Raw genomic sequence first — 69,632 nt, 5'->3', positions numbered from 1 at the left:
CTTTCTGATCCCAGGGGGGAAGTTCCTAACATCTTCCCCATGTTGTCAGTTTTCTGCAGCATCTTGGTCCCAGCAATTCTCAGAGCATGCACACACTTTTCTGGCTTCCCAGGCCTCCCATCAGATTCACCACTTTCTAATTTACCTTATTTCTGAATACAGCGCTGTAGACTATTGATGGCCTTAAAGTTTGTCTATATCATAGACCAGATTTGACCTGATCCATCACTTTAATAGATAAACAGCAAATAACACCCTCAGTCTTAGACTACATCTAAGTATGAATGGCATTCATCCATAGCTGAGTTAATAAAGGGAAGTTGTTGTCCTGCATCCACCACATGAGCTTACATCTTGTTGCATTGTATGAGTGAGGTCCAGAGAACATAAACCTCGACTGTCCATGCAAAGCAATCCCCAGCCTGGCAGTACTGGAACAGTAGGGTGTCACCTGCTGACAATGGTTGAGAGAAAATGAAAATCACCTAAACCTCAGATTTATGGGATAATGAGGATCAGCCAGGCCTGAACTACTACTTTCTTGCTGCAGGGCACCACTAAAGGCAGTGCAAGGATATTTGGAGAAAAAGCAGAAAGGGGCTATCTTAGGAAGAGGATGAGGACATCAACCCATCACAAAGGGAGAGCTAAATTAAGTCCCCTGGTAAAACTATTATTGGATTTTTAAACATGTGTTTGGTTATGTTTCTATTAAGCTCCTGCTTCACCTCACTGACTTTTAAGCTGACTTTTAAAGGATGTTTTATGCATCAGATGAAGTGTTGGCTGCAGGGTCAGGTTTGCTCTTAGGCTTTGGGATTACCCCCAAAGGTTGAAATGAGGTTCCTTGCAAGAGGCAACAGGGATCCTGAGCTCTCCCACAACCATAGATGGTGCTCAGGTTATTAGGGTAGGCACAACATCCTGCAAGTCCATGCATCTTTCTCTTCTTTCTGTCTATCTCTAGTCCAGGCTTACTTCTTTGAGAAGGATTCCCACAGGAGGTCTCAAGTGGTTCAAGTTTCCTTTCAATGCATCTTGAGAAATAACCTTGCATTTTTGATTATGCCACCAAGTTATGGGAAATCAAGGGATTATTGATCTTTTCCCTTCCCTAGACCCTTGGGCAACTCCCTTTATTCCATAGGTCTGGTCTGAAGAGGGAAACCCATCAGCTTAGCCCAGAGTTTAATAATCTCTAAAAGATGAGATGAGCACAGACCCAAATCCTGTGCTCAGCACTGTTCTCCATGCCCACTGAATCAGCACTAAATTAGGATAAACCAGAAAATCTCAGTCATCTCTCCAGCCTCTCCCAAATCTTTTCTTCAGCTCAGCATTTCGTGCTACAGCCAGCTTGAGCTACCACGCTCTTGCAAAGAGTTCTCATGAGAAGATATGGCCAATTTAGCAACATAATGAATGTACATACATAAAAGTTCTGATTCAAACTCTTCCATTAGATTTAGTCACTGGCTCCCAATACGAAATGATGGTGACACCAATTCCTCCTCAGCCCGAGTGACTAATTGTGATACAGAGGCAATTAGGTTTGGTTAAATGATCCATGTCCCTTCAAAATAATGGTCTGTCAAATTGCATTCGCCCAAAATAATCTAGGATTGACTTGACAATCAAAATATCTGTTCCTTCAAAATTAATAGAAAACCCAGAGCTCCTTGTTTTTCTGTAGTGCAGCTGGGTAATGAAAAGGCTGCCTCTCTGCTCATAAGGAAGGATGGGCATCTCCCAAGGGAGATGAGAACAGGAATTAAAAGGCTGTATGAGGCCGGAGGCAACAGCCAGCACAGACTGCTTGCTGCAGGCTCAATACAGCCAGAAGTGGCTGGACAGACTGCTATGGGCTTCTGTAAACCTCCCTCAAGTCATAAAATCTGGTAGTTCAAAACACTCAGCTGGAGTCAAGGAACACAGGTCAGGCAGGATGTACATATTTTCCCCAGACCCTTGAGCAGGCCACCTCACCAGGGGCACTGAGCCATGTCCATGATCTGTGCTGGTTGCACCCAGAGCCTAGTGCTCTGGCACTTCTCCAAAGGTGCCCAGCAAACAGGTATTTGTGGCCCATGAGCTGATCCCACAAAACCCACAGCCTGATCCCGGGAGGCGGGTTGGCCTCCTTGTGCAAACACCCTGCAGCGAGCGCGGCTGCCCCAGGGATGGAGGCAGCAGTCCCGGCTGAGGGAGGCTGGCTGCCTGGGGAACCCGGGACAACATCTCAGGAGATGAGAGCCAAGTTTCTCCAGGGCTCAGAGAGCAAAGCCTTGAACCCAGAGTGCTGTGTGCTTCCCTATCCAATATTCTCATCCAGAGTTAATGAGGACTAACCCTTGAGGTCCTTACCTAGTTATCTGCCTCTGCAGGGAGCTTCTGCTAATTAAGCACAGTGGGTTAATTGGAAGAATCCACAAAGACTTCCCTTAGGAGCAAGCACAAGGAATGCATTCCCCCCACCTCTGTTCATGCCAACACCCCTCATGCTTTGGGCTCACTGCTAATCTGCTGGGATCTGGCTGCTCCTGCAGCACACCAAATGCAGCAGAGGGGAGCCAGATCTGCAGCCCCAGGGAAACACAGCCTTGCAGCTTAGGCAATTTCTACATCACCCCCAAATTGGGCCAATACAATTTCCATCCACTGCACAGCTCACTGCACTCAGCTCTGAAAAGAAAATTGCAAAAGCAATTACCAGCTTTAATGAAAACAGATACTCCAGCCTGCCTCACTTCTGCCTCTCCAGTCCCTGCGAGGGGCTAGTGGTAGGAAGGGGCCATGGTGCTGCTCAGGCACAACTGGATCTGCTGGCACCCACCTCCTGCTTGTTCCCACTTGTTCTTCCCCAGGCAGCAGAAGAGACAAAGGCAGCTTTTCAGGCACTTTGAGTGGATTTTCAGGTGTCTACTTCTGGTATGTTCTCCCCACTGGAGATCTTTTTCCTTCCCTTTCATTGAGCTTAAGAGGAACTCAATATCTCCAGGACTCTGCCCTATGACATCTTTGGCTGAAATGGGTCAATAGGCTCAAAGGTATCCAGGGCTGGAGTGAGATATGGGGAGAGTGTCTGTGTGGCTCCAATTCACAGGAAAAAGCTGCCAAATGAGAGATTTCAACCCCAGAGGAGGGTTTCTTCTCTCCTTTCTGTTCCTCTTCTCCCCAAAGCAGCAGGGTCCAGCATATCAGACTCCTTCCTCCGCACCAGGTCCCTTCCTACACCTGTCACCCGTGTAAATCTGCCATCAACACCTGCAATCAGAAAATGATCTGGCCTGTCCAAAGGTAATGAGAAATGACTCAGAAGAGGAGGCAAACTGAAGCATCTGAAGCCCAGACTTATGATGTATCCCTTAGACAGTACTGGTGATGTTTAGGACATCCAAAGAGAAAGCACAGAGAGTTATCATCTTTCAGGGCCTCCCTTTCCCCACCTTCACTTTTCCAGTGGCCTCTTAGGACCACTCAAAGTAACAGAAGCTATGGAGCACCCTCTGCTTGGAAGTCGATCACCACCTGCCTAGGAGAAACTTGCACAGCTTCCAAAACACTGGTCCATTCCACACAATTTCCTCCTCCTGTGACTGCTTAAAGCAGCATGGACTGAGGCAGAAGGTCCAGAGAGACTGAGCCTTGCATTTATAGACCAGTAGCTTTAGTTCTCAGGCTAAATGGAATAACATACCTTAAAGTAGCATGGTCATTTTTGATTTACGTTTACCTTTAAGCCTCCTCACTTGTGTTTCATTTCTGAAAAAGAGATTCTGTACTCCAGACCTTTTTTAATTTTCTTCACCTAGTCCACTAATAGTGGATACTTGTCCTCACCAACCCTGCCTTGCTGATGTGACCAGCAGGCAACACTGACACAGGATCAAAGTGACAGCTGCTGAGCACCTACCTGAGCAGTGATGCTCTGAAAAGACCTCCAAACAACATGGACGAGCCATGCACACAGGGACCCAGCCAGCCCCTGCAGCCCCCTAGGTCCTCAGCTTCTGTCACCCTGGGACTCCCACCACATCCAGGGCATCTTGCAGCTCCCAAAAATCCAGCAGTGAGCAGAATCACACAAGCACATGCAGCTGGAGGAGAACAGGAATGTGTTAAATCTCTGTAGCTGTGATAACTCTCCTTCTCCTGCAGTGGGGATTTCATCCTTTATTTATGAGCTGGCCTCTCAATAAGAGAGATTTAAATTTTTCAGCAAGGTCCATGTCCCATCACCCACGGCAGTTTAAATTTTCACTTGTTTCATCACACACAGACATCAGCAGGAAGACAGTAATTAAAGCAGAAAAAAAAAAGATGAAGGTGGGGGAAGAACCATCAGGTCTGCAATGATTATGTTCCATGTAAAACAGGATAATGTGTATTTTACAAGATGAAAGCGATCAGCTTATTGCTCCCCTCAGCCCTAACCTAATGTGACACTTAGAACGGCAACATTAAGAGAGCTATTCATTAAAAACCTCTCCCCTGCCCCTGCCAGAGAACACTGCTGCTGAAGAAGACTACCAAATGTGAGAAAGTCCCATGCAGCACAAAGCTGTTTTGAGCAGGATACACCCAGTGTTGACCGATTGCTCCTCAATGGGAAGTTCAAGAACAGAAATTTTCTTGGGACTGGAGTCTTGAACATAATCATAATATGGGATGCTTCCATGTAGGGTCCTAACTTACTCAATTTAAGGGCTCTGATTTTCAAAGACTTCCAAACAGTCGAGCTCTGAGACGACAGGACAGGGTCCACACAGAACTCCTAGATTTGTTGCTTCCTCCAGCCACCCTCACTGCATGCAGAAAGCAGCACAGCCAAAAAAAGCCATGGCCAGCAAGCAGGCCCAAAGACTGGGGTACAATCCTTGGAGATGCTCCGACAGGACAAGCTTGTTGGTCAGATGGTTTAAGCTTCCAGCAGAAGCTGCTGAGCAATTTTCACAGAGAATGAACCCAATATAGGACTCATTCAAAGTAAATTTCAGAGAGAGAATTCTGCTTAAGGGAGGAGGCCTGGTCATCATCTTGCCATCCAAAGCATCGCTCCCTGCTCACTATGTCAGTTCTCATTTAGATGGCTAATTACTGTTGCAGGAGAACAGATACTCAATGAGCCATAAAGCAAGCAGAGGAGGAATGCATTCACCCAAAAGGCAGGGCAGGCACTAGAAGCCATCTGATTCCTGTTCACAGCGGGAGAAAGAGAGACAGTGACTTCTTCACAGTCACACACAGAGGCTGCTGCAAATATGGAAATGGAAACTCCATTTTTCTCTTCCACACCAGCCCATCCAAGCCACTCACATCCAATTGCTGAATTGGCCACCTTTCCACCCCTCCCAGGTCATTGCCCCATATGCAACCAGGACATGGCCAGCCCTCATGGGTTCCAAGGCCTGCAAGTGGCCACAGAGCTTTATGGACTCAACTTTCCCTATCATTGTGGTAGAGGGGAGACAGAGAAATCCTCACTTCCAGGCCATCGCCACAGGACAAAGGAGTGTAGACAGGAACCCTGCTTGTCACTTTTAGAATGGGAGGTGAGAAGTTTGGTTTTCTTCCATATGCTGGAGGCTCTCTAATTCCACTAGACTGCTTACCAGCGGAGGGTGTAATTAAATGTGAATGGCTGCAAGTCCTTTATGATCATGAATATTAATTAAAGATAAACACTACATCAATATTTTTTTAAGCAAAAAGAGAATATGAAAGGGTGAAAGGCTGGGCTTGATCCTGGCTGGCACTTCAGCATTTTGTAAGCTAGGGAAATAAAATTTTTAAAAAAAGACAATAATAACCTCAGAACAAAGCATTTGTGATCAGTAACTATCCCACAGTGCCCACAGTGTCCTTTGCTGATGCCCTGTCCCCACAACCAGCTCTTTCAGAGGAAAGTACAGGGTACTCCATAGATGACAGTTGCAACACAAAATAGTCCTTTTCCATCTTTGTTTTCTCCTTTTGGTTCTCTTTTTCCAGTCCTCTCCAGCAGTTATGAGACACAAAGCATAGCAGCTGCTATGAGCAGCAGGACTGGATGATCCTTCGGTCCCTCAGTAGGGCTGCCAAAGCCCCATCAGTGACCTGTTTGTGTGGGTTTAGTACCTTTACTGCTGTTTGTATCACAGGAGCACACAGCATCCTCACCACCTACACAGTTTATAAATACAGCTCTACCACCAGCTGGGATTCATGGAGTAGAGCATTGATGTTTCACAGCCAGGCAGTACCAGGCCCCTGGGGCACCTGCTGCACATGACACCCACCAGCCTTCAGTCATTGTAGACTGGTTTTCCCCAGGGAACTCAAACTAGGAGGCAAGCAAAGCTTTCTGTGTCTCAGCTCAGCCCCCACAAACATTATAAAGATACTATGGAGGAAGAAATGGATATAGATGCCTTGCAATAAGATCCTCTGCAGAGACACAGGTCTATATCCTTCATCTGCTAGAGGATCCACCTGTCTCCTACCCACATCACCACAGCAGGTAGATTTTTGTCCTAAGGACCAGGCATGCCACAGCTCACCCAGACACCATCCCAAGGCTTTTTAGGCAGATAGTCACATGCGCCGCGTGAACTTGGTACAAAGATCAGGAGTAAAGAAAGTCTTTTTAAGACTTGATGCAACCACATGACAAAACAACTTCCTCTGTAGCTTCTTACAGAGGTTCCTGGGTTCCCCCTAATTGGTCTCCAGGTAAACCCAGTGCACCTGAATCAGGTCTGCAAGGATAATTAACCCATGTTGCCACCAGCTCTCCCTACCCTGCTCTACGATGAAAGTCCTGAGCTTTATCCTGAGGCTGTAGGACCAAGTGTTGTGATGCTGAGATCATCACCCCAGTCAAAGCTGTGCTCTGCAATAAGCAGGATAATCTTGACCATAGTGATGAAGTCCCAGCTTTGCTAAATGCATAAAATTGTTGTTTGAATTCCTATCCATAGACAAGGGCAAATCTGTGTTTAGGTGTGTGCCTAATGGTATCTCAGAGTCTGTCTTCAAATTTCTCCCTTCGTCAGCCTGCTGCTGCTTCACCTCTGCTCTTACACCAGGTTCTTGGTAACTGCACGCTACCCCAGAAGTGGCCACATCCTAACAGTGGGTGAAATCATCTGTGTGCAAATCATTTTGCTAGAAATTGTATTTGCAAGAAATACTTGGTATCGACTTCTGTGCCCATATGCAGCTCCAAGGATTCACTGATGAATGAATAATGTGGGTGTTACTCTCCACAAATACAGCCCAGGGTACCATCACTTTCTATCTGCCACAGCACTCAGGCCTAACAGTCTTCTTCTCCCAGATGTGCTTATCGTCTTTAGCTGAGTTTTTGTGTCTCGAGGAGCTCTTCTGGGGCATGAGCAAGAAACAGAACTTGACTTGAATGGCATTATAAACGTGGTTCTGTGTAAAAGTACAAGCCACAGCAGGTTTTGCCAATAAATAACGGTCTCACAAACGCAGGTGGGTTGTTAAAATCCACTCAGCACTCCTGTCTTCTGCTATATAATCTATAACCTATGTTCCCCTCCCATCCTACAGAACATGTTGTGGTCTCCGCTCACCTTCTAAGCACACACGACAAGTGATTAACAGGTTGTTAATGAGAACAGAGCTGGTGTTTGTCGATAGTATTCCCCACAGCTAACATGAAGAATGACCGTTTGCTAGCTGTCTTGGCATAACGCACAGTCCCTCCTCAGAGCAAACAGCTCACAGTCCTCTTGCCACATCCCTCCTTCACTGAGTCCTTCTCTAGCCACCTTGCCAGGAGCTCCAATCCTTGTGTTGCTGCTGCAGGCAATTGTCAGTAAAAGGGCTAAATAGGCCAAACCTTCTCCAGATGCTCCTGCTCTGAGGACTAGAAGAGCTAACAACCTGAGATGGATTATTTCTAACTGCTCCCTTCAGCAGGCCACATTCAGGAGGGTCAGTTTTGGGAAATGTATTTATGTGCTATCTGAGTAAAGGCTTCAAATTTTTGTATTGCTGTTTTTAAAGACTCACTCCTCCTAAAACCAGAGCTCACATCCTCATCCTCATTATGAGAGAGAAAAGGACACTTGTGCAATCTGAAGTACGGGAACCTGGGGACCCTGACATGCTGGGCCACACTGTGTTGGAGATTCATCAGTGTCCTGATCAGAATTTGTTCGACACATTCTTCTTGCCATAAAGCTGCATCACCTTCCAGCCTTCTCAGGACCAAAAGACTCTGCACTCAAGTGGGTTTCTAAATGGGCTGCCACAGGGGACATTCTAAATCCTGGCTGCGTGCAGATGACTCACTTGGCACTGGCACTTCTACAGGAAGAACTGCCTGGTTGCTGAACCAGCCCAACGCCAAGGTTTTGCCTCACAGGTCCAGAAGCCCTGGATGTCGTAGTGGCATTTCTCCATATAATAGGACTTCTCTGTGTACTTTTCTAACCAGACCACTTTGTCTTGAGGTAACTGGCATCATGAGGGCCTTTGAAAATGTTTCTTACCAAGGACATGGGCAGAGGACTGTAGTATAAATTTGCATTTCCCACAGCATCCTTAGGCAGTGCCCACACCCCAACTGACAGCAGCCTTTACCACCCATTCCAGCATCTCCAGGAACCAAAGTGCATCACTGGAAGCCACTTCTCATGGTGATTGCTCCCTGGAACCATCCTGCTACACCAGACATTTAAAGGCCAGCATCTGCAGAGGCAGGTTCCTTCACTTCTGCAGCTGACCATGGCACCCCCATCCATCTCAGCCTCTCCACAATCATAGAATCATAGAATCGTAGAAACATAGAATGCTTAAGGTTGGAAGGCACCTCTAGGGATCATCTAGTCCAACCCCTCTGCCCAACACAGGGTCACCTAGAGCACGTGGCACAGGACTGCGTCCAAGCAGGCCTTGAAGATCTCCAGAGACAGAGACTCCATAACCTCTCTGAGCAGCTTGTTCCAGTGCTTCATCATCCTCACTGCTAATAAATTTTTCCTTAAGTTCCTGCGGAACTTTTGGTGTTTCAGTTTGTGGCTGCTTCCTCTAGTTCTGTCAGTAGCCACCACTGGAAAGAGGCCGGCCCCCTCCTGCCTGCTGTCCCCCACATCCAGGGAGCGGTGCCACCATGGGAGAAAATGAACATCCATTTCCACTAGCAGGAGGTAGTCTTGGATTCTACAGACCTTTGCTTTTCAGGCTTCCCCAGAAGTGAAAGAGGCTGCAGTTTGGGCAGAGTGTTATAAATCCAGAACCAGGGCTGCAGACACAAATTCTGGGAGCAGCTGGCAGCCACAGGAACTACTGTGACCCTCTGTGTAAGCAGGGACTGATGTTTTCAGGGCCATCCCTGGCAATGGTTCATGTAGTTAGACACAGAGCCAACTTCAGACAGGTTAAGCCTTTGGAAATGAAAGAGGACAATACTCTTGAGTTTTTCTGATTTTTTTTATTTTATTTTTTTCTTTCCAGGGAAGCAAGGTCCTGCAAACAAACTGTTGATCAAGCTTTGATGGCTCGCATGTTATTGCTGCTCAGGAGTGTGGCACAGTGGGCAGTCCCCTCCAACGCTGCAGATCTGCTATCATCCCCTGCCGCCCACGTAATCATTTCAGTCATGCCACGCTCTGCCCCCGCTGCAATTTCACAGCCGCTCGGTCAGAGGGAAATCACAGTAATTTGAGTTTGTCTAAAAGTATTACAGTAGCACAGTTCCTTTTAAAGGGACACTGGTATACATGGAGATGGAACTGCCTTGGCTTGACCCTCATGGGAAGAGTCTCAAAGGTATGCAAGGGATACTCTGCTCCCTGTTTTGGTGGGTGCCTAAATCTTTACAAATCTTGTGCCTGTCTTTCAATAGTGACATTGACTCAGCCAAGCCCACATCCCATCAGCTTGGCTCATGCTTTAGTACCCAAATCTCACAGTCTCAAAATCACTTAAAGGTCCCTGTTCTAGTGAAATAAAAATGAGAGCAATAACAAAATACCCTTCCTAGTTGGGGCCATGACCCACAGTTAAATGTTAGCACAAAAACAGAGTTTTAGGAACTGTCAGGAGCAGATGATGCAGTAGCTGGGACCTAGCACTGGGAAAAGATGTATTTGCCTGGGCCAATATATGACACAATATCCTAATTCCTCTGGTTTTGTTTCAATGTCAAATGCAATGTTTCCTCTGTGCACCCTCCTGAGCTTCCCCAAGCATCCCCAGCCTCAGCAGAGCGGGTAACAGCAGGTGGATGGAATGACATCCCGACCAACTCGCTCCAATCATGAATGCACCCTGCAGGTCATGGAGGTATGTGTGTCTCAGTGTATCCAGGTAGGGACAGAGGAAGGAGAAAACAGGAGAGAGGGGTCTGCATATCTCCATTCACAATGTTATGGATCTGATTTCCTTTCACAGTCAAATGAAGCATCAATTTACTATGAATAGCCACAGGGCTGTGTTGATAATGTGCTAGTTTTTTGTGGAGAGGGTATTTTGTGGGTTTTTTTGAGCACACTGTGATCAATTCTGTGTGCTGTCCCAATGAGTTACTTTGCATGCCTGCGGCATGAACCCTACCACAGGGCAAACAGCAGAGGAGGCCTAGCAGAACCCAAGGGCAGGAGGGAAACAACTCACCTATCCCAAACAACCACTCAGCCCTTAACATTTCTCCTAGACCAGCCCACAGGGCAGAGTTATCGACAGGAACATCATGCACAGAGCAGGTCCCCACCTGGCCCCCTCAAATGCTCCAGACCCCAAAGCACAAGGACCTGCTCTCTCTGCTCTCATGAATGCAAGCCCTGTCACAGCAATGTCCCCAGCATTGTTGTGGAAAAAAACAGCATGAGGGAAGTCTTCCCCTCCAGGAAGCACCATGGAGGCCACCCAGACAGGGTTCCTGCAGCGGGGCACCTGCAGCCAGCCCGGGTGGGCAGGGAGGATGCTTCCTCATTGGAAGGGGGAATCGTGCTTCCTCATCCAGCTCATCAGCCAGAGCGGCTGGATGGAGGAGCCTACACAGACCCGAGGTGTCCCTCTGCTTGGGACCGTGCACCAGCCCTCCCCGAGCTGTCTCAGGGTCCTGGGGAGGCCCAGCTGGCAGCCACCCTGGGGGACACCCTTGCAAGGCCGAGCGCACGGCAGGCTTCCCCGCGATGCTCACCAAGCAGAGGTTCAAGTGCCATCTAGTGGCATGCAGCATCAGCATGGCACGCAGGGACATCTGATCTGGTCAGCTCAATGTGTGGCACCCGACAGGCCCTGGCACTGAGAGGTGATGTGGGAAGGCCAGGTGCTTTTCAGTGGGGCCTTGGGCGAACTGTGGCATCCCTGCAGTGCTGTCTTCTGAGGGAGCAACTTGCCACCAGTGGCAAGGGGGATGGTTGCGCAAAAGCATCGTGTGCCCTGCTCCTGGGCGTCTGCATAGCCACCTCAGCACCCTGTACCCACTGCGGTGGACACTGCTGATCCTCTGCACCAAGCCACAGTGGGGACCTGCAGGCCTTGCTCTTGGCTTCCCCCAGGTAGCCTTGTGGGCCCCAGAAGCAACGAGAGCCACGAGGGGGCTCCAGGAGCCTGTCAGAGACAGGGGAGAGCGCTGGGAGCAGCGCTCAGGTGCCAAGAACCGGCCTGTCCTCCAGCAGTGGAGTGGAAGGGAGCTGGGGAAATGCACAGCTCTGTCAAAGAGCAGGATCTGCCAGGGTGTTTGCCCCTGGTGCACAAGTCGGGCCAAGAAGCAGTGCATGTGTGGCAATGGGCCCAGCACAGGAACTGAGGATGGCTGTGGCACTGTGCTGTGCTGGTCTGACCTTGGGACAGCACGATCACGGCCTCTTGCAGGATGCCGATGGTCAATGCATGATCGTCTACTCCAGTAGTGGATTCACAATGCTGTTTTATTCCTGCAGGGCTAGATTTATGTCTCACAGCTGTTTTATCCTGGCCTAACTCTGCTGAGTTTATGGGTATTATTTATAAGAGGTAAATCTGGTCAAACATTAAAGAAAAGACTTGGAGAGCACTGCTGGGTTCACTACATGGTCTATGTCATGGAAACCAGTTCAGCTCGGGGGATGATCCCTTCAAGGATGGGATCAGTCGGTAAGAAAGTAGGTCCAAATCTATCTGATGGTTTGTCATGGTTTAACCCAATTGTCCCATCAACACATGGGAAGAAAACACTGCTCCCTAAACATTCAGCATGCCCAGTTCTGTTATTGGTGGTAAGGCCTCAGATAATGTATATGCAAGGCAGCGACAAGACTCAGCATCCCTGACATTATTGATATAGCTGTTAATAACCTGTATGTTTTAGGCAAAAAGCAAACCAAAGTGTTCCAAGTCAGAGCCAGTTTGCCATTTGCTATCACTTGAGTACCCACTAATGCCAAGCCAGGGAACAGTGAGCCCAACAAGCATGTTCCAACATGAGTTTTGTCCTCCAAGACACTTTTACCTGCAGGATTTTCTGATAATGTATCTTGTCTTATACTTAGTGAGGACAGGAGTGAGGATAAAACAAGCTGTCCTCCCCCAAACCACTCACTATTCCCTATTCTTTGAGCACGAGCCAACATAAAACTGTTTACAAGTTTCTTTTTCATTCTAGTTTTGCTTTAAATTGTAAAGTCCTTTCCCTCACAGAACATCTCTTAGACTATGCACCTGCATTTGATTTCCTTCCTTTGATTTAGTAGCAAGGCAGGGGACTAAGGAAGGGCTCTTCTTCCGAGGGGGTCTAGACCACAGTAATGCTTGCCTGCAGAGCACAGTGCGAGCCCGTTGCTGCCAAGAACGGATGGCAAAATGGTTCAATGTTGGGTTGGGATGAAGCCCTGCTCTCTAGACTGTTTCAGAGGTGGAGCCTGGTTTCGAGAGGGGCCTGCAGGATGGAGCGTTTCTGGGTTGCACCATAACCGTCCCTCCCCTTGGACGTATGGGAATAAATCCAGAGAAGGTACTGCAACTCCAACAGGTTTTCCATCTTCCCTTTGCACGTCCTTTTCCATCTGCCCCACAAGCAGATGCTCCAGCACAGGGTCCATATTGCTACAGCACCAGGAGACAGCCACATGCATGAGCCTCCCTGCTTTCTGCATGCCCCGTTTCAGAGGCTCCTCGAGCAGGCAGGCCTTTTCGACTTCACCAGCCCAAGCCATTTCATGCATCAGGCTGTGCTTTAGGGCATCCCTCTGCTTTAATACAGTGACTTAGTACAGCAGCAGTTGCACCTGCAGAGACACAATCCACTCCACGTGACATGGACTCAGACCCCGGAGCCAAGCAAGCCCACAAAGAACTCTTCTCTCTCCAGCATGCAGATACCGGCCACATTAAGCCAGCCCAGGAGCAGGGGCAACTCTGTGACAGAGCAGCTGCTGTTGCTGCAGAACATTGGCTTTCCATTGCCAGGAGCCTATGACTTGGAAGAGGCTTCTGGGATCTGTCCAGGAAGGGCTCATCAGGGTAGCAGCTTCAGCATAGACCTCAGGCCCTCCGGTCTTCACAGAGCCCCAGACCCTGGTTCTCCACCCCACTAGCAGGAATGGACAAAAGGGGAGAGCGCAGGCTAGGCATCTATCCCTGGTTTTGCCCTGACTGATGTGTGCCTCAACCTGCAGGGCCATGGGCACCCTCTCATGAAGAGAATGTCTAAAAAGCCTGGACACTGGGGAGGACAGAGGGAGAGAAGAGCTGCACCAAGAATTTTCCGTCCCTGAAGTCCTTCTGTATGACACGCATGGTCCCAAAGAAACCTTATGTACAGCCTAGCAGGAAATCAGCCCTAAGGGCTGCTGGTACAGTGTACATCCTCTCTTGGACTCCTACAGGATCAGTGTGAATGCTTTAAGACCATGTCACACCCAGCAAGACAGGCAGAAAGCACCTGGAACTTGTGTTGCCACTGTGTGTGTCCCAGACAAGCCTTGCAGTGTAAACACAGGCTTTGATCCTCCGAGATTTGGCTTGAAAGAGACATCAGCAACTTCCAGTGTCCTCAGTGGCAAAAGGAATGTCACTTCAGAATTAAAGTTGCTCCTGAATTAGAGAAGCAATTCCAAAAAGCTAAGGAAGGTTGTCGTGATGGAAAAAAAGAGGATATGAAGGACCCACCCTGCAGAATAGACAGGGAAAAAATAGATCGCAATGTATTCAGAGCTTAGACAAGAGCAAACTTGCTTGCAAAAATAAACTCTTGCATTTGACACATTGCTTAGATATTAATTAGTTTGATCAGCTTGCCTGGGTGTGTTAACAGGAGTGAAAGTTGGTGCTTGTACAGTGATAAGCTGTTAAAACTTCCTAAACAGAGATATGAACACTGGCAGACCCAGATCTTCCCTTTATGCAGAGCCTTTCTGCTATTTTCTCTTAAATCTTTTCCACTCATATTTTTCTATTTCACTCAGTTTAGTCTCCCAGGTACTGTTTCTTCCTCAGCGCAGAACCAGAGACCCATAAGAGCAAGCAAAACAGCTAAAGCAGCTGTGCAGAAAGCTAAGGAACTGCCAGCCCCTAAAGCACAAGAAATGGAAAAAGGAGAAAACTCCCTCCCTCCTCCCTGTTTCCACCAGTCCCCTTCCCTCCTGGTTTTTGCAGGGGCACATTACTAAGGGGAGTTGTAGACATCCCAAGTGCAAGTAGGAGGCCTGAGTTAATATTTCCCCTTTAACAGCGGAGCCACAGCCTGACATCAGAGGGCTGGTGAGTTCTGGGAGCCTTTGGAAGCAGTGCCAACACATCCTTGTTTTCCTGCCTCTTTGCTGCTCTTGTTTGTGTGTGCATTTTAACACACTGCATATGTATCCATGCTTGCCAGTGGGTGTCTGCAGGGTTTGCATTAAGCAGCTCAAGACAAAGTTGGTAAACAGCTATTAAAGTTCTGCTCTTCATGTCTCAGACGGTGTCACTTCTGGACAAGGGAGTCACTTGCATCTTTGTTTCCCTGCAGGCTGTTCCCTGGTTTGCAACCCAAATGGATTGTTCTTCCCAACAGTTATGCAGACAAGTGGGGTTCTGCTTTGTTTGTTCCTGGCATAGGGAGGGGAAACGAACCTCCCGTGGCTCAGTGGGGAGTGCTCTTGTTTTTACTGTTTCTTTGATAGGAGAGAGACAGGCTCAAAACCTGTAACTCTAATGTTTAAAGTCCTCAGTTGTGAACAGAGTCGGCACCTAAAACTGATCGTTTGCCTGGGAAAAAAATGCTGAATCCTGCAATTCCTGAGCTTTGCAGGAGGTTGAAAACTAGCTCCTTTTTTCCTCTTCCCTTTTTTTTTTCTCTCTCTCTCTTTTCCTTCTTTTTTTTTTCCAGACTGTCACAATTAGAAAGTTTCTTGGAAGCCAGGCTAAAGTCCTATATCCTGGTCAGCCTCTGCTCTGAGCAGAGAAGTGGAAATCAAGTCCTAAGCACAGAGCCCAGCTGCAGAACCACATCTAAAGCTATTTATTCTCACACAGGTTTTTTTCACACGTTCTTGCCTTCTGTTTTTGCTGGAGCCTCTGTCCCTATTGAGAGGCAAATTTTAGCCATCTGGCAAAGCAGCCTGTAGAAAAAAAAAAAAGAGGGAGAGAGAAAGCACAATGTGCACGGGCACACACACACACACAAACTCTGGAGATTAAGAAAGACAAAAACTTAGCAGAATCCCGGGGCTGCCGCCGGAGCGCGCGGGGCAAGAGGAGCGCTGGTGGGAGCGGAGGGCAGGACAGCCCCTGTGCCGTCAGGTCTGTGTGTGCGTGTGGGGATGTGGGGACCCGCTGCAGGCAGGGGAAGGCGTGACCTGCATGGAAAATGCCAGACAGCTCCAGACACACACACATACGCGCTCACACGCTCACGAACCCCGGCGCAAAGATAAGGCGCGCGGCGGAGTGCTCGGAGCGACGCAAAGCCACCCCCCGAAAACAAACCGACCCCTCCGCACTGCGATCCAGCTGGAAACTGCTCGGAGCTGCAGAATGAGGTGAGTACCTACCCGCTGGGCTGACCCCGCGTCCCGTGCGCTGTGTCCGCGTGCCGGGCCCGGGAGAGGGGCGACCGCTCCGCAGAGTGCTCCCCTGCCACGAGCGCCACTCCGGCTTCCCTGTCCCGAGCAAAGCGCTGCTCACGTCTGGACTTCGCGCTGCCGCTCGGGTTGTGTGCCAGAGCGGCGCAGGAATGTGAGCAGGACGCGAGGCGCTCGCGGCCGGGCGGCGCGGGAGCGTGAGAGCGATGCCGTGCCGCGTTGAGTGCGCGCGCGCTCCAAGAAGCTCTGCTCCATCACTGCACGGGACTCCGGTTCTGTGCACATCGTGGCCAGTTTTCACTTTGGGATGAGGATAAGACTTTCCTGGCCTGGGAAACTTTGATGTTATTTGCCTTCCTCTGATTAAAGAGAAAACAAAGAGTTGCACTGGCAAAAGGCCCTCTCCAGCCAAGGAGGTGATGCCCATTTGCGCCAGATGAGAATCCAGCCCTTGTGCATGTACTCCGACCAGAAGAGAAACAGATTTTCCCTTCACACATTTTTGTGGTTTCAGACAAACTGTCAGAATAAGGCATGTTCAACCTCACTCTGCTTGAAAGAAAAATCGGTCCAAATTTTTCAGCTCCCATTAATTTTGCTTTGTAATCACGAGCTTGGAAAAGTGATGGCACTACAGAAAGCCCCAGTAATATACTGCCCTGGTTTCCAGAGAATGCAGCCAGGTTAAAAATAATCCACTTACATAGTTTCAATGTCCTCACCATGGAGCCCTAATTTTGAAACTGTATGTACGTATATATATGAGTAGTTCCAGCCACTGCAGTACACACCTACAAGTCTTTGCCAGGCCTTAGCACCTATTTTTAAAAGTTAAAATATTTCTCTTTATTGGCTCTACTTTCCTATATGCTTCTTTTTCTGTGTGCGCTCCAGTAAATGTAAAGAGCATAAGACATGCTCCTCAGTCTAACTTCCATGCAATAGCAGGAACTTTCATGGAGGAGCATGGACCTCCAGCATGGGCAGAGCTGTGTGCACTTCCAGTTGCACTGAGAAATGCTCCATTAATGCTCACTTTCATGCTGCAAATGGGAGGTCAAATATGATTTACCCAGGTTCGCTGCCCACCTTTGTCATGAACAAATTGATGCCTGTGGCAAACCCCTGAGGTTTAGATTTTTAAAAATTGAGTTTGATGCCCAAAGAATTCTAAGGACTTTTAGTTTTGTGGGTTTCTCTACCTGGAGAAGAGAGGAGAAGAGAGGAGAAGAGAAGAGAGGAGAGGAGAGGAGAGGAGAGGAGAGGAGAGGAGAGGAGAGGAGAGGAGAGGAGAGGAGAGGAGAGGAGAGGAGAGGAGAGGAGAGGAGAGGAGAGGAGGAGAGGAGAGGAGAGGAGAGGAGAGGAGAGGAGAGGAGAGAAAAGAGAAGAGAAGAGAAGAGAAGAGAAGAGAAGAGAAGAGAAGAGAAGAGAAGAGAAGAGAAGAGAAGAGAAGAGAAGAGAAGAGAAGAGAAGAGAAGAGAAGAGAAGAGAGAAGAGAAAAGAGAAGAGAAGAGAAGATTCTAGGTTATACTTGCCCAGTAGTGAAGAGCTGTGCAGTGAGAGTCAGCGATCCCAATCTGGCATGATGAAGCTAAACAGTAATAATAATGATAATAATTAGCTGTTACTACCATAATGCTTTCGTTAAACTGATTAAGAAAGCATCATTATTTTATTAACTATCCTTATGTTTATTCTTTCGTTAAATGAACATTTGACCCTCAGAGCACCATTAGCCCATGGCTAACTGTTCACAGAAAGTGTTAGAAACGCTCAACTCCTAGAGGTGCCTGGAGCTACATGGGTAGCCCTTGCTGTGCTTTTTGCACCACTTTAGATGCCTCTGCAAGGATCTTTTCATCCCTGCTGCATGGCATCCTACCATCTGCCTCCCTGCAACCTGGCATGGAGTTTGCTCATGGGAATGCAGCACTGCATCTCCTTTCCCACCCAGCACCTTGCACCAGGTCTGTGACCCCTCCAAGTTTCCCTCTCTGGAGCATGGAGGAGGAGAGAGGTGGTTGTGCTGCATCCCAGAGCCCTGCGTTAAAAAGCATTCTAGCTAGTTACAGCCTTGACCCCAGGCTCCCATGCCCAGTGAGCCCTGCATGGTGGCCTGCACAAGTGTTCCCGGGAGTTCTGTTCATTGCAAGGCAAGGAGCCATCCCACAGCTCCTGCCCCACACCATGGCATGAGGGAGCTGGATATGTGCCAAGCATTTAGAATGGGATGGAGCTGGCTCCATATGTTGTCCTGATGTTGCATCTAGGACCTGCTCCTAGTCATACAGTCAGATTCTAGCAGCTTGATCATGAGACCTTACATGATCTGCTTGGAAAACCTTGGCAAATTTTGGCATTGCAAGAGTTTCATTTGATCTCTCTTTGTGCTTTCCAGGTACTCTCTGGCTTGGTCCTTCTGTGTTTTTCTGCTCTCTGTGGCAGATGCCATTGAGCTGACAGATATGTTTGGAGAGATCCAGTCCCCAAACTTCCCGGATTCCTATCCCAGTGATTCGGAAATGACATGGAATATTTCTGTACCCGATGGATTTAAAATCAAGCTCTACTTCATGCATTTTGACTTGGAGTCATCTTACCTCTGTGAATACGACTATGTAAAGGTGAGCTGTGATGTCACAGGGCAAATAGATGGGTAGAAGGGAGACCAGTTTGGCAAGCTAAGAGAGGGTGCTGGAAAGCCTGGGAACATGGTAGTTTTCACCATTTATTAAGGAAAAGAATCATCAGTCCAGTAGATAACAGGGCAAGCATTAATAAGATGATAACAAACCTCGGACTAACAGTGAGGGGAATACACAGGTTCAGAGCTTAGCCACAAAGGCCCAGGTTTCTGGAGGTATCTGGGCACCAAATTCTCATTGAACCCAATGGTATTTAGACACCCATATGAAATGCGCTAACCCCCAATGTGTGCTACTGTAGTGCCAAACACCTGCAAGGAGGGTTCTTGATGTGTACTTTCACCAGGCTATGGCTGTATGTCCTGCAGGCAGCCTGGGCTCCAGGATCTACTTACAGTTCTCAGGAGATTCCATCCACTCCCAAAGGAAGCAAGAGGGAAGCTTTAGGCCTGAGCTTGAGCCTGCAAGCTTGGATCTGCATCCACAGCCTCCCATTTACGTGCAGCACAGTTTTACCCCGTCAGAAACCCTGGTGGGCCACGCACTGCTGTGCCTCTGAGCATCCTTGTGCCCAGAAACATGTCTCCGCAGACAGTTCTCCTTCGTGTATAGAAGAAGCTGGGTTGTCCCTCTGTTGGACTAGATAAGGTTTGCTGCTATCTGGACCAGCTGTAGCAAGCAGATGCTTTCACTGAACAGGGCTGAAACTAGGCACGGGCCTCACTTGGCTCCTCACACTCAGGCAGGTGGAGTGGCGACCCATGTCTGCAGCCACAGAGCTCAGCCCTGACATTAGCTGCCAGCTAATTGAATTGCTGTTTCATTCCTGCACTAAGACGATGAAGCAAACATTGGTGTTTTTCCTCTCAGACCTGTCGTTTGCTGTTTTAATTTCTGCTTTGTATTGACACTCCTTCCACTACTAACAGCTCCTATTGAGATTTGATTAGTTTTTTCTGCTTCTCCTGGATCTACTCCAAGCACAAGGGCCAGGGACACATATAGAAATATATTACTTTAAAAACCCAATAGGTTGAGGAGTGGATTTCTTGGAAACTTTTCCCATTCCAAGCTTTACCCCTCCTCCCGCCTTTCAGCCCCTGCTCATTTTTCCTTTTTCATAAGGCTCCCTGTTATTTGGCTCTGGTGCCAATTTGGCACCATAATCTTCCCTGTCGCTGGATTTCCATAAGAAGGCGGTATTTTTCACAGGGATTTAGATCTCAGCTGTATAAATTTGCTCTGGGCTGAAACTCATTTTGTGAAGCCTCTACCAAAGAATTATATTTGTGTTGAAAATGCTCAGAAAATGTCCATCTGGGTGGATTATAGATGATCCGTAAGCTCCTCTGCTAGGTTGAGATGCAATCCTGATGCTGCTAAGCCACCAGCTAAGAAAATACAAGGAGAGCACACAAATGACTTCATGGCCATTTCCCTGTCTGATCTGTGTGCCTCCACCACCATCAGTGCAACACATGAAAAGACAATCAGCTCATGCCCTGTCTTTGATGGACACTCGCGGTTCATGCCTATAGAATATAGTTCTAGATCTAGTGGATATAGGTACTTTTCTTTAACACTCAGCCTGTTCCAGTAAGAAGGCTCATCGCAGCTTAGGAAGCCAAATGTGGCATCTCTGTGTTTGCTAGTACTTGATAGATTTCTTTTCCATGAATTTGTCCAGTGGCTTTCTGAGTCTATGCATGTATGAGTCTCTGTAGCATCCTGCGCCAGAGAGCTGCACAGGTTGAATATATGATAATGTTCATGTGTGAAGAAATATCCCTGCTTGTTTGTCCTGAACAAGGCCCTGATTCAAAGTCTGTTGGACTCTCCTGTCAGACATTGTCTTCACTGTTGTAGGAATGAGAACAAGTAGAGGGACTAAATAGTACAAGGCAAGGAAAAACAAAATCTTGGCTTGGGACAGGTACAAAGCTCTGCTTTCATTGTCTTCTCAGCCATGCACATGCCTGTTCTGGGGTAGTGTCTTCAGTGGCAAGTTCAGGGGAAGCCAAGTTTCAAACATACACAGATCCCTGCCTTCGGGGTGGTCCTCAGGAGTGAACATTTTCCAGAGCTCTGAAACAATGGCTAATTAAAACAATAGTTGTTTGTTTATATATACAGATATATGCATTCACATACATATAAAAAGAATATGCAGCTTCGAAAGAAATGCTTACAGGCCTGGGGAAGCCTTTGTGCGAATGGAGATGGCAAAGGCTGTGAGTGGAGCTTTAGGGAAGGAGGGAGCCAGAAGGGACATGATGGACAGTCACCCAAAGAAGTGCAAACATGCACCCAAAGAAGGTCAGTCCTGCAAAGGTAGGAAACACCAACATACAAACTGCCTTTGGAAGCTGAACTCAGGGTCTTGGTGAGGTGGAGACAGCCTCTCCCAGGCTTTTGGATCCATGCCTCGAACGATGTACCCAGACCAGGAGGGAATAAGCAGCTTTGGCACTGTATTCTCTGCTCAGTTCCGTGCTCTTTGCTCAACTCACGCCCTTCCCACAGAACATCCTGGGGTCCATCTCACCACAGAGTTGGGGTACATCATCTGGGGTGGCTTCACCTGGATTTGCACAGGGTTTGGCTTGCTTCCAGGGTGCCACGGTGCTGCACTATCCTGGTAACCTAGAAAGCAGGGGCTGCAAACAGGAAAAGTGAGTTAAGAGATTTGATTAGTGTCATAAGAGAGCACTGCAGTAGAGGCAGGGAGCTGCACGATGAAATCTGAACAGCTTTTTGTGCAAGACTCTGCCCCAGACTGGACGGAGGGACTCAGCTTGGGTTGAATTCCTGCATCTTGAATTGGGGGGAACAAGTAGAACTTCCAAGGCTGTGACTCAAAACTCCTGTGTGTTTTTTCAGGATTTCTTGGGAAGCAGCTATCACAGCTTTGGGTCATAAGTTTGGAGCACCTCCAGGCTGGTATTCACCCCATGTGGGAGTTAGTTTGTTTCAGAGGTGCCAGGTGCTTTCCAGGACAGTCATGGGGAGATGGGTCCTGCTAGAAGGAGCATACAAAGTAGCTTGCAGTTTTCCTACAACTCACACAGGGGCTGGATGGCTTTGCTTTTCTCTGTTCCCTTCATGTCTAAATCCTCCAGGTGGTCAGGGAGACTGAGGTCCTATCCATGTATTTTTGCACATACTCTCTTAAGGCCTGTAATTAAATCAGCCTTTAAAGGTTTGGCAGCATGGCTGGAACCAAGTTCTTGATAAAGGAGATGAAGATGGGGCTTTTGGTGAGAATATTTCCCCACAGTCAGCCTATGATGAAGCAGGCTCACAGTCCTGGTGGGGTTACCCTTCTTACCCCAAGCCCTGCCACTGAGTCCCAGCTGGGGATGGCACATGCTTGAGGCTTGGCAGATTTCAGCACATGCCATAGGGCTTTCCTTTCACTTCTCCAAGCACAGACGGCAGCAGTGGGCACAGCCCACAGGGATGGAGCACTCAGGGAGAGCAAGCAGTTAACACTCCAGCTCTGGGAATCGGCTTGCGGGCGACTGTGGAAGTTTTGCAACGTGATGGAGCTGTGTCTCCCGGAGGTTTAGCGTAGCATTCGGGGCATGTCCCAGCCCGGCACCCTCAGCTCGGGGTTTGCTGCCTCCTGCCCGCAGGCAGAGGGAAGCCCGTATTTGCCTACTTTTCAGCACTTTCGGCCAGGGAAGGGCTGCATGCTGCTCTGCGGCCTCATGCTCAGTGCCACCAAGGAGCCCGCTGCCCTCCCTGCATGGTTAGGGGCCGCGGTCACCCCCAATGCAGCACCAGAGGGATGGAGTGAGGAACTGCCAGGGAAAGGAGGCAGCGGCTTTGTTGCAACCCTGGCATCCCATCTCACATGCCCCATCGGGAAGCAAGGCCTGCCCGGATGTCCAGGAGAAGTCGGGCATGTGGGCACAGCGAGGCCACAGGAGGAAACCATCCCCAAGTGCAAGGCAAGTCTCCAGCAGGAGAAGCCACCTGCCCTCCCTGTCCCGCTGTGGCAGGACTGTGTTTTCCTGAGCTGCCAGGCATCTTCCTGTGGGAATTCGGGTGTACATTTTCACACTGAAGTACCCCAAAAGCTGCTGTGATGTGAATCCGGGAGAAGGATGCATACTGGGGAGACCATCTCTGGGAAGCTGAGATGCAGGCTTCTGCTCCTGGCTTGGGCTGTCCCATCCCAGATGTGTTTCCAACATTAAGTAGCATAATCAGTCATTTTGCAAAAGCCCCCTTAATCTGCGTGTTGTTCCCTTCCATGCACTTTAGCTACAAGGCGACTCCGCAGGGGCTACTCCGTGCCCTTCTGTCTGTGAGCATCTCCTCCCCATGTCATGTTCCCAGTGTCTTCAGCCCGGCACTGCAATTCCTCTGCCTAATGAGCCATTTATATATATTACAAGCAGTATGTTTGGCCCTCATCAGTCCAATTAGTGCATTCCTGGAGGGATGAGTGTGGGGGTGGCGGCCGCGTTTCCTTACTGCGGCTTCGTGCTCTTTTCCGGTGGCAGATATGGAACCAACCGGTCAAATTCCACTTAGGGTTTGTGAAGTTCCATTAACTCACCCATCACAGGAGGTATCTCTGAAGGAGGTATCTCCCCCAGTGCAAGCAGGGAATCTTGTGTGGGGCACTAGGACCGCAAAATATAGGGGACAGAGTTGCAGCTTGAGGAAGGACCCCTGTCTCTTTCCATTTCCTTGGGGATACAAATCCCAGCAGTGGGCTCAGGTGCAAAGTGGGAATGGGAAAGATGGTAGGAGGCAGGGGCATACAAGTTATCCAGCTTCCACAAGCGCAAATTTAAGGCACAAGAGTGTCGCTATTCTTGATTTTTCAAAGGAGGATTCTTTCAGCGTATTTTTATAGGGAATTTCTCTTCAGCAATTGATATTTCCCTCAGGGACACATCTTCTCTAGTGAAAACGTCGACATCATGACCCCAGAGGGAGAAACTCCAAACAAACAACCAGGATTTAATTACCAGCCTGCTCGCTGGATGTAAATGATCTACGAAAAAGTATACAGTGCTCAGCGGAGGCAGCAAATATTAACCAGGGAGGATGACCTCTCTGTTTAGTTTACTGCCAGAGGGCTGTCTCTGCTCCCTGCGTCCCGGGGCATGGGACCCATCACAGATAAGGGGCTGTGGATACCTTCAGCTGCAGCTCTCCAGGCCTCATCCCGCGGCTCCACGAGCCGGGACCCTGGCCACAGCCGGGGCTGTGCGGGAAGGGCTTCCCGCTGCATCCTGCTGCTCAGCGGCTCCGGTGCGGTCTTGGGCCGGCGGGAAGGGGGTGAGCTCGCGGCTGCAGCTTATGTGTCCCTGCAGGCAGAGGTGACAACTAGGGCTGGCCTGAGAATAGAGGAGATGGCTGGAAACAGTTCCCCCGCACAGAAGATGCTGTGTGCCGTGTATTCCTGCTGCCTTGGATGAGACTGCACACTGGGGAAGGCAAAACAGTGCACTTTTTAACTGTAGCTGAAAAGACTTTTTTTTTGCATTTTGGGAAGTAGCAGTGCCCATTTTTCACTTTGAAATGATAATTCATTTCAAATTATTTTTTATTTTAGTTTTTAAAAAATTCCAAAGCACCAGAGTATGTTTTAATGTGATTGAAACCAGATGGACCAAATAACTTTTTGTTTGTTTCGGATCCCTTTTACACACACATACACAAACAGAGCACTGCGCTGGGGTTTTGTCCCAATGTGAGACGCATGGGTTTTTTTCTCCAAATTCTCAAAATTTATCATTGGAAAGTCTCTCTCTCTTCTGGCCAGCTCTGGCTCGTATGAGAGCATGGAAAATATCTGGAGGCAATGTCAAGGCTGAGTTGCCATTTCCATGTCGTCTTTCACTGGCGTGAGCAAGTTTCCGCCTGTACACACAGCCCTGGGAAATTTCCCTTTTTATCCTGGTCTGGGGCAGTGGGTCTCTACGTGCCAGTGGCTGCCGGGGTGTCAACACAAGGCAGGTCTTGTATTGCCATTGCCCAGGAAGCCCTGTGATGCGACACGGTCCCCAGCCAGACGGGTCACCTTCTGCAGATGCTTTATGGCAGTCTCCGTGCTTTGGTTGCTGGCTCGCTGCTCCTCGTGCCGGGGGGCTGCTCTCTTCCTCGTGGCCTTAATAGCTCCCACTTGGCATGAGCGGCAGCGGGTTGGCATGCTCAAGGGGGCCCGCATTCCTCTGCTGGAGGGTTATTCATATTCAAATCTCCTGGGGAAAAGCAGGCAGGGCACTAGGCGCTGGGGCTGCAGGAGCTTGCGACCAAGAAGGGGGCTGGAGTTGGGATAGCAGGAGACTGAGATGGGATCGTAAGGACTCAAGTTCCTAGGGGAGACAGTGAAGAAAAAGATGGGGAGGGGGTTTCCAAAGAAAGAAGAAGGATTTTCCAAAAGGATTGCTGTACCTCCAGCCACCCACAAGGCCAGCTTTAAAGGTATGCACATGTTGGCTAGCAAGCACATGAGGATGGCAGCCGGGCACGCTGGCCCACCAGCCTCTCCTGGTGCCCACTGTGCCTGGCACTGCATGTTTGGGACCGACAGGGACCTGAGCAGCAGGGACACATGCAGGGACAGCTAGGACAAGACCAAGCTTGTGCAGGCCAGATCGGGAGACAGAAACACAATCCAAATTAGAGCTGACTGCAAATTAGACCTGACTGAGCTGATGCAAACCAGACATGGGCTGCAGTCTCTTCAAATGGGCCAGCGGTGAGGCTGTGCATGGCTTGTTCCCAACAGACAGGGACAGACATGCATGGGGACCATGCAATGCGGAGAAGACGAGCAACTCCAGAGCATGAGACATCCCAAATGGAAGTGATTAATGTCTGGTCTGCCCAGAGCACGCAGTGACTCCAGCCCTTGCTGCTAACTGCTAACTGGTTGTGTGCTCTTCCTCGCGTCTCACCATTGCCAGGGCTGAGGGGCAGGGAGTTTCCCTGGAGGTCCAAGCATCCCTCCAGCAGCAGCACCTGGCCTTGCAGCCATCAGACAGATGCTGCTGCACTAAGGAGTGTTCAGGTAGAAAGAGGTGTCATCTCAGGTACTGGCAGCTCCGGCTGGGAATGACACAGCCTGGGGCTGATTTTCACATGCTGCCTTCTGTAGCACCTGCCCACGCTCTCACCTCCCAGACAGATCTCTTCCTGTACCCTCTCCTTGAAAGCTCCCAGCAGCTTTCTACATCCAGGATGTAGACGAAGGGGGAAAGGATGGAAATTGCTTCTTCTAAGATGCCCAGGCTCCCTGGATTACCCACGTGCAGCTCACCTTGGAGGAGGTGCAGGGCGCAGGGGATGGGGCATCCAAGAGAGCAGAGCTGCCTGTGCTCAGGTGCTGCGACTGCGCTGGGGGTGCAAGGGCCAGGAGAACACACACTACAGTGCAGACCAAGCTCAGCGTTGTGTGGAAAGTAATATGTCCTTAGGCTGTAGGCATCAAATGCTGTGTTCCAAACTTCTGGAAAACCACAGGCAGCCTTAGGAGGATGGGACAAGTCTGCTAGTCTCTGCAGCAGTGAGGGAGATGATGTTGCAAGGGAAAGGGAACTGGGCTGCAGCAAAGCCGCTGGGGATGAGGAGGATGTACAAAGCATGTAGCATCAGAGCTCTCCAAAGCCTTGTCCCTGAGTGTCTGAGCCGCTGATGGGCTCTTGATTTGTACAAGTGGGAAAAGTCTTCTCCTCCCATGCAGAAAGTACAGAGGGGAAAAGACTCTGAGCATCCAGGCAGACCAATGGGTTACAATGCTCCCCTATGACCCAGTGTGGCTAGGTTTGGAAGGCTGAGGTGAAAGTATTAACCAAGAAAAATCTCCACAGGCTCTTCCAAACCACATAAATTTACTTAATAGTCTGGTAGCAGGAGGAAGTAGGAATGTCCAGTACTGCACAGACTGGCTCGGCTCTCTACAGAGCAAAGAGCCCAGGTAGCAAGTCCTGAGCCGTGCCATGCACCTACTCAATCTTTCTGCTAACAGATTGAAGCTGAAGACCAAGAGCTGGCAACTTTCTGCGGCAGGGAGACAACAGACACAGAGCAGGCCCCTGGACAGCAAGTGATCCTGTCTCCAGGTCCTTACATGGGGCTCACTTTCAGATCTGACTTCTCCAACGAGGAACGCTTCACTGGCTTTGATGCCCATTACACAGCCGTGGGTAAGCAGCACTTGGCCACCAGGACTACCTTGCCAGGGTAGGTAACAAATTCACTGCCCTTTGGGTCCCCTGGCTGAGTTCACATCCCAGCCTTCACCTCCAGAGACCCCGTAAGGGAAGCTGAGGTCTTTGCGTGCAGCCCAGACACTGCTCACTGAGGAATCGCTGGGCACTCGTGATGCAGTAGAGAGGCCGCTGAGTTGAGACATACCGGTGGCTTTTTCCTGCAGCAAAGCCTTGCAAGGACCTGTTCCGAGCAGTGACACAAATCCTCTGCCCCTTTCTCCACCCCAACATATCTGCAATATGACCCACCCTGTGGCACAACAGATTTCTCAATTCCTCCGACAAACCCCTCAGTGGAAAGAGATATATAAAGGATCCCAGGGTGACCTTCTTTCCTTTCGGTCTCCTTCCTATCCACCCTAGATGTGGACGAATGCCTGGAGAAAAGCGATGAGGAACTGGCATGCGACCACTACTGCCACAACTACATCGGAGGGTACTACTGCTCCTGCAGGTTTGGCTACATCCTCCACTCTGACAACAGGACCTGCAAAGGTACCATCCAGGCACAGCTCAGACATGGGGATGGTCACACAAAGGGGGCCCTGAGCATATCACAGAGCTGCAAAACACTGGCAAAACTGCTTGTTCTTGCTCCCAGGTGGGGCAAGGTGCATCTTCCCCTGCAATAGCTTGGGACAAGATAGCAGCCAAGGCCTGTTGTCATCAGCAAGGCCTAGTTTCCCCCATGTATTCTTCATCTCAACCCTATAAACTTATTCAAGTCAGAGAAATGAAAAAGTTTAGCCTCTGCCCTAAATCTGAATGAACCGATGTAGGTTAGTTGGGAATGAGTATGGTTGAGTATGTGGCATGCAGGATAGGTTGGATATGGGGAGAAGCCGAGATTGGGAAGGTGAGTCCACAGAGCCTCCTGAGCATGGCCAGGGTTGGGTGCTGTCTGGCCAGGCACTGAGCAAGATGTGGCTGTGTTTCAGTGGAGTGCAGTGACAACCTCTTCACCCAGAGGAGCGGGGTGGTCACCAGCGCAGACTTCCCCAGCCCCTACCCAAAAAGCTCGGACTGCTTGTACCGCATCGAGCTGGAGGAAGGCTTCTTCATCACCCTGAGCTTTGAGGACAGCTTTGATGTGGAAGACCACCCCGAGGTTACCTGTCCCTATGATTTTATCAAGGTGAGCTGTGCTCTGTGTCATCTCCCTGTCCTGCTCTCTCTTCCTATCATTTTCCTCGTATTACTTGATGCTGGTTCCTGGTGATAGGATCAAAACTGACCTATTCTAAAGGGGGCTTATAAAGCCAGCAGGGGCCCAATGCTGGACTGAACCCAGGTCTGTCACCATGTCTGATTTTGCCCTTCCAAGGCAATGATTACCTTCTTTCTGGTCTTGGGCCCCAAAACTGTTCACGTCCCATCACCATATGGTGCATAATCTCCAGCGACCCCATTGCTGTGGCATGTCCCCAGCCACTAGCCTTAAGGCAAAGTGAGTTCCCAGGGTTTGTGCCTCCTCCTCAGGCAACACACTCAAGCCACCCATTCTTGTTTGCCCTGGCAGATCAAAGCTGGACATAGGGAGTTTGGCCCTTTCTGTGGAGAGAAATCACCGGGAATCATTGAAACTCAAACCAACAGTGTGCAGATTCTCTTCCACAGTGACAATTCAGGGGAGAACAGAGGCTGGAAGCTGTCCTACACAGCAATCGGTAAATCCTGCTGCTTTCCTCAGTTTTCTAGGCTTGGGGCAGGGGAAGAATTTTGTAAACCCTGCAGGTGGAAACTTGTTGGTGGTCTTGGGAAAAGATTTGTGGCAGCGGTCACAAGGAGAGGGATAAAATAACATGGAGACCTCCCTTCAAAGGGTGTTTTTAATTCCTCCAGCTGGGCCCTCAAAGTAGAGCATATTTAAAGCAATGCAGCTCTTGGGAGGATAATTACACAAGCTACTTTTTTTCATTTCCAGGCTTATAACACCCAAAACCAGAGGCAGCCCAGGGCGGTAGGAAAGACCTGGAGCCTTCTCTTACTTGTGGGAAACAGCCTAGCTGATCCCTGGTAGTGTAGGCTAACAGCAAAGATGCTTTGCCACCAAGGGAACTTGCTGGTAGAACTGAGATTCTCTGTTTGCTTCAGTGAGTTTCATTTTGCTTTGCTTGCTGTTTTTTTTCAAAGGGAACCCATGCCCACTGGTGCAACCACCAATCAATGGCAAAATCGAGCCTTCTCAAGCCAAGTACACCTTCAAAGACCAAGTTGTCATCAGCTGCAATACTGGATACAAAGTACTGAAGGTACTGGGAGAGGGCATAGAGCTGGATACTTTGGGGGGAAGTGTCTTTCGTGTTTTTGTAGCTGCAAAAGCAAGAGCTCTTCTGCCAAACAGGGCTCTGAAGGGACTCAGCCTTCCATCTTTCCTTGTTGAATAGAGGACTGCTCTTCTAGAGCAGCAAGACCCAAGCGCTATGGTGTGACACATCATCACACATTGGCACGAGGTCTTGCCCAGCTTCAGCAACATCTGGTTTCTCTCCTGCTACCAACTCATCTGCCCACCATGGTCAAGACAAACATGATGTCATATAACTGGAGGGGCCCAAGGCAGGATCAGTCCCCATGGGTGTGCCAATAGCCTGTCACCAAATCTCCCTAGGGTATTCAGACCTTTCTCCCAAACTTGGAGGTGATGGTCCCTGGCTACATCTGCCTTTACTGTTAGAAGGGATTTATCACTGGTAGGGTGGGCTTGTCTGACACAGCATTTGTGACACCTCATCCAACCCACAATAGGCACAGAAAGGAGAACATTCCCTGTTTCACTGCACCAGTTTTTATATATTTGCCAAGCATATACCTCCCCTTCATGCTCTGTTACACCAGCTAGCTCAGTGCTTCCCCTGGCTTCTCAGGCATGTGCAATACCCAGTTGTCGCCTTCTCTGACCCATCTGTCTCTGTGTGTTCAAAACAAGACTCTTTCCTTCCTGAGCATTAGGTGCTTCTGGTCCTACGAAAGCCATTGCATTCACACTTAGGAGAGTGAACACGACCCATACACCACTCTTCCCACCTCACTAGAGCAAGGACAAAGTCTTCTCTGAAAGCTACAAACACTCCTTTCCAAAGAAGCAGGAGGAGAGAGGGAATGCCACTTCTCTGAGTCTCCATCCTCCTAACATCCATCCGGAGCTGGCCAGCTCAGAGAATACGAAGTTTGGCACCTCTGCGAGAGAAAAGTCATTAAAAGTCCCTGGGAAGCTGCCAGGATGCTGCCTGCTCCCCACCTCAGTGGGCTCTGATTCAGCTTCCAGGGAAACCCGCCGGCCGGGCATGCAGGCGGCCAGCCTTGGCTGGCCGGGTGGTCCTCTGGGACTTTGTGAATGCTTTGGCAAGTCAAGGCAGCTGGGATTTTGGCAGGCCACCTCCAGGAAACAGCTGAGCACCACAGGGAGTGCGAGTGACTCACGTGGTGGCTCTCTTCCCTCCAAACCAGTAGCCTGATGTGACTTCCGACATGGAGTATTTCTCTAATCTCTTCCCAGACTCGTCCCCTATGCAGAGCTGCTTCCTTACCCAGCTTTGGCCAAAGCAATCCAGAACCTACAATAAGAACAAGTATCTACAATTCTTCTACATTCAGCATTCCACTGAATTACTTGTATTAAGAAAAAGAAAACTCATTGAACTGTTATTATGATCTGATTCTGATTTTTAGCTACAAAAGTCTTCTTCCAGGGAGTCTGGATATATCTTGGCTAAATCATCAAGAATTTTACTTTTTATAGAGATCAGTATTTCCTTGCCTAGTACATTGACAGCTTTTTTTATTGGCATCTTCTACACAGGATAACCTAGAAAGTGACTCCTTCCAGATTGAGTGTCAAAAGGACGGGACATGGAGTAACAAGATCCCTATCTGCAAAAGTAAGGACACCCTTCCCCACCCTTTCAATGCCCTTTTTATGCTGAAATCATTCCCTGCTAACTGCAGCTGCCCAGCCAGAGTGGAGTTCCTTACTCAGAGATGCATATCCAGCCAAAGAACTACGTAACTATGCAAAGCTCTTTTGGCTTTTTCTTGGATAACATAACAGGGTTTGGTCCAAATGCCACAGGCAAGGGGTTTATTCCTGTCTGTAGACTGCTCATACAACTTGATTTATGACCAGCTTTACTGTCTCACTGTCAAAAAAGAGCAACCCTTGCTTTTCAGTGACAGCTCCAGTCTCTCCAGCAGGGAGATGAGAAGCAGCAATGTCTGAGATGGGTCCATCATGGTGGGAAGGATCCTTAGGTCATGGGGGCTCCAGATGAATTTGTGAGGAGCTGAATCCCGTTCTCAAAGTGTGAGAGAAGTCCAGGAAGACCCCTTCCCATTTAAAACACCTGGGAGCTTTAGCATGGACCAGGGCTTCCTCGGAGGCTATTTGACTGCAGAATATGGGCACCACTTACATCAAACTGCCTTTGCAGTGATGCCCGTTAATGAATGGTCCCTGCTGAAGGGAGGGAGGGGGATAACCAATCTCAGGTAAGTGAGGGAGTTTTGTCCAACTTCTTAGATAAATCTGGGACACTGATAATCTGGTTCTTGGTCAGAACTTTCTTCCAAATGGGCCCAGTGTGATCAAGGGCATTGGAGAGGTCCCAGGTCCTGGCTCAAACCAAGTGCTAAATGAAAGGGTTGAGAAAAACTGCCCAGATTTTTACAAAACTCAAAATGAGAAAAAGGGGCAGAAGGAATGAGACTCCTTTTGAAAGAATTTGCATCATCGCTTCATTCATCTAACCTAGTTCCTCTCTTGGCTTGGGCTTGGGAGATGTGCTTTTCACATACCTAGTAACACTTCTTTCTTTTCCCCAAACACATGCTGCTATCCTTCAGCCTTGGGGAGGCACTCACTTCTATTTTCACATTCTACTGTAAGGCTGATCCAGAGAAGAGAAATGCAAGATCTTCAGAGAGAGGCAGGATTAGACGCACTCAAAGCCTGTGGGATCCAGGCTCTTCCCATCTAGGCAGATTCTTTATATTTTAGTGATGTTGAGGATTCCACCTTAGGAGAGTATCTCTGGAGGTTTAATTCATGTTTACTCACTCAAAATGGAAAGCAAGAGGTTCTTAGACTTGCTATATAACTTCATATCTGAAAGGGCTCCTTGCAAAGTATGGGGTTAGCGATTTCTCTGCCCTGCAAAGGGAACTCCCCAGTCATACCGCTCTCACTACAGAAGTCTCCCATGGATTTTGTCCAGCTCTCTGCTTGAGCAGAGATCAGTTAAAAATTACCATTTCTAGGAAAAAAAAAAAAAAAAGAAGCATAAAAATCTGAGTAAATAGTATTAACCCCAAAAAACATTATTTTTTAAAGAAAATTGAAATGTTTGCCTACATTATTCCAGGAGGGCTGGAACTGCTCCTTTCTCGTATGATATGAATCACAACACTGAAATTCCAGGACTTTTTTGGAAAGCTAAAAAGCCCCTAACAGGGCAATTCAGTCCTTCAAGCTGTAGCGTCTCCCACCTCCCCTGAACATCTGCAAGAGGCAAAGCATGAGCAAAAATGGTTTGGAAAGAAATGAAAAAAAAAGAAATAGTTAAGTTTTCTGCCAAGCTGGATAAAATCCAGCTCTACACTTCAGTGAGAGAAAAAAACAACCTCCTGATGGTTTGTCACAGCCACTGCCCAGGTTGCCGTGGTGGAGGAACTGGAGAGGTTCCTGGTACCGATGCACCACAGCTCGGGGCCTGTTGCAGCTACATTGCTGGGGCCATAGGGTTGCTCATTACCGATTTCTGGTGTTTTGGGGGTTGGGTTTCCTGCATGCCTCTCTCTGCTCATCTACTAATTTGGCTTTCTCTCTTTCTCTGCTCTCCTCCTTCCCTTCTACCTTCGGCGCAGCTGCAGATAGAGCCGACAACCAGACAGAGAGAAGAGCCAGCTCGGAGCAAGTGGTGGCATGAGGCTTGCGCTGGCCGCCCCGCCGAGATGGCAGCCTGTCTCGGTTTCCCTCTCCAATCTGTCCGGGATCCAGGGCAGGTTCCCTTTGTCTCAGGCCCGGCTGCCAAATCCACCTCTGCAACTTCTCTAACTGGCATGGCACTCTTAACCCCTCCACGCCTGGTGCTTCCTTAACTCCAGCTCCGTCTCCAGAGGGGGGAAGGAAATTTGAAGTTGAGCCCCCTTTCTCTCTGTCCTGCAAGAACGGTGCCACTGGGAGCCCAGGTGCTCCCAGGAACCCCTGCCACATCCTCCACATCCCTCCTGCTCCACTCGGACACCGTGGCCCAGCTCTGCCTCCCCTCAAAGACTGCGTTGCGCAAGGCCGAGCCGCCCTGCGCACGGCCGCCTGTTTGTTTGTTTGTTTGGATTTAGCCTCCTGCTGCCCTTCCTCCCTGGCCCAGCATCACAAATAAGAAACACTCCTCTCCTCGCTCCAAGCGTCCTCGCGCCTCACAGACCTTCCCCGCGCAAGAGAGGCTCAGAGGATGGGTTGGCATGAGAGGCTGCGTGCCTTTGCCTGCAGGGCACCGAGTAACAGGGCACGGGAGGTTGCTCTCCCCAGCTCCCTCTTTGCTCCCTGCTGCTGGCCTGGCAGCGGGAAGTGTGAGCTGGCATCAGGCCACTCACAGCCGGAGAAGATCAAAGCCACAAGTCTGACCTCATGCGTGTCCCAGGGCTCAGGGCTCGCACTCTGGGGTCCATCAGGGGCCTCACTGGGAGGGACCTGGGATGTGGCCTGGCAAATGGAAGAGGAGGCGTAGATGTACGCTGGGGAACTTGGCACGAAACACCTGCTTTCCCAAGGCAAAAGTCTGGAATGGCCTGAAAGCTCAAGCTTGCTTCCCTGTCTTTCTGGGCAAGTCCCAGGACATAACAGGGCAATATGTCCATGCAAGTGACCATTCTCCAGGCTTCAGGCCTTCCCCAGACCTGCAGGACACACAGGGAGGGAGCAAGCCAAGCGCATAAGTGAACCTACCTCCTGCAGCCATAAACAGTCCCAGAGCACACTTGCAAGCTGCAGTGGTCTCCAAAAATCAATCCTCTCCTTCCTGCACGCCCTGGCACACCTCAGCATCTTATGACTCCTGTGGTTGCTGGTACCACAGTCCAAACTATCACGCTCCCAAGTACCACAGGAAGAGTGCAGGAAAACTCAAGCCAGATGGGGACAAGGGGCCCTGGTGAGAGGAGGGTCTGCGTTCCCCTCCCCTGCCTCTCTGCAAGGCCCAGGCACCCCAAGCCTTCTCCCAGCTGCACTGCACCCACACACCCGTCTCCCATTGCCTGCTGTCCCAGCCCACCAGGCAGGACATGGCGGGGACCCTGGTGAACCATGGATTGCAGCATTCTGCCATAAACCAGGGTTTTCTCCTCTAGGCAGGTGACTAAATGTCCATGGTACTGACAGCTGCTTCTAGATAATTCTCTTTTGGTCAACCTGGATCACTGAGTGAGGAGTTAGGACTCCTGCCCTCAGCTCTCTGTCCTGTTTAAGAACCTCCTGAGCCTCTTGTACATAGAAGATGCCCCCAGAGTCTACAACATCCCTGGTCCACAGAATCTGCTCCCTGAAAAGACCCCCCCACCTATCCCCTATTCAATCCCTCATCTTAAAAGGAGCAGGTCCTTAGGATGGGAGACACTGCATGGTGTCATGCGAGCACACATTGCCTATCGTGCACACCATAGGCAGTCAGCAGCTCCCAGGGCCTCCCACGAGGTGACTCCTGATTGTGGCAGAAGAACAATCTTGCTCATGGGGGATCCTTCTCAGGGTGGGTGGCACAAGCCTGACTGAGAGGACAGTGTTGGGGGAGAGGCTGGGGAGAGCCCTGTGAAGGATCTGGGGGAAGAAGGGCACCATGGACAGGACATGGGATAGGCAAAAGCACCTAGAAATCCTTCTGCCTCCACCAGGCCCTGAGCCTAAAACAGAGGTGGGTGAAGCAGAGCCAAACCTGCCCACATCCTTGGGATGGAGCACACAGGGTCTTCCCCAGGTCTACTCATTCCCCCTCCTGCTTCTGTAACAAGCCAAGCCGCACACTCTCCTTCATCTCCTGCGTGCTTTTTCCTGACCATTAGTAGGTGATGCAAAGACCTCCCAGATTCCCAGAACATCCTGCCAATGATCTAACCTGCGTCTGTAGTTTCTTCCCCTCTGAAAGGTATAGCAGAGAGATCTCATACTAAATGCAGGGCTCAGGAGGAGCTCCAGCATGAACAGTGTCAGATGCAGTCTGTGGGATGCTGCTGGTGCTCGGCGGTGCTGCATCCATTCCACACCTCTACAGGAGGGCAGTGATGGGTTCCAGGAGGCCAGGCAGCGAGGGAGGTGCTGCCCTGCCTGCGGATGGGGGGACAGACAGCAAGGACAGAGAACCCTGGCCAGGTGTAATGCAGTGGGGAGGAAGGCAGGGGAGGGAGCAAAGAGAAGAAGGCTGGAGCTCAGAAATGTATCTCCGGACTTCAGCAGGGCTGGGCTTTCCTCCATCACCTTCCCAGAGATCGGAAGGGAGGCTGAACTTGCTGCCTAGGAGACACAGGAGAGGCAAACCCTTCAATTAAGCAAAGTCACAGTGCGAGGCTGTCCATGTCCTCCTACACGGCTCTGCTCCTCTGCAGCAGGCCAGCGGTGACTCCCAACCCCTCAAGAGGCTGCAGAGGTGGAGAAGGAGCAGCTGCTCCTCAGCCAGCCCCAAGCCTTTCCAGGCAATGCACGGAGTGCGCTGTGGGGACGCCCTGGGTACAGAGGCAGCCCAGATAGATAGCGCAGACATTAGAGGAGCAGAGGGTTAGATGGTCCATTCATTACTTGCAGGCAAGCTGGCCTGTCCAAGGCTGCCAGCTGAGACTGACTAAACTGCAGAAGGAGGGAAGGTGCCAAGCTGCACTCCCTGCAGCTCCTTAGATGGGGGATGCAGGGCTACCTGGGCCTCCCGCAGGACCACTGCTATGTGCTAAAGCCCAGCGCTCCCTGTCCTGAGAAACAGCCTCCCTTCTGTGTTGACTTTCAGTTGCCGACTGTAAAGCACCACCGGAGCTGGAGCATGGCTTTGTCACCTTCTCCTCCAGGAACAACCTCACCACCTACGGGGCCAGCATCCAGTACCACTGCCAGCACCCTTATTACCACATGGCGCCCAACAGCACTGGTGAGCAGAGGAGCAGGGCTGTGCACCCCTGGCACGGGGAGGGTGGGCACACATCCATGTGTGAGTATGCACAGCAGGCTGAGTTTTCATGTGTCCCGCCCAGTTCACAACCACAGAAACATCACAAGGTGTTTTGTAAAGCCCCACGGGTCACTGCACCCTTTGGACTCTGCTCTGGCAACAGGAGTGGCTGCATGGAGCCCAAGTGCATACTCCAGTGCTCCTTCCTCCTCCCTCAGCAAGTAAAGCCAGAGGATTTCCTCCCATTCCAGCGTCCCTGCTCATATCCCCTTGCAGACTCACTGGCCCTGTGCATCTGGTCCCAAGCATCCGGCACTCATTAGCACAACGGGCACTGGTAGCATGAATGGGACAGCAGCTCCCAGGAGAGGCTGAACGCAGAGCACAGTCCTCCAGAGGACACAGGGCAGTGACACCAACTGTGGTTGCATACCGCTCCCTGCCCACAGGGACAGGACTGCCAGAACCCCGCAAAGAAAGGAGCACATAGGACATTACAGGGAAGTCACATCCTGCTCTTGAAAAGTTCAGAGGGTCCTGATGTCTGGGCAGGATCTGCTTGCTGCATAAGAACCTCCCTGAGCCATGGCAGAGCCCAGCTAACACTTTGCTCTCTTCCAGCCACCTACACGTGTGATGCTTTCGGGGTGTGGAGGAGCGAGGAGCTGGGGACCAAGCTGCCGTCCTGCCAACCAGGTACCAGGGGCTGCGGTGAGAGGAGGGTGTCGGGTCCCACAGGGAGGGGTGCGGAGGGGAGATGTGCACAGACAGAGCTGTTCCTATGTCTGACATGGTCTGCTGCTTCCCTAGATAAGAATCCTGCTCTGGGATCCATATGGTACGGCAGTACCATATGCAATGGGCTATACATTCGCTGCCTCTGATTGCAATGTATGGCCAAGAGAGTGATGGGGACATAAGCCTCCTGCTATCCAGGCTTGCTGGGTGCTGGCTGCAGATGGTCGGGGTGCAGGGGGTGTCTCTGAGGATCATGACGAAGTCATTGCTGTGGTAGTGTGGGATAAGGGCTCAGGCAGCAGGGATGCCTGATCCCCCAGCTGATCCCCCATCACCCGGAGCAGAGCACACTGGCCACCATCAGCCCTGGTGCCACCAGAGGTGGCATATGCCCTGCAGCCAAGGGTAGAGCATCATTACCTGTCAGCTCCCATTAGCAGTGTGTCCACATGCACCAGTAATTAGCACCTCTCCAAGCCTTGCAGAAAAACTCAGTTCACAGGGGTGAAGTCTCAAGTCTTTGAGCAGTGGCAGAAATGTTTGCAGCCAGCAAGTTTCCAGGCCAGGCGCCCATTTGGGATCAAACAAAAGTCCCGAGGACATTGGCTGGCCCTGGCTGAGCGTGGGGCCGGTCTGGCTGCCAGACGGGGTGGGGAGCTGGCAGCAGCTCTGTGTGCGGGTTACACACGCTGAGGTCTGATGTGCCGCGATGCCGCTCCGGAGAGGAGCAGGGGCTCAGCCACTGCACAGCATCTGCAGCACCCTGCATATCCAGGCACTCAGGACTTGGTGTTGCAGGGTGTCCAGCTGTGCTAAGTGATCCAAAGGCCAAGGGAAGGATCCCAAGAGATGCCCTAGTGCCTATGGAGCTCAGAAACCGGGCTCTTGTTGCAGTGGCTGCTCCCTGCATCTGTCCTTAATGTTTCAGCCTGAAATAATTTGAGCTGGGAGCATATGGGGACATCTTTTAGGGCCATGGCTGCTTTCATGGGCTGTTTCCAGACCTCCTGATTAGTGACAGAAGTCAGAGAGACTTCAGGAAAATGGAAAATCCCAGAGAGAGGATGACGTTCTCCTGAGATTGGGATCTGCAGGCAGCAGCTGGCCAGCTGCTCTTCAGATCGCCTCATGTCTCATGCTACCTCCCTATCAGGAGAAACTCCCCTTCCAGGCCACTCTGCGTCTGCCTATGCCATTAGTGGGAGCATTTGCAGCCTGGTCAGCGTTTTTGATATGTAATTTAATAGAATAAATATTTGGCTGGATGTGCTTCCTCTAAAATCATCTTGGTGGGATGGTTGTCAGCTTGGTACAGCAGAGCAGCTGGGCTGGGCTGGGACACAGGAATTATTTGCCTAAGCATGGTTCCTACTCCTTACAGGCCGGGAAAGCCGGGAGCTAACTGCACCGAGAGGCACGCTCCCATGCCCACTGTGGGCATTACAGCTCTCCTAGCAGCGCATCCCAGGCACAGCTAGTCCGTGTGAGCTCCCGCGCTGCTTGCAAGGCTGGCCCGCAGCCCTGACGCAGGGTCCTCGTGACAGGCCCCAGAGCCAGGGGAGAGCCCGGGCTGGGCTGACGCAAGTCTCCAGCCCTCCCACCAGCATTCCCCTACGGTTCTTGGCACACAGAAAGCAGGGGCCGGGCTTCTGAGCAAAGGTCTGAGTGAGTTCACGCGGGAGTACGGGCTTGCAGGATTCCTCACTTTGCCTTTCTGTTTCTGAAGTGATGCAGATCCAGACAAATCACTCCAAAAAACAAAGTGCCAAGTGAACAACCGATGGACTTCTGCAGAGCCCTGAGAGCAGCCACAGGGAGCTCACGGCCCCAAAGATACCACCTTCCATGCTCTGGCATGGGTGACTAGTGGCTCATTTTGCTTTTGATCCTATCTCATTGTGAGATGAAGAATGGCCTATTTTGTCCAGGTTGCCATAGCCATGGGAACCTTCCAGCCATATCTCGGGGTATGCACACCCTGGGGAGATACAGGGAGAGTTCAGGCCCTCTGCCCCATCATGAAGATACTGCAAGCTCCAAAGGTTCAATGATGGATGGTGTTGAGCAACATGCATTCATGAGAGCAGATATATTATGCCATAGGCTTAATGGCACCTCCTAGCCAGTCACCTGACGTCTTCACTTCTGTCTTCCAGGCTGCTATTTAGAAGCAGATGTCACAAATAGGGCTTGCATGGGCATGTGGGAGAGGGAAGTCCAAATACTAGAAAGGAACCTGTTCTAGACACTAGTCCTGGCCTGTCACTGACCCATAGATAAGATACTTCCTTACTTTATGCCTCATTGTCCACAACCACAGAAAACATGGGATAACCTTGGTATCATATGCTTGATATGCTTGTAGAGTATGTCCCTGCTGTTCTTGGTCTATTAGCCAACAAATAGGCTCCATGCTCCAAAAGTCTTGCAAAAATAGCTCATCCTAACAGAATGATGAGGCATGTCTGATGTCAGGTTGGTGGCAGAGGCAGTAATGCCTAGTCTCACACCTGAGCCATCAGGTTCACGGCAATACAGGGAGGCTCATAGTTCACAGAAATAACTGGACAAGCCATGCAGGCTTCAGACTGGCCTCTTTTTGCTTGAGTAGCTTTAGTGATGGTTGCACAGGGTCTACAGGTGTCACCCCCTTACCCTAATGGAGGACCAGTAGACTGTCCCTCTCCAAAATGGTCCTGCCAGGCAAGGGAGACACAAAGGCAGGTGGTGGCTGCCTGTAGGAAGCAAAACCCTGCAGAAGGACAGACATGCTCCCTTCCCTGACATACCTCCATGGACCTGTTGGCATAGGGGATGGGGATAGCGCTCAGCCTGTTCAAGACCTTAAATGCGCTCTGCCAAGAGAGGTGAGGATGACTTTATTCACCGAGAAAAGGAGGAGAGTTGTTCTCTATGGAGAGAAAAGACACAAATGAGCATTTGGTTATGAAGACGACTACCCATGTGGTATAATCTACAGGGATGTCCCTTCTCAACAGTTTCCTTGCTCAGCAGAGAGTAACTGTCTTGTCCCTTTTGTTCCCAGTGTGTGGCCGGCCAGCTCGTGCTCTACCTGGGATCATCAAGCGCATCATTGGCGGGCGAAATGCAGAGCCTGGCTTCTTCCCCTGGCAGGCCCTGATTGTAGTGGAGGACATGTCCCGGGTGCCCAATGACAAATGGTTTGGCAGCGGGGCCCTACTCTCAGACTCGTGGGTGCTAACAGCCGCCCACGTGCTCCGCTCACAGCGGCGTGACAAGACCGTTATCCCCGTCTCCAAGGAGCATGTCACCGTCTATCTTGCCCTCCATGATGTGAGGAACAAGATGGATGCTGTCAACCGGACAGTAGAGAGGATTATCCTCCATGAGGAGTTTGATATCCAGAATTACAACCACGATATCGCTCTGGTCAAGCTGAAGGAGAAAGTGACAATGGGGAAATACGTCATGCCTGTCTGCCTGCCTCAGTTTGAGCATGAGCTGGAGGGGCCTCACCCCAACACACTGGGGCTGGTGGCTGGCTGGGGTATCTCCAATCCCAACATCACCGTGGACGAGATTATCAGCTCAGGCATGAGGACACTGTCCGATATCCTGCAATATGTCAAACTCCCAGTGGTGCTCCACGCAGAGTGCAAGACCAGCTATGAGTCCCGGTCGGGGAACTACAGCGTGACCGAGAACATGTTCTGCGCTGGATACTACGAAGGTGGGAAGGACACTTGCTTGGGAGACAGCGGGGGAGCCTTCGTCATTCAGGACCCAGGGACCCGGAGGTGGGTAGCCCAAGGGCTGGTTTCATGGGGTGGCCCAGAAGAGTGCGGCAGCAAGCAAGTGTATGGTGTCTACACCAAAGTCTCCAACTATGTGGACTGGGTGGAGAAGAAAACAGGCTCCCCTGAGAGGTGGACATTTCTGGACCCTGAGCTGGAGAGATGAGTGACTAAGCAGCTTGCTGCTGCTGCTGCTGCTGCTTTATTTTTTTTTGTTTTATAATATGCTCCAGATTCTGGTCTTTCGCAAGCAGTAGCCATGATGCTCAGCCACACTCCAGGCCTTGCCAGCCCTCCACATCATGTGTTTCGCTTGGTCCTACATCCCTTTGCTTGTGCTCTTTGGAAATGTTTGCTAGGGAGCTGGGGAAGGGCAGCAAAGGGCTAGATTTTAGCCAGTTTCCTTAGCTCATACTGCTGAGCTCCAAAGCTTACCCACACTCCCAGGGAGGCTCCCTCCAAGCCATGACAAAGGCACAGTGATGGAGGAGGCATTTTTCTGCCACCTAAGCCTTGTCTGTGCACAGAGTATTTCCCCACACCCTAAACTCTCACACTAGCTCTTCCCATCAGACAATGTAACTCCAGGAACAACAGGGGCTGAGGACAATGTGGAAAACCCAGCTGGGCAGGCCTGGGCCTCACAGTCCCCTACATTTCATGACAGCATTTTCATGTGAGGAGCAGTAAGACAGCACTGGGGGATTGACACTGTTTTTATCTGCAAACTAATGTCCCTGCCTGATGGCATCCCAAGTGACATTCTACCTAGCCCTGGGAACATAAGGATGTTTCTGTATTAGTCCTAACCTTCAGTCATGGCTGCAAGCAGATATCATGCCATCATGCTGCCAAGACAGCACCAACCCAGTGGACAACTCTAGCCACCATGTGGGGGTGGGCACACCACAAACACACCACAAAGGATGGGAAGCAGAGATTGACCTCAGTTTCATCCTCATAACCAGCCACCACCTTCTTGCCTCCCTTCCTTATTCATCATTGCCATTACCACAAGTGCTCTCCAGTCCTCCTTTCAGACCAGATCTAAGGGTGGTTTCCAGCCACAGTAGACCTTGTAAGGAAAGATTTCCAATACACAAGACAGCATCACATCTGGCATGCCTGGAAACATGTACATAACAAACATTTATTCACAGCAGAAGCATTTCAGAGCAAATGGACCTATTGCCACGGAGAGCTATAGGAATGAAGTCAAGCCATCTGCAGCCATTCCTTGATATTTAGCCTCTTCTAGAGGTCCTGGGCAGTCTTGCACGGTAATTCATCCATTGTCACAGGAACCAAGTTCCTTCTGTTTTTTTTTTTTAAGACGATTGAGCTGGCAAGTTTGCAGGTTACTGATGATGTCCAGAGTTCAGTCATGTCTCTTTTGGTGGATTATGCATGTTTGAGTCACTCCAGCCCTAGACTCAGTCCACTTTGGCCAAGATTGTGGAAGGATTCATATCTTCCCCACCTTACTCTATAAGAGAAGTAAGCCCTGCCAAGGAACAAGGTCAGGTGAGCACTGTTTCCTTCAGCAGGGACATCTCCACTTGCCAGTAAATGCCTTCTATAGCTGTCAGCAACATAAAAGAATGTGTCTGCTCTGCTTCCTACATCCATTTAGTCTCCTTCGGACCTGTCCTCCTCTTCCTACAGCTTTGCCATGCACAAAAGGAATCAAGAGTGAATGAGTTACTCTGCTATTTAGCCTGACAGTCAAAAAGCCATTTGTAGAGAATGTAGAGAAACAGAAGGATGAAGGAACAGGTCTAACTTAAAGACATGCTAAGAACTGTACTCATGGCTATGCTGTGTAACTCCATTTTTTTGTTTTTGTTTGTTTTTGTTGTTTGTTTTCATTTTTGATACTACATTCTGTAAAGTATCTGATATCATATAGGAGTGGTTCTGGGTAACCTTCCTCCTGAGGATAAAATAAAACTTTGGTATGTTACGATTTTGTGTCCTGATGCTTTCAATCTACACAGGAGGTATTTAGGGGTGTAGGGCAAAGGCTGGTCACAAGTGTCTGTCTTGAACTCCTGCCCCTTCCCTGTGGCATTTGCTCTGTGTGAGCCTCCTCTCTGTTTGTGGCCTGTGCTGAGCTCAGGTCTATGTCTTACACGGTCTTCCCAGGATGGCTACAGAGGCCGGACAGCAGAGCACAGAAAACATGGGAGAAGGGAGACCCACTTCCAGCCAGAGTCTTGACCTCCATGAACAGACCTGTGCATTCCCAAAAACCTTCTCTTCTCACTAAATTGGAGGAGAGTGAACAAAACATTAACACAGTTCAGTGCCACCTGTGCATTTACCTCATGGAGAACTCAGCCCCCTCTTTGAGAGGGTTTAGCCCCCTGCACACACTGCAGGGATTGTCATGTTTCGTTGTACCTCTGTCAAGGAAGGCAGCAGTGGCAATGGAGCAAGTCTTGTCTAAAAGGAGCTTTTCCGGAGAGCTGGTCTATGTAATTCTGGTTTCACACGGCTTAGTGCCATCCTTCCTTGCCCAGTTACAGCGGTGCCAAACTCCCCAATACCCTCACGATGGTGAGACCAGTTTCTGCATCTGGCAGCACAGCGAGGCAATGTACTGCCTGGTACCGAGCATGGCCTTGGCAGGGTATCACAGCAGTGGGATGATTCCCTACAGGAGGCTGAAAATAAAGGAGAGATGGTCATTTGAGAAGCACCACAGGCACTCAGAGACAAAATGACCGGCTCCCACACCTCAGGTCTGGGCAGCCCTTCCCCAGAAGAGCCCTGCAGGACTGGTGAGCAGAGAAATTTCACTGAAGACTCAATGCGCTGTGACTGAACCCTGGGCAAAGACTATCACTCTGCTCAGCTACCCTGCCCAGCTGTGACGTGAAAGCACCGACACCGCTGGGTTCAGAAGAGTCCAGAGGAGAAGCAGGTCAGCTTTTCATCAGGAACAAGGCAGTGCAAAGTTTAACTGGGCACGTAGCTTTTGTTAGAACTATTGATTCAAATGGGTAAGAAAAAAGAGGCTTTGGGGAAGGCAGGGTCTGGTGCCAGAGCACAGTGTGTCATGCCAGCTGCTCCATAAATCCTGCCATGGGTAATGGCACTTTTTGGTAAAAGGCTGCAGGTGACCTGGTTTCTTGCTGCCAGCAGCTATCCAGAGCAGGCCCATGACCCCATCACCCTCCTCCATCAAACTTCCTGTTCCACAAAGATGATAGCATGGATCTGAGCTCCAGACTCGCTTCTTTCCAGGGCTAAGTTCTGCTGGAGACAGTCTGTTGGCTCTTCTCCATCTCCAGTTTTCATGGGCCAAGCAAATTGCCATTTCAAACCCTGTGCCAGTCTCACACAGCAGTTGCACTGGGACACTGCGGGCTCGCTGCAGCCACCAGAGCCCAGGGTGCCAGCAAGGCAGGCAGGATTCAAGCTCAACCCTGTTGCTGGCTGGTGTGCAGCCTGCCTTGCAGGGAGCCGCTGCAGCAATGCCTGTGCCAAGCTCCATAGAGCTCCACAGAGCCGTGGCCGATGACACGCGCTGTGTCATGAAGTCAAACTTTGTGCCATTTCTAACCTCATAACGCAGGTGCCCCGTGCTCTTCACCCCTGCCTGAGCCAGGGTGAGGAATGGTGGCCAGCAGTGACCAAGCAGCAGCCCGGGGCTTGCCAAGAAGGGCAGAGCTGTCAGAGCACGGAGGGTGGCCTGAGGCGTCTTTGCTGCAGAGCAGCTACTTCACTAATGATAGCAAATTAGCTTTGCTTCCACTGGCAAACACAGACGGAGGTTGAAGCAGGGACACAGCTCTGCTGGCAATCTCTTCTCCACATCACAGGCTGTGAGAATGAAGTACTTGGAGAGAGTTTAAAATCATGGGAACTATTTGTTTCCACTTACCAGGACCCAAGGCTTGAGGCTGGGTTCCTGAGCCCCATTTTCCTAGGGCACAGATCTGAAATAACTCCACTGATCTCCACTGGATTTCTCTGGGCTCCCAGCAGGCAGCAGGGTGGAGGGCACACAGCCTGGCTCATTCCTAGCAGGCCGAAAGACTTCAGAAGGATAAGGGGAGGAGAAAGCAAAAGCAAAAGCAAAACATGTCCCTTGGGTATTAAACCATCAGCTGTAGGATCTGGGCCTAGACACCTCCCAGGCATGTTACAAAATGTTGCAGTCCCAGAAGGGATAGCTCATAAATACTTTCCTCCCTTCACTAGCTCTGCAGTGAAATCCCTAATGGAGGCAGCCCCCATTCCCTGCTCTCCAACCAGACGGGCTACCAAGGCCCTTCCCCATGCACCTCTGCAGTCACTGCTGCTCCTTGCAGGGAGAGCCAGGAATGGGCAGCAGATGAGAAGCAGAAGAGCAAAAGCAGAGCTTGCATTTGCTGGCACCTTGCAGCCTGCCAGCACACTGAGAGCCACTTTTCAACACAAGCATGGAGACAGCAATATATGAGTCTGACCTCAGCAAAAGCACAGTGAAACCCCCCGGATAAGGTCTGCCTATCCCTGTCCAGGTGTTAGCGCCAGGCGTGAGTGGAGACTCGGCGGCAGCCTCAGCCTGCCCAGGACCCTTGGGGCTGAGCTGCTGCACTTGCCAGGCATCCCAGCCACAAGCCTCAGCAGCCCTGCGCAGGGGACTGAGCTGTGGGGTCTCGCTCCGGGCTCCAAAAGCACCAAGAGTCTGCTCGAAACACTTGCAAAACCAGCAAAACTGAACATCAGAGTAGGTTGAGATGGAAGGAGCTGAGGCAGCCACACATGCAGGAGTGTCACTGAGCAATGGGGAGAGGAGCAAAGAGCAGAAGATCTCCCCAACATACGGAATGCAGGAGGCAGACATCGGAGAGGAGACCTGGGGAAAAGCAGTGCCTGCAAGCGAGGACGTAGGTGGGAGAGCTCAGGGTGGGTGGGGAAGGCATCAGGCAGGCTGTGAGGTGGCTGTTCTCTGTGGAAAGAGCAGATAGAGCCAGGCAAGAAAACAAGGATCCCTGCAGGGATGAGGTCTCCACCAGAGAAAGAGGGAGTTCCCCTCATCTGCTGGGTGGCTTGGGAGGCTGCAGGCAGCCAGAAATGATGAGTAGGGCTGGGAAAACCTCAGCATGGAAAGAAGAGGGCTGCAGGCAACAGTAGAACTTTGGCCCTATCTCTACCTTTGGCAAATAACGCTGGCGGAGAGCAGGAGACATCCTGCCCAGGCACAGGATGGAGCGCACGATCTCCAGCCTCTTTTCAGTCATTCCCATGGAAATCTAGATGCCTTTCAGCTGTTTATGGAGTCTGCACTCTGTTCCTGAAGGCTGGGAGTCGCTCAAGTAATACCTAGAAGAAATGGCCGGAAACTGAAGCGTCAAAAGTTCCACAGGAACTTAAGGAAAAATTTCTTAACAGTGAGGGTGACAGAGCACTGGAACAGGCTGCCAAGAGGGGTTGTGGAGTCTCCTTCTCTGGAGATCTTCAAAACCCGCTTGGACGCAGTCCTGTTCCACGTGCTCTAGGTGACCCTGCGTGTGCAGGGGGTTGGACTAGATGATCTCTAGAGGTCCCTTCCAACTTTAGGCATTCTATGATTCTATTTTGGGGGTATTATTTGGGTCATAAAGTCTCTGAATCTAGGTTTGGCATTCTCAGTCCCTTCAGGAAAAATCTCCCCAGAGGATCTGGCTAAGGGGTGCAATGATCCTGGGAGCCATGTGGGCGCGGGGATGAGGTCAGGACTCTGCCAACACGGGGAAGGCTGGTACATCCCAGTGCTGGCTAGTCACTGGTCCCAGTGCAGCGCTGGAGTCCAGAGATCTCGCAGCTCCATCTGCTGGATCCACACCGGAGGAGCGATGGCTCTGGGGAGGGAGGAGAGCTGATGGGATGAGCAGGATGGGGCACTAAGGCAGCAAAATCCACAGGGCCCATGCACCATACAGGCTTTTCTGTTCTTTTTTTTTTTTTTTTTAAAGCTCTCAGCTTTCAGCTTTTTACATACAAAAATATAGGAGATTCTGACACCAGCAAGGTGGGGATAAAAGCAAATGCCAAGTAAGTAATAAATGACCCTGACACAGAGGTAGACAAGAGAGCACATGGCTTGCCTAAGTCACAGATTGCCTCTGTAGAAGTTACATCGAGCATCCTGATTTGGCTAACTTTTTTCCATCCACTCATCTTTCTTCAGTTAATTCATTCCCAAAATCACGTCTCTTTACTACCACATCCAGTTTTAGCATCAAATCATTTGCAAAGTCAGAGATGAGGAAGTCAGGATGCCTCTGCTCAGTCCTGGGCTCTTCATCATCCAGCAGAGAGATGCTGGCTGGCATTAAAAGTCTGACCTGCTTTTTCTCCCCTTGGCAAAACATTCCCAGTGGCATTATCCCAGAAAAGCAAAAGCAATAGCCTTGGTGCCTTGCCACAAGCAGGACACCAGCCCTGGTTATATGGCAAGCTCTAACTCTTGGACTCCAGCGTTGCAGGAGTCGAGTGCCCCCCTGCAATCCCTGTTTTACAGACAGGGATAGCAAAGATGCACAGACATGTCCAACAGAACAGGACAATTAACTCAAGGTTTTCTGGGCCAAGGAGGTACCCATGGGACATGGCATCCTCATGGGGACATTGTGCAGGAGTCCAGCAGCTCTGCTCCAGGAACCGAGGAGTCCAGGTTGAGCAGCTTCACGCCACGTTCGGCAGCATCAGGCTGCTGGAGGGGCAGGAGATTTCCTTCCATCCCCATGGCATCTTCCCTGAGCTTCGCAGAGAGAATAGCAGCATTTAGGAATCAGCAGCCTCCCTTTTGCTCGGGCCCTGTAGCCCCATAAATACAATTTTGCCATGACTTGCAAAAGCCTTTTTATTGACCTGACAGGGTAGGGCCTCAGGACTCGTTGGACTTGTCCCCGCCTGATCTGATTTTCATATTTTATGGAAATGAGAGCAATTGCCAAGCAGTCAAATGACTACTGCCTGGCTTTGTTTTAGCTTTAGTTCACCTTTGCACAATTGTGCAGTATAACACCAAGATAAACAGCCTTAGGAGGAAATTTCCTTTCACAGAGTGATTGGTTTGCACCCCCAGAAGGAAACGTGGCTTGGAAATGTGCCTGCCTGGGATGAGAGCTGGGGCCAGGCTGCAACATGGTCACAGCGCCAGTCCCTCGGGGAGGTGGAGCAACTCCCAAAGGCAGCACAGAGAGGAAGCAAAGCCTCAGAGAGCTGCCACAGCCTGGCTGCACCGGGAGGGTCAGGTTGGTGGCCTTTGTGTTTGCCAGAGTGTTTTTCAACCTGCCAGAGGTCCCGTGGCATTACTGAAGGCCAATGAAGTCTCCAGGCACACAGCATATACCTGTCGGCATTCAAGGTTGGGGCAGGGGCATCTGTACACAACTCTAGGGAGGCAGCACCACCGTCCATGGGCACCTGATCCCTGTGGATCTGTAGCAAGCCTCCAGCTCTAGGTGCCCTTCGGCTGGTTTGAGAGCCAAATTTCATCCAGACCAAAGACAGGAGAGAGCAAATATGCAGCAATACGATGTCTCTGCCTTGAATGCTAAGTCTAGTTCAACTGGCCCATCATGATGGCCGCAAGCTTCCAGACAAGCCTTTCACACATACCCGCAGAAGTGCTTGGAGAAAGTAAAAAACACAGATTCATTCTTCGGCTGAGAACGAGGGGCTTATTTTATTCTTGTGAGCCTGCCCTTCACTTCAGGGTGCTGAAGGATGTCTTCATGCTGTGTAAGTCCCATAGCAAATTATCAGATCCACCAGCCTTCCCTTGCAGTGCTGTGCAGACCAAGACAAAGGGCAGCTGTCCGTGGAGAAGCACTTGTCCAAGCCATCAGCATCCCAAGCCTATACTCATCACCCTGGGTTTCTCTTTTCAAGCTCCAAAGGGCTCTAATTGATGATGAAATAAACCATAAGAAAGAGGAGCACTGCCAAAACACAGAACAAGCAGACCCCAATGCAACAGTAACGCTTCCGGCGGGAGGTGTTGCTGAAGGAAGGGACGCCGCGTGTTGGGTTTACTTGCTGCCTCAAGCCCTGCTCTCTGCGGGTGTGGTGGCTGCTGGCCTTTTCCACATGCGTCGAGGCAGCCCTCGCTGGCCTTGGCTTTCGGCAAACCCCGAGCCGGCAGGCCTTGCAGCGCGTGCTGTCGTGCGGCCCAGTCACTAGCGCTTCCACAGTGACTTCAGTGAAGTCCGAGGCCTGCACTGGCACATGGTAGCACTCCCGGAGCATCACTAGCACCAGATTTTCCAGGATTCTGGCCAAGTTCTCCTGGCTGAAGTTGGGCTCTTCCAGCGGGCCGTCAGGGCACTCTCTGCATGCCTGACGGAAGATTCTCATCCGCACCTTTCCTGAGCTCTGGCTCCGGCCCATGTGGAACAGGATGTGCACCTTGGCTGATGACCAGCTGTGACAGCACCTGGAGCACCGAAACCTGACAGGACAGGACAAGAAACTCATCTTTGGCTCCTTGTGCTGAGCCAGTGGCCTCCAGTGCAATCAGTAGGGATCAGGGCTCATGGATTAATTTCACACATGCAACTTTGCAGTTGACCAACAGTTTGTCCTACCCCTGTCAGCATAACATATGCCTGGGCAGCTCAACATATATGTGAGATTAGGGCTGGCCCCAGCATTAAAGATTTTAGGACCAAGGTTGCCTGATTGGACCAGCTTATCCCCTTTTCCTAGTCTGTCTGGACCCTGGTGCCAGGAACAGGGGCCCTTGAGGAGGGAAGCATCAGCAACCAGCTCCACTTGGGGCTGTGCTTGCAGTTCCTCACCTGTGCCTGCACTGCCCAGCTCAGCAGAAAGTGAGCCTGAAGCCTGAGGCCCATGGAAATTAGAAAAGAAGAAAAACAGAAGGAAGGTGTGGGTGGAGGCTGCAGGCAGGTGAGAAGATGTCTCCGGGTGTTGAAAGGGATGTAACCCATAGCTTCTCTTTCAGAGTGTGCACAGCAGCCGCTGCTGTCTCCTGCTGTCTGCTCACTGCCGGCTCTTCTGCCCAGGGTGGGTATTGCTTGGGTAGGTTTTTGCATCAACATCACTGAGTTTTACCACTCTCCCCTCCGGGATCCTAAGGCCAAGGTGCAGGTGCAGAAACTGCTCAGCATCCCTGCCTGCCCTGTGTCCCAGCAGTTTGAGTGTCCTGCCCATCTCCTCATCTCCTGCCATTCATCTTCCCTTAACAACCCTTCACATCCCTTCCCAGCACAACCTCTGCCTTTCTCTGCACCTCCCATCCTCCCTCAAGTGACTGCAGGGTGCCATGGAGGAAGGGCTGTGTACACACTCTGCAGCCCTTTCTCCATGGCTGGCATCGCCCTCCTGTGCCTGACCTTTTGGAGGTGAGAGGAGCAGTGTGCATGGAGAACCCTAGGAGGCACAAATCCTCAGGGCAAGACAGCTCCCCATGACACTTCAGGGGAAATCAGGAGTCTGTCTTCCTTCCCAAATCAGCCATGCACAAAACTGGCTGAGAAAGGGAGCAGAAATCCATTAATTGGCCATCTATGGGGGTTTGGTCCTTTTGCCTGCTGGAGGAACCAGTTGCATCTCAGAATGAACAAGAAGAAGCTCTGGCCAAATGCCAGCTGTGTTTCAGGCTATTGGAGACGCCTCGTGCTCCTGCCCTCCAATTACCATGTTTTTCTTCAGTTTGGAAATGAACCCTCCAAATTTGGAACAAAGCAGGAATGTCCCCCCTGTCCTCACCCGCCTCCAGACTGCCCCTTCCTTTTCCTATAAAATAACTCCAAGAAAGGCAAAGGCAGCCTCTCTGCTGCTAAGCCCGTGCTGAAGGGGAACGGACTCACCAGCCAGGTCAGCCAGCCCCCTGCCAGTCTCTTACCTCCCAAATGCAGAGCGCTGCATGTGCTCTGTCCAGCCAGGCTTGAGGGTGTTTACCTGGATGGTATTGTCCTCCAGAAGTTTCCATGGCTCTGTTATATGCTTTTTCCTCAGCTTCTCCATAAAGATGTTCTGCCAGTTCTCCATGGTCTCTCCTGAAGCTGGAGCAGTGGCAGGGATGAGGGTGCACCAAAGGATCCTAGACCAAGGTCAAGCATGCAGCTTCCAGGTGCTTCTACATGTAAGTAACTTTGTTTTCCCGGACTTTTGTTCCCTCATGGGCTCAAAGTCAAGCTGTGGTTGTGAAAGGTAACCTTTGCTCCCCCGTACGCAGTAGTGTCCGGTCCTGATTCCTGCACCGACAGGCTCTGCTGACACAGCATGAGGTGCTGGACCGACAGAATGTTCCCCAAAGCAAAGGCAAGGTCTTCCCAAGCCCCACTTATTTCTGCACATGACATATGGGCATGGGAGGACATCCCAGCCCCAATGCAGTCAGGTTGTCATGATGCCAAACTGCTGTGGCTGGCTGTGACCACCGATATCATGGCAACAGGGCAAAATGTGCGGAGACCGTGCCCCACACAGAATAATGGAAGGGAAACACTCTAAAAACGCAAGACTCAGCAGATAAACCCGAGGTGGCCTTATTGCTCTTGAGAGCTGCCACTGAACAGGGGCTGTTTGCAAGAGTTTTCAGCGAACCCAGGCAGAAGAGGCCTGATGTGAAACCGCGCAGTGGAAAGTCGAGGAGGCCGGCACCGCACGCAGAACTGAAACGGGTGGAGCGCACAGCAGCAACGTGAAGCCAGCGTGGGCCAGTGGCGAGAGCTTGCGGAGCCACTGTGGGCTGCTTGCAGCCAGCTCGTTTGGACCTCATCTGTCTCTCCTGGGCAACATCTGACCTCCCCACTGTTGCTTCTGCAGGATCCTGGATGTCCAGATCCCCCCAGACATCCCATGGCGAGCAAAGCGGGTTGGGAAAGAGATCAGATGCTAGCTGGTTTTGAGAGAGAGATTAGGGGAAGATGTGGGGTCTGATCGAGAAACCTCAGCTTGCCATGGAATGTAGGGGAAAGGGCAAAAGGGAAAAAGTTACCAATTGGCAAAAACAAGAACCAACTGCACCCAGCTCAAGCCGGATGCCGGCTTGCTGCCTAGACACAAGAACAAGTTAAAGCTGACCTTTTCTGTGATTGGATATCTCAAGTTATGCAAGCCTTGGACGAGGCTGGATTGGCTATCAGGGTGTGTGTAATACCAATGTACCACCTTGTTTGCTTATAAATATGAGGTTGTAACCCTATAAAATTGCTACTGGCCATGAGCTTTTAGCGGCTATTGCGTGACAGTGGACCCACAATGGAAAGCAAACCGGTTCATCCACGCTGACACTTTTGGAGGAGGCCATTCTGTCCACAGAGCGGGTATGAACCCTGCCAGATCACTCTGTGTTCTGACTTGGTGGCACCTGCCACCAAGCTCCCAGAAGCCAGAGGATTTAATTTAAAGACTGTAGGATAATAAATCTTGCAGTATAACAGACATCTGTTTAAATAGGGCAGAAGGATCTGAGAATTAGACCAAAGGCATTTCACATTGACTTAAATGCAGAATATCCCTATGGCAGCCATTAAAGCTTGTCCCATAGGCCAAAAGTCCAGATGACCCCAAGCAGACGTGCCAGAACTTGGCCCTGCCATAGAGCTGGCCTACGGCAGCCGTTGCTGGGGGAAGTGAGACCTGCTGAGGCCACCAGTGTTGAGTGAATTAAACAGTGACAGGGAATAGCTATGGGCAGTGGGTGCCAATGTCTGTGATGTTGAGGAGTTAGACGCATCTTGGTTGAGTATCATTTAATGGCATGACTATAGCCTGAAGTTGTTAAGGACAGAGGCGGGTCAGAGACAGCCAAGAATTTCAAGGCGGGCAGATGCATTTCAGACCCTGAAGCAGAAAAAAAAAAAAAAAAAGGAAAGGAAAGGACCAAAACTGTCCACCCACCAGTGAAAGCTCAGCCTGACTTTTATGTGGCTGCAAGTGAGAACAGAGGTGGCCCCCATGCTGCAGCTGGTTCAGGCATTATGCTCAAGGGCTTCAGTTAATAAAGAACACTCCATAAATTCAGAGTTGGCTCTGACCTATGTATTTGAGCTCAAATAAAACCAGCACCAGCGAGGGATGTCACCTGCGGATGTTGTGTCTAGGGGAAGGGGGAGATGAGGATGCACACAGTGCCACAGTGCCTGGCACCTCCAGAGAGGGGAACAATGGCTCACGGCAGCTGGCAGCAGGAGTGGCAAGGAGGTGTCAAACAGCACCAGCCACATCTGATGCCCTGCAGACCCTGGGAGCAGAGATAAATACTGCAGGTTGACAGGGAACCTTTGGTATTTGCTCCTGGAGGAGTGGGAAATAGAATCCTCGGTGCTGCCAGGTTATCTTCATAGTTAGCGTCCTCTGCCTGCTACGCCTCAGGGTCCAGGGCAGGAGAGCCACTAAGCACAGGGTGACTGGGATGGAGCCACTTGCACTATGGCATCTGCCCTTTTCCTAGGTCCCCTATGTTCTGGTGGACGAGATTTACACTGGAGGGGCTGGATCAAGGAAGATCAAAAGGTTTCCCTTCCCTTCCTTTCCTTGGCACAGAGCTGAGCTCTGCCACCAAGGTTCTGCTGCTGTGGAAATCAGCGCCCTGCAACGTCACGGGAACACGACTGAAATCATGACTCGGGCTGCGCTGACTCCTTGGAGTCGTCTCTGAGAAGGAGCCGACGCTGCTCCCTCTGTCAAAGCCTTTGATTTGCCGTCACCGAAGGGACTTTCCCAGAACCGCCCACAGAGACGAAAGGGCTCTGACGTCCTGTTCCACTCCGCACACTCCTGTCATCGCAGCGCCAGCCTCGCCGCTTGCAGCGCTCGCCTTGGGAAGAAAAGCGCTCCGGTGACTGCCAATGCGGCTTGGCCTCCGTGGGGACCAGCGACAAACCTTGTCCCTGTCCTGGTGCTAGGATGGACCCCGCTGATCCCCTCCATCCCGGTAGCTCGGCAGTGACTCCTCCTCCGAGTGTGGAGTGACGCTTGAAGGAGGCGAAGATGCAGTGCAGCCCGGGTTGTAATTTCCCTGCCACTTTCACATCCCCTAAAATTATTTGTGACTTTAACCCACACCCCTGGGTGAGCCGGTCGGGCACTATGAGGAAGGTTTCAAGCTTAGACACCGGAGCTGAAGTTCCCACATTGCTGAAAAGGACCCTGTTGGGGTCCCTGACAGAGACACAGCTCCGCCAGGGACTGCCTAGGGACAGGGAAGGCCGATGCTACAGCCAGAACCTTGGGCCGTGGGTGACACCAACACTGCGCACACAGCCCTTCTCCGTGTCCCACTGCTATGGCATTTTGGAGCCTGGCCAGTGCCAATGATATCCTGGTTTGACTCCATGCATTTTTTCACTAGTGTGAAGGTTTTGTGCTTGTCTTTCTGGAATTTCTTTGGGGAAAGGGGTATATTTCTACTACTGCTTTCTGCAGCTCATTGGGGTGATTTATGCCCTTTTCCCAGAAGGTCCCATACCCTTCCTGAATTGCTTTTTGCCTTCATTTGAGCTATGCATTTCCTTTTCCCAGAAAAATTCAACGTGAGGTATCTGCCTGCAAGCCATTGGCAACTGTTCCTGGGATATAGTTCAATAGGTAGCCGTCCCCCCCACACCGTGAGAATTTTCCATTTTCTAATTTGTTTATGAGAATGTCATGTAAGGCTGCATGAAGATAGTATCGCTCCTAGTTTCCCTGCATTACCCAGACAGTTACTCTAGAACTGAAGAGAGACTCGAGAAAAAGAAATTAGGTTGGTTTGACACTATTTTTTCCTACTAAATCTGAGTTCTCAGCCCCAACACTGCCTCTCTGTATTTACTGATTTGGTGTCGTCTTATTTTTTTCCAGTGGTTCTCTAGGTACTAGTGGCCGGTTGGCTCATTCATAACTTCCCAGGTCATAGAATCATAGAATCCTCATCATGGAATTATAGAGCCATAGATCCTCTTTTTTTCCTTTCCTTGAAACAGAGGGTGGATTGGGTGTCCTTGTCCTCACAGGCCACCATTCTGCCTCAGCTTTCTGCACCCCTGTCTTCTTCTGCAAGCACTGCAAGCAATGCGGAAGAAGTATGTCTTCTTCTGCATTATCAATGATAAATCTTGTCATCCACTAACAGCAATTCCCATGTTCCCTAGGGATAGGCAATGGCCATCAAATCCTTTCCAGAGAGGACTATCTTCATAGCAAGACCTTCAGTGAGGTCAGCAGTGGGAGGATCCCCAGGGCAAGTCCCACCTGGCTGGTTCCCTCTTCAAGCAGCAGATCCTGCCAAAGGCAAGAAGAGAGAGAATGAGAAACTATGGAGCCAACTCAAAGCAAAACTAGAGAAAGCAAAATGAGGCTCGCGGGAGGAAATGGAAATGTTCTGCAAGCCTACAGCATGCTAGGTGAAAGGCAGGAGGGCAAGGCTCCCTGTGGGAAAGGATACTGGAAATGCAATCGGTCTGGCCAGGTCAGGACACACCAGGACTGTGCAGAGTGACTCTGCTTACAAGCCGGGCAACTTGCCTTGTCAGCTCAACCCTCCCACCAACACCAAACAAGGGGTCCGCGCCAGTTTACCCTCAGCAGGTGCCTAAGCCCAACAGCCACTATCCCAGTGAGACAAGGATGTAGAAATGCTTCCATCCCAAAACATCTAACAGACCAGTCCCACCCAGATATCAACCCATAAACCCGGGAGTCCAATAACATGCACATGCTGCTGAAGCATCCTCCAGCCAAGCCTCACCAAAACTACGACAGCTCCAAAACCTCCCAGCCTCTCATGAGAGGGCTACTGTCAGTATGTTGTCTTGAAAATGAGCAGGATGGTGTCATCACGCATGACCCTACTGGCCATGCTCTTCCAGCCACGTGCAATGTCTGATTTTGCAGAAAAAGCACAATTTCATGGTGCAATTCTCAAAGGAGGTGTTGCAAGCAGCATAAGAAAGCTTCATCTTTCTGCCTAGTTCTCTCAAAATCCAACTTTTGGGCTGGGGTTTCTTTAGGAAATGGTTTCCCACAAGTGTTCCAAATCATCTTTAACCGTGGGCTGGTGTATATAAAGAGATACAGCTCCTTGCTAAGGGCTAAGTTGGTTCCTCAAGCTTGTGTATGGGAGTCTTCGTTTGCTTATGTCTAAGGCAAACCAAAGTTGCACATTGAATTTCCTGCAGATGCTCATGGAAAATGGACTGAGGATCTCTGAAACCTCGCAGGAGGACCTGACTATCTCCTGGTAGGCAAGACCGCGTTGTAGGCCCGGATTTGGGGCTGTCAGCAAGGTGGAGACCCCAGCTGATGCTTGGTCACAGCAGGCTGGAAGCTGACAAAGCAGTTTTGGCACCAATATCAGTGGCAGCCCTCCCACTCATCAGGGGAGCTCAGGGTATCTGTGGTCGGAAGCGGTTGCTCTAACTGACAGACCAGAGTACACAGGAAATGGAGAGCAGCTTTAGCGACCACAACCACTACCTTGGTTGCACACCAGCCACTCATGCATTTGAAAGAGCTTCAGTTTTCCAGCGCTCGGGCAGAATGGCGAGGGTTGGCCAAAGGTTGACCCTGTGCATCAGTGTGGGTATGTGATTGCCGGTGTGTGTTTGTAGATAGGACTGAGAGCAAGGAAAAGTCAGGTTCGGGTGCTATTTATTTTTGCAGGAGCTCATTCTTCTCTCATTTCCACTGCCATTAGCCTAGGTTTTCCAAAGTGTGATGCTAAGGAACAGACTCAGGCCCTGCTCTTAATCTTTCTATGAACAGTCATTTTTATGTGCGCGGATTAGTCCCAGCAACTGTGGTGCTGCTGAAGCAAGGTCAAAACCACAGGTGAGAATGTATTTTCTCTGCAACAGACCCCCACAGCCTAATCCAAAGTCCTCCAAAACCATGCTGTCCACCTGGCGAGCCCAGCCCCTCCAGAGCACTGCAAAGCAGTTGAGGCAGGGAGACCAGAATCGGCCATTTCCTACATACTGTCCCCAGGTTCACCCCAGTCCAGCTGCTCTTGGCGTAGGCTATGAAATCCCAATCAGCTGAAGAGCATCAACCTTGCAGGGTGCTGTCTCAGAGCTGCAGAAGACCTGATGTTAGCTGTACCTTAGCATCGTAGGTGGAAATGAGGTGCTCAGATCCCTGCTCAATTTGAGAGCAAAGAAAAGGGATATAACGCTGCCAATGGTACAGATATTACCCTGCCAGGTAGTAGGGATGCAGAGATGGGCAAGGGCGCAGAGCTGGAGGGGTTTGGTCGAAAGATTGAACGGGTACCATCTCCAGGCTGAGAGTCAAAAATGGGAGTTGTTGCCCCTGGCTTGCATGCTCACATGCTCACCTCCCCAGCCCAGAGCAGGATGCTGGGATGGAGATGCTAACCCCCGTCTCGGAGCCCTGCTGGGTCTAGGGATGCTCAGTCAGGAGTCTGAAATCTGCATCCTATGTGGAGCTCACCCTGGCAACAAGCAGTAGCTACAAGTGCAGGATCTCAGCCAAACTCCTGGGTGGTCTGGGGACACAGGCATGGCCATGGAGCAGATGTGCAACCACTTCTAATGACAGGTAGGGCTGCTTTCACCATGCCTTAGCCCTGCCAGCTGGCTCAGGGCCCTCCAGGCAACTGCAGGCCAGCATTTGCCACAAAGAGAAGGAGCTGCAGCTGTAGCTGGGGTGTTGCAAAAATGCTGAGCAAACGGCAGCCATGCACCCAGCACACCCAATATCTCCGATTTCTTCCGCTGCCCAGGAGGCAGGATGGAAAAAGTGAAGCAGGGCCCACCTCTTGCGTGCGTCATGTCTTACGGGAAAGGCAAAAACAAAACTGCTGACTGAGTTCCCACATCTCACTCGCTGCAGCTCTCTTCTGCCTTGGCTTTTGTGATGAACCAGGCAAATCTAAGCCAGCTGGCTATTAAAAGCAAAGCAGAAAATTTTTAGCAGAATTGTTGGGATAGCTGCTTGGGACTGAGCTGCTAGGCAGGTTTTGCTCTTGCAGAAAGTCCTGATGGGTTTGGCTGCACGTTAACACAAGTAAACATTACATGAGTTATGGCACAACTGGAGGTGGCTATTGGAAGTTTTAAGGGGCACAGAAGTCTGCAAGATGCCACCAAATCTACTGTCGTGTCCGAAGGAAAGATGTAAGCCATCCCTATGTGAGCTGGCAAACCTTGAAACCGGCTTGCAGGGGCGAAATTCTGGTGCTCGGCCCTCCTTGCATCTTCCCCTAATGTGTGAGCTGGCTCTCGTGGCTGTGCCATTTTTAGTCTGAGGTGAGGAAAAAAAAGGAACTTGCTGACAGTGCTACCACGCTGTAAAGTGCAAGTGATTATTGCTTGTTTCAGCATGGTTTCATGGTCTCCCTGGTAGGTCTCTGCTGCCTCCAAACCCACTTCTTTCCAGGGTGTCTCCAGTCTCTAGCAGTTATTTCTTCTTTCTGTTTTGGCTTTTGTATAGTTTCTGTTAGGCTGCATGACCCCAGCACCACTTGCAAGATGAAAATGGAAATTAGGAGCCAGAAAGAGCTGGGACATGATAAGGGCTCTCTCAGCAAGGGACTGTGTGATTAGCCATGTGTGATTGCAGCAAGACCATTAGGCAAGATACGGACATTTGTCCCCAGCCAGGATGGGTGAAGCCCCTGATAAAAGTCCTGAAAGAGAGGTCGAGTCTGTCTGTCTGCACCCAGAGCCAGCTTGGATCATATATTCCTCTGGCTAGACATGGGTGAGAGAAAAAGAGCAGCTTATTCTCTGAATTATTAAGAGTAACTTCATAGAAGAGCAGCTTGTGTATCATAACGGAGAGGCCCAGGAACCACAACAGACACTGCTGCCTCCCGGCTCTCATCTCAGCGCTGCCAAGAGTCGTTATTTGCCTGCCCACGCACTTGCCATCACAAGTCAACAAACACCCCGGCCGTGAAATCCTTTATTCATCCCCACCTGGGCTGGATCCCTCTCTCATGGGGGCTGGCAGCCACCACGAGTGACTACCAGATGTCACCAGGCCCACGCAGGGCTCTGCAAGGAAGAGCATTGCCATTCTGGGGCTGGCTCCTTTCCTCCCATGAAGAGATGGGCAGATTTACCCTCTACCAGAGCATGAAACTGCCTGGAAAGACATGGAAAACCAACTGTCTCTTTCCCACAGGCCTTTCCAAATAGATCTGCATCAGGAAGTCTCTGCTCCAGCACTACAAGAAGTCCGCAGCGCAGTGCAGTGTGGCAAGGTTTGAGCAAGTTCAGGCTCCCGCTGGCTGGTAGAGGTAACCGTGTCAGTGCAGCAACCTGGGAGTCACTTCAGCTCATGCCTCTGTGTACTCAGAGGCATTTTTATCCCCAAATATTGTATTGCCAGTAGATGTGGACCCAGGCAAAGGAAGCAACGTGGCTGCTCCTGAGAGCCCCTGGGAGCAAGCGGCGAGTGGAGGCAGAAAATCAAGGGCAAGACATGATGTTCAGTGTAGGCTTCAGTTCAGACAGCTGTCAGCATCCCTATTCTGCCCGTATCTGATCCTCCCTGCCTTTAGAAGGCCTTTGGATCCCAGCAATACAAGTTGGCAGGGACCTTTCCTCACTCCCTTGTATGTGTCCCGTGGCCACGGTGCCTTCTGTGCCTGGGAGGGACAGCAGGTGCCTCCAGCAGCAGGTACCTGTGTCACCCCAGTCCCTGCATGCTGGTTTTCACTAGCTGCAAACTGTGTCTGGAGCAAGGGGACGGGGGGAGCCGCAGGGCTCACAGGTGGCTGCCTGACCAGGGCACCAGTGCAGGACACTCCTGTGTGGGCGTCTTCGGGGAGCTGTTGCAGCACAAGGACAGGAGGAGGTGCCCTGTGGGATCCCAGCCCCTCAGCAGGGCTGTAGCTGCACATGACCACTTCTCTGGTTCTGCTTTTTCTTTCCCCGCTCTGGCGTAACTGGTTTCTCCTCTGGGAAGATGATGGTGGCATATTCAGTCTGGTCAGCTGGCTGCATCTCAGGGGGTGCCTGCGTGTGCTGGTCTCTCTGAAACTCCAGCACACCGTAGTCCACAGTGGACACAGACACCACAGGTGGCTTCTCCTCTTTCTGCAGAGCAAGGAAACTACATCAGGAGTGGTTTGTCCTCTATCTAGAGGTCGTATTCATCCCCAGCACAAGCCCCCTTTCACAGTAACTGCCGTGACCACCTCTGTAGCATGTTAGCAGGAGGGCAAGAGAGATGGAAAGGGCTGATATTTGGGGTGATATTTGCCAGGCTGTGAGCTTCAAGATTTGAGGTCACTTCTGGGGCAGTGTATGGTTCAGAGCTGTCCATGACCTGTGTGCCAGGGGCCAGCACGTGGGCTGGCTCTCTGCCTGCCCAGCCTTTGAAGGAAGTAATGAGCATGAAGCCCTTTCTCCGCTTCTGTTGGACACTGAGCAGGCAGGACTGGAGCACAGGGTGCACGAGGGGAGCCCAGACCTGGGATCATGCAGCTTCTCTTCACCTACCTAATGGGAGCAGAGATGGCTGTTGGTGTGGCACTCAGCAAAAGGATGAGAGGGAGTGGGTACAAATTGGAACAGAGGAAGCTCCAGCTGAAAAAAAATGCCCCCACAGCCATTGCCTAGAGCAACCCTATCTAAATCAGATAGCCTTGCTTGGAGCAGGGCTATCTTTGACGTATCTTTGAGAGAGATCCTGTTCTACCTCAGGCAGTTTTGATTTTGTGATGGGGCTGTGCTGCAGGTGCAGAAAAGCAGTTGTAACTGTGCAAAAAAAGATCAAGCAACATCAGGGAAAATATGAGATGTGAGAAATGTGTGAAGGTCTGATAAAGGGAGGCTCAGCACCCTCCCCTCCCGCACCCCTGTGCCATGACGCTCCCCCACAGCAGATTAGGGTGTCAGAAAGGGGAAACTCACCGTTGATGTTGGTGTTTTTTTCACATCTGCAAAACAACACATTTTGTTAGAAGATGATTCAGTGCTAAGACAGTGTTAGCATCCCTGCCTGGGACGGACCCAGTCCCCACTTGTCCTCTGGGAGTACTAGACACCATAACTCACAGTAAGGAGATGTCCCTGAGGCAGGGAGACAGAAAGAGGCCCCATAGGAGCACACGGAGGACGCATGGGTGAGCAGGACCCAAACCACCCTTCTCTTCCTTGGGGATGGGCGAGATGGCTGGCCTCTCCTCATGTGATCCATAAGTCTCCAGGCCCATGAGGACCCCAGCACCCTCCTCTGCTTGGGTCATGGTGAAGCAGCCCATCAATCCCAGGGAATGGCAGGCACCCAGCTCCCCCTCCAGCTCAGAGTGGGATATGGTGGATAAGCATCACCCGGAGGGTCCCACACATAGCCCCAAGCAACAGCAGTGTCCCCAGAGCAAGGTCCCCTGCGTATTCATACTTCCTCTCCTGTACACGACAGTGAGGTAGCCAAAGATGAGGAGCACAAAAGCACCGGCCAGCAATAGGATGCCCATGAGCACAGCCTTGGTGTAATCTGGGGTGTTGCCGTCGTCTGTGTAAGGCTCATCGGTGGCACTGGTTTTCTCAAGAGCTTCTAAAATAGCCATCCAGAAAAAAAAAAGAGAAGAGGTCAGCAGTATGAAGTAACTTCTAAAGTTTCGGTGAAATGTAGGAGATGTAAGAGGGGAATGCACTGGTGTCTCCACATAAAAGGACTAGTCACAGATGAGCTGCCCCAGCATTTTCCCTTTTGCTAAAGGCCACCTTGAGCCCCTAAGTCTCCAAGGTGCCCAGCAAGGGCGTAGCAGTTCAGCAGGGAGAGCGATGCCTCCTGAGCCACAGGGCTATGCAAACCATGTCCCTCCCAGGCCCCGTGTCAGGGGGCCCTACACAAGTGCTGCTGCTCAAGGAGTGTGAGCCCAGCTCAGCTCCCCAACAGACAAGCCCCTCGCTCCCAGAAGCGAGGAGCTGGACACGGGTGAGGGCAGCTCCGTGCATGGGTCTCCTGCCTCCTTTCTGTGAGGGCACGCTGCTCCCCAGAGCATCACTGGAAAGTAGCCCCCAGAGGGAGATTGCCAGTCACAGGTCAAAGGGGAGGAAAATAGGCTGCTGCGTGTCTCCAGACCAGGATCATGCACACAAAGGAGAAGGGAAGAGCTATGATTTCTTCTGATCTAACAGATCTCTCCCCAGCTGCTGGGTATCTCTACCTGCGTGCCAGCCTGCTGAAGGAGCCTGCATTGCAGCTGGCAGCCACACACCTCACCAAACATGGGTTTCTCTGTCCCCTCCAGCTGAACATACAAGGAAAGAAAATACCCAGCATGGGAGTGTGGAGGTCCCTCCAGCTCCCCTCATGCCCCGCTTCCACATACGTCCAACACCGATGCACACTGCGTGTGTGCCAGAGCCGCCTGGCCCAAGCAAGCATTGCCCAGAGTGAGGAGCAGGGCAGAGCTTTGCTCCATGACCAACATATGCACAGTCCCATGCTCATCACAGCCCATTACACAGGTCTTGGCCCTGGCAAATGACACTGAAGTCCCCAACCCCTCTGCAGACAGCTAAACCCTGCGGGGTAGCACTGGGGGATGACACAGATGATCTGTCCCCAGCAGCCCCGTCCCCAGGCTGACCTGTGACTATGAGCTTGGACCGGTTGCTCTCAGTCACTTTGTTGGATTGGAAGAAAGTGATCACCCCACAGTAATAGGAGCCTGAGTCATTCTGGTGAAGGTGCAAGATCTCAATCTTGAAGGCAGGAGTGTGGTTCGTGAGCAGATATTTCTCCGTCTTTGTGTGGGGGCTATTACGGCTGATCCCAGCAATTTTTTGGGGCTGGCTGTGGTTGGTCTCTTTATACCAGTTGAGGCTGTACTCCAAGCCAGAGGTGTTCTCCATGGAGATGTTGCAGAAGAAGGTGGCTGAGCCACCTGCAGGCCGAGTTAACATGGCTGGGAAGAGAGTCACTGTTTGAGAGAAAAGAAGCAGGGAAAGGGTGTTGTTACAGTGGGCACCCAGGCAGCCACAGCCCCTAGAAGCAGCCTTGCCCCTATGCGAGCACCAGCGCCATAAAGAAGCATTGAGACCCCACTATTGCCTCTGCTAGTGCACCCGCAGATGGGTGTAACGGGCTTCGAGCCCCAAAACACCACCAACCCATCGTGTTTCTGGCTTTCATGCCAAAAGCTCCATGCATTTCTTAGCATTTCTCAGCTCTTTCATCCTCTGCTCCTTGGGGCCGCCAAGGGGGTTTATAAAACCTGCTGATGAGCACATATGAACTCAGCCCCATGCCGTTCTCAGCCGTCCCCAGCTTACCGTGGTTTGCCAAGGACAGGCAGCCAAACCTGGCTAGTTCATAGCATCCAACACCCCCAGAAATTTTTCCATCAGAGAAAACCAACTTTGGTGGTTTTATTATTATTAAATCTCCAACTTTGGTGGTTTTATTATTATTAAATCTATGCTCTATTTTTATGTCTGAGTCATCCCGCCCCCAGCTGATGTCACCTCTGAAAGCGAGGAGAAAGCCCCCGGCAGAGCACGAGCCGGCGCTTGCCTGGTGCCCTGTCCCAGCGCACCAGCTCCCTCCACAGCTCACCACGACCTGCTGGGATGCGAAGCAGCGGGCACTGCCTGTTTTCCTGCCATCCCCAGCTTCACATCAGCAGACAGGGCAGAGTGACCTGGTGCTGGTGCCACCATCCCCTTCAGCCACTTCTCCCCTTCCCATTTGCTGCCACAGGCAGCAGGGACACCATGAACGTAAACCAGGCTCTCCACCAACTCCTGAGCAAAGCCAAAGCTGCAGACTCAGGAAAGTTCCTGCTCACTTCTTTGTTCCCCAGCAAGCCCCAAATTAGCAGTAATTATCAATAATGAGCTTATCAGTAATGAGCAGGCCCATCCTTCTCGCTGTCCATCTCTCGCTTTAGTTGCCCAGGTTGCTGAAGCATGCAACACCCAGGCACGAACAACCTGACCCAGCAGGTAGCTGTTGTATTTACTTTTGTTTGGAGCAATAAAAAGGAGAGGAGGAATCGCTGCTCACATGGGTTATCTGACCAAGCATCTCATTCAAGCCAGCCAAGCGTTGAAAAGTCCTGGCGACTGGAAAACCTGCGTGCCCTTCTCAGAGGTCACCACTGACACCAGCCGCTGTTCTTGCAGGCAGCACTGCAAAATCCCTCCCGTTCCTTTGGCAGTTCCTTTGACCCCAACACTCTCTGGGGAGTATTAACTGCACATGGATCCGGGACTGTTTCTTCAGTGGATGTGGGGTTAGGTAGAAAACTCAGCTGAAAAATTATGAACGACTCAAAGAAGGAGGAAGGAGCAGGGGCACTGCCCCAGGTTCCCATCGGACATTTGCTGTGACAGTGCCTAAGAGTTTTAATTTTTTCAGAGCTCTGAGTTTTTGTCTTTAACAGGAAATATTCAGCCGGCTCAGGTGTCCACTTCCTACCAAGGGCAGCTGTCAGCAATGAATGAACCTCCTAAGCAGAGGTTGTTTTTCCGTGTTTCCCTGCCTCGTTCTAGCACCAAACCTACAAACAGTTTGTCCCTGCCTGGATATCATGTCTGCTGAAAGGACCATTGAGAGCCTTTCAGCCCTGGATCTGATTGAAGCAGAGAAAACCAGCAGCACGAAACAACAAGGGAAGCTCCACGATAGCAGGAACATGTGCGCTGGGGCCGGGCTCCTCGTGCAGAGGCTTCATCAGGAATCCTCCTCATGCAGCCCTGGCTCACTGGCATGGCCTCCCTCCTCTCCCCAAACTGCCCCGAGCAGAAACGCATGGGCAGGACCCCAGACCTGTTAGGGTTAAGCTCAAACCAGGAGGCAAAGCCTGAGGGTGCAGCCCAAAACTGTGAAAGCCAGAACAGAAAGCCCCGGACCCCACATATTCCTGCCAAACCCAGACTTTCAGCCTGAGGACTTGGTGCCAAACTCTGTCTGCGGCCAGTGGGGCTCAGGGCCCGCTGGCACCACGGACTGAGCATAGGCTCAGGCACTGCCCGCAGCTCCATCCTTGTAACAAACATTGTAACGTTCAGCGCGTCACCGTTTCCCTCGCTTCAGCTGAGCGGACCCAAAAGCTCCGCGTTTTCTGCCTTCTTGATGCCGAAGCTATTTTTACTACAAAGCTCCCAGCCCACAAGCGTTTTCCACCAGCACCGACGGCACGGGCCCCGCGCGCTCGCACGCGCCCCGCGTACCTACCCAGCTGGGACCCCGCCGGGACGGGGCTGCAACAGAGCAGCGCGGTGCAGAGCGCGGCCAGGGCAGCGCGCGCGTGGCCCCTCATCGTCATCACCGCCCTGAGCGCCGCGTGGTCCCCTGCACCGGGCGGGCGCGTCACGGTGTTTCCAGCACCGCTTCGGTGCCACCGCGGCCCCACGGAGCTCGCCAGCCCTGGCGTGAGCACCGCAGGGGCTGGGGTGAAAATGAAATGTGCCCATCTCGGCCCCTGAGGGAAACCCTCGCCACGTCCCGCCCGCTTCCTCCTCCTCCTCCACGCAGGCAGCACCCAGCTGAGCAGGGGCCTGGCCCCTTTCTCCTCCCCGCGCCAGCCCCTTCCCACGCAGCCTCCCAGCCGAGGGGCCCAGCAGGTTCCTTCGTGACGGCCGCTTCACGGAGCTTGGGCTGCTGCTGCTTCTGGGGATGGGGGAGACGGGACATTGGGCTGCACGCCAGCTCTAAGGCTGCTCCCACCGGCAATGCGCATGGAAAAGGGGAGCAAGGAGGCCAGCAGGGCACACGGAAAGGCAGGAGGTAAAAGGGACAGGAGGCCCCGCAGAGATGAACGTTTGGCCACTCTAGGCCTGTTTCTGCATTAACCTTGCAGCGAGCATGGGTGGATGCCTGGCACAAGGGGATCAGTGGAGCAACCCGCGCAGCAGAGACTTTAATTTCTCCCTGGCAGTGTTTGCTGTTCACCTCCCTGACTAATGTCCCCCTAGGAAATAAGCAGCAATGACACCGTGTGATTCACTGCCCCCTCCCGCTGCTCGCGAACACAGCAGTTTTGGAAAGTGTCAGGGGAAAATTAATAACTGGGTGAAAAACGCATTTCTCATGATGATTTCACTATTTTCCAGGCTTTCAGAAATGAGCTGCACGACTAGGACTGGCTCACGTCTCACTTTCTGATATGGCAGCCGGCAGGACAGTGGACAAGGGGTGGCCAAGGAGGGAGTTTTCTGAGCTGGAGCAGGCAAGGCTCAGGGTCTGGGGTGGCAGCTCAGCCTGTCCCATCCTCTTTCATAGTCTCATCTGGCATTTTGGCTTCTCTCCTCTCTCATGAGATGCTTGAGGTAAACAGCTGTCCTCTTCCCACACCCTTGTATACAGCCGGGCCCAAGGACACTGTGCGGCCTAGCAGGGCGCGAGGGAAGCGCTTTCCACCTTACACAACAGAGCTGTAAAAAGAGGTGGCTACTACCTTTTTCTTTGCAATTTCCTGGTTTCCCCTTGGGAAAAAAAAAAGGAAAAAGGGAAAAAAGAGGAGAGAAGGATGGGAGGAGAGGAGAGAGGAGAGAGGGGAGAGGGGAGAGGGGAGAGGGGAGAGGGGAGAGGGGAGAGGGGAGAGGGGAGAGGGGAGAGGGGAGAGGGGAGAGGGGAGAGGGGAGAGGGGAGAGGGGAGAGGGGAGAGGGGAGAGGGGAGAGGGGAGAGGGGAGAGGGGAGAGGGGAGAGGGGAGAGGGGAGAGGGGAGAGGGGAGAGGGGAGGGGAGAGGGGAGAGGAGGGGAGAGGGGAGAGGAGGGGAGAGGAGGGGAGAGGAGGGGAGAGGAGAGGAGAGGAGGGGAGAGGAGAGGAGAGAATTCGGAAAAAAAATGTGGAGGGTTTCATTAAAGGGAAACCCCAGAAAAGGTGAAAGCTCATCCCAAGGAGGCTTTTCCTCCCAGATGCCTACCAAAAAAAGGGCTAAAAAAAGCCCAGAGAAAAAGGGCAATGTGAGCGCGGTGCAGCCAGGCACCCCGCAGCGGAGCCGTGTGGCCTCAGGGCACAGGACAAGGCTGCGCAGCTGGGAAGCACAGGAGAGCGCACAGAGCCACCGGAGCCACCGGCACCCTCAGGAGAAACCGCAGGGACGGGCAGGCCAGGAGCTCTCCAGGAGAGCGCTCATAGAAAGCTGGATTTGCTGCAAGGGCGAGAACACTTCCCCTCCTTCTTGCTTGAGAATAAACAAGAAAGAAAAGCAAAGAAAGGATCGATATCGCTGCACCAAAGTGATGGCAGCTGCAGGGGAAAGCGAGATGTGATGTGTGGGGCAGTGAGAGCGGCACCACAATGTTCTGGGTGCCACTGCGGCGCTGTGTGCTGCCTTTCGGCCTCAATTGCCTCGTCGTTACCTCGTGCGAGCACGGGCGCCACCACCCGGGAGCCCGGGCCAAATGAGCACAGACACCAATATGGTGGATGCAGCAAATGGCGTTTATTGCAGGTACATCCGAACTTATATAGGGTGCCTGTGTGCGGAAGCGCGCTCCGTAGCCAATAGCGTTAACATTGCCTTATACGGGCACGTGCCCATCTCCCCTGCACGTGCCCATCTCCCCTGCACGTGCCCATCTCCCCTATTCTTTCCGCATAGCACGAGATCTTCCGACCGCCGTACCCTACATCTCCCCCTCCCCTAGACATCCTATGTCAACGTAAACGTCCCATGTTAACCCGAACATCCTATGTTAACCTAAACATCACTACTTTGAACAAATTAGGCACGACAAAACGGGCATGCCGCAAAAGATGCCTACTAACACTATTATAGCTATTAATCCAAACCTCCATAACCAATCCCAATTGAACAATAACAGGATAACACACAAGTGCGGTGGCCTTTTCTCATCGCGTCTACGAGGGTTTCGCTCCTCCGGCTTCCTCGTCTCCTCCAGACGGGCGTACAGGTTGCAAGGACGTCCCACAATTCGGTCCTGTAAGAGAAGACTTGCAGCCACTATTAGTCTTAAGGTCCGGCCTCACCCATCTTGCCGGCACCCATTTAATTATTCCCTGCTGTCGCACAGCTGCATAACCCCTTCCCTGGGTTACCAGGTCCCAGCCGGGTTCCCAAGCCCCCTGTTCCGGGAATCTGACCAGAACTGGAGGTCCGTCCTCCATAGCCGCGACCGCCCAATGTTTATCTATTGACGTCTTGGTCTCGTCACCCCGGACAAAGTGGTTTAGCGAGTATAACGCTCGCATTAAAATTTCTGGTTGCTTCACCACGGGGATTCCTTGGGGATGTCCTTCCCCCTCCCCAAGAACCCTAATCTTCTCTTTGAGTGTTTGGTTCGCTCTCTCAACAATAGCCTGCCCCTGACTGTTGTATGGGATTCCATGTACCAGACGGATCCCCCACTTCTCGGCCCAGTCCTGTGTGGATTGAGCCGTGAAGCAAGAGCCGTTGTGGAGGAGGCATCGGTGAAGACCGTAAGGCCCTCCCTCGGCTCGCTCAACACTCGTGGGGTGCACCATAGTGCAACGAGTGGCAGGTGCCGGTATAGTTCCAAGGCGGGGCCGTATTTCACCTCCCCAGGGTACCCTTCTATGGCCACGAGCAGACTGCTCTGCTTTTGCATCGCTTCATCCCATAATTCCTTTTTAATTGGCACCCACACCGCAGTCGGTTCAACGCCAAAATGTAATGACAAAGATAGGCGTATTCCATGGGCTCAGGCTCGGCTCTAAATGTCCTTGATCTAATTCGCGTTGTACAATGGCCCGTGCGGCCACCAGCTTCTCTTGAGTTAAGGGCCACTGCTCTACCCACACCGGCTCCTCTGTTTTCCATTTCAAGGGAATGGCCTTGTTAGGGCTCAACAGGTAAGCAGTGGCCCCTACGCTAAATTTGTCAGGCGAATGCCGAGTTGAGCCAATATGTCACGCCCGATTAGGGATTCCTGTATTGTCACTATGAATGGGCGGACAATCGCTTGCATGGGGGGCCTTCCCGGGTCCTCTAATTCACACGCCAGAGGCACAGCACTGCATCGCGCGTCCGTTGTTCCCCCCACCCCATCTAGCAAGCCCACTGGGGATGCCGGCCAGGTGGCTGGCCAGTTGCTTTCTGGTATGCACGTTACATCTGCCCCTGTATCAATTAACATTGTGAGCTCTAATATCCTTGGGGTCACCAGCGGGGGGCCGTGAAGGCGCACCTTAACACGGGGTCTCTGCTGGCAGCCTAGGACCAGGGCCACCTGGCTTCGTTCTCCTCTTGTTGTCCTTGTCCTCCCTCCCCAGGGTGCCCCGTCGGATACGCCCTGAGGCTCTGCTTCCACCCTCCTTGGGGGGGGGTGCGCACTCGCGGAGAAGGGCGCCCCCCCCTCGCCCCTCCCCGCCCGGAGTTTCCCTGTGACCTCCGGCAGTCTCGGGCCCGATGCCCTTTGGCCGTCACCTCCCCCACGGAGTCCCCCCCCCGGGAGGAGGAGTCGTCTGACCCCTCCCCCGCCTCCTCTCTCAATATCGACAAAGGCGCTGGCCGTCTCCCGGCGGCGCCATGAACCCTCTGGGTGGCCCTCCGAGGCGGTTCATCCTCTTCTGGAGGGTATTGAGGTCGCAGGAGCATCCCTGGAACGCCATCTCTGGGGTCGTCCACTACTATCGGCATCGGTGGGGCTGTCGGGACTAGACGTTCCCCTCGATTTACGTGGCCGCCACCTCCCGGATCGTGCTCAGTAGGGGACTGGTCTAACCGCCGCCCCGCGGCCTGCAGTTCCTCCCAAGGGTACGCAGGGGGCCTCCCCTCCCCCTCCTTGGCTGCCGGATAGACTCGTGGCGCTTCTTCCGCCCCCCCCATTCTCGGCTCTCCGGCCCCGGACTCCTTTCCACCGGCCTCTTCCCCTTCCCTGACCACGTGTCTCGGAGCCCCCGCAGTATCGGTCACGCCCTCTGCCTCCCACGCGGTTTCCCAGGGCTCGCTCTCTTCCCGAGTTCTTTGTAAAAGTTGCCTGATAGTTAAAAGTTGCCTGATCAATTCTTTTGCCGATTTACTACTCATACTGTACTCCGCTAGTGCAGTAGTACAGTCTGCCCAATGCTGGGAAAACACAACATTCCCGGCATTGTGAATCGCCCCATCCTTTCAGGAGCCGCTCGATGCAGTTTCACAGAAACATCTCATTCCCGAGCACACACTAACACGACCTTCACCGTCGTCGCCCCATCCTTTCAGGAGCCGCTCGATTAACTGCACTAAGTTTCACAGAAACATC

General features: G+C 51.5%; 3 protein-coding genes across 3 annotated transcripts; 1 reads left to right on the top strand and 2 right to left on the bottom strand.

Moving 5' to 3' along the window:
- Positions 1–15,920: 15,920 nt before the first annotated feature.
- MASP1 (MBL associated serine protease 1) lies at positions 15,921–40,855 on the top strand. The gene is made up of 11 exons (XM_088525499.1): positions 15,921–15,959; positions 18,400–18,625; positions 26,640–26,817; positions 27,247–27,378; positions 27,822–28,018; positions 28,403–28,550; positions 29,017–29,135; positions 30,686–30,764; positions 35,868–36,005; positions 36,648–36,722; positions 39,811–40,855. The coding sequence occupies exons 1-11, from the start codon at positions 15,955–15,957 to the stop codon at positions 40,704–40,706; spliced, it is 2,193 nt and encodes a 730-aa protein (XP_088381625.1). The 5' UTR covers positions 15,921–15,954; the 3' UTR covers positions 40,707–40,855.
- Positions 40,856–45,786: 4,931 nt separating this feature from the next.
- Positions 45,787–50,533, bottom strand: LOC104567276 (receptor-transporting protein 3-like). The gene is made up of 3 exons (XM_010214091.2): positions 50,388–50,533; positions 48,636–48,971; positions 45,787–45,856 (listed from the first exon to the last, which is right to left on the bottom strand). The coding sequence occupies exons 1-3, from the start codon at positions 50,531–50,533 to the stop codon at positions 45,787–45,789; spliced, it is 552 nt and encodes a 183-aa protein (XP_010212393.2).
- Positions 50,534–59,306: 8,773 nt separating this feature from the next.
- Positions 59,307–64,727, bottom strand: PDCD1 (programmed cell death 1). The gene is made up of 6 exons (XM_088525578.1): positions 64,637–64,727; positions 62,046–62,378; positions 60,848–61,003; positions 60,358–60,383; positions 60,051–60,059; positions 59,307–59,538 (listed from the first exon to the last, which is right to left on the bottom strand). Exons 1-6 carry the CDS (start codon positions 64,725–64,727, stop codon positions 59,320–59,322), a joined length of 834 nt encoding a protein of 277 aa, XP_088381704.1. The 3' UTR covers positions 59,307–59,319.
- Between the last annotated feature and the right edge of the window lie 4,905 nt (positions 64,728–69,632).

Source organism: Tinamus guttatus, unplaced genomic scaffold, assembly GCF_059628265.1.
Source record: "Tinamus guttatus ecotype Peru unplaced genomic scaffold, ASM5962826v1 Tinamus_guttatus_pri_ptg000227l, whole genome shotgun sequence".
NCBI lineage: Eukaryota > Metazoa > Chordata > Aves > Tinamiformes > Tinamidae > Tinamus > Tinamus guttatus.
The sequence above is the reverse complement of the archived record's forward strand: the minus strand, read 5'-3'. Positions and strand labels throughout refer to the sequence as shown.

Excerpts from the sequence above, each read along its gene's own strand:
- MASP1 (XM_088525499.1), top strand. Across the intron at positions 26,818-27,246 it reads TGCCCATTACACAGCCGTGG|ATGTGGACGAATGCCTGGAG; the intron begins GTAAGCAGCACT and ends TATCCACCCTAG. Across the intron at positions 36,006-36,647 it reads CATGGCGCCCAACAGCACTG|CCACCTACACGTGTGATGCT; the intron begins GTGAGCAGAGGA and ends GCTCTCTTCCAG.
- LOC104567276 (XM_010214091.2), bottom strand. The coding sequence starts at position 50,533 with ATGGAGAACTGGCAGAACATCTTTATGGAGAAGCTGAGGAAAAAGCAT. Across the intron at positions 48,972-50,387 it reads CAGCGCTCTGCATTTGGGAG|GTTTCGGTGCTCCAGGTGCT; the intron begins GTAAGAGACTGG and ends CTGTCCTGTCAG. Across the intron at positions 45,857-48,635 it reads GGGGTTTGCCGAAAGCCAAG|GTATTACTTGAGCGACTCCC; the intron begins GCCAGCGAGGGC and ends CATTTCTTCTAG.
- PDCD1 (XM_088525578.1), bottom strand. The coding sequence starts at position 64,727 with ATGACGATGAGGGGCCACGCGCGCGCTGCCCTGGCCGCGCTCTGCACC. Across the intron at positions 61,004-62,045 it reads GTCCAAGCTCATAGTCACAG|AAGCTCTTGAGAAAACCAGT; the intron begins GTCAGCCTGGGG and ends TGGCTATTTTAG. Across the intron at positions 60,384-60,847 it reads TGTCGTGTACAGGAGAGGAA|ATGTGAAAAAAACACCAACA; the intron begins GTATGAATACGC and ends GTTGTTTTGCAG.